Raw genomic sequence first — 72,089 nt, 5'->3', positions numbered from 1 at the left:
ACTCTAGCCAGTGTGATCCTTGTTGCATCATTCAACATATTAGCTATAATCCATACTTAAAAGAGGTTAAAATCAGATAAATATATCACAGCTATTTGATTGGATTATTTCATCAGAGTTCAAGGGAGCCTCATATTATAGATGGGAAAGCTGAAATCTAAAGATCTTGTCACTCTTTAAATTCATCAAATAGTAGATGTCATAGTTGGGATTTTAAACTATGTTCTCAGGCCATAAAAGCAATTGTTTATTCATGGTATCAAGAATTTTTTATCAAAGTCATTTATGTTATTGTTGATCACAACGGGATCAAGATCAGGTACCACGGGGTGTAATAATGGGATTTAAAGATCTTCCCTGCACATTAATAGGCCTCAGGAGAAGCTCATTATGGCAAGGCTGATTAGGAGAGGCTTGTTTTGTAGGAAGGCAGACACCTTTTGTTAATTGTTAATGAGGCACTTGGTCACTAGGGCTATGATGACCTCTGGCTCTGAAAAGAGTATATATACTCTGAGGTGAGGTTTTGCTTTAGGGGCTTATTCTTTGGAAGAAGGTTCATGTGCCAGATGAAACTCTGGGTAGCCATTGAGGAGCAGCTCCCAGCTTTGAAAACTCACTCAGATGTGCTTCTCTCTCTGGTAACGATGTGTGTATGTAATGGTAATGCAGTTGATCTGTCTGTTGATATCTGATGTATGTATTGTTTATTGTCAGACAGTTAGAAGCTCTGTGGTCTTTACTTTTCTGACTGGATATTTCTCTGTTGGAGAATGTAATTAGATTGTTGACGCCCTCCCTTTAAAGTTGCTTTCATTTTAGAAAAGCAGATCTAAGAACCGGTGCTAGCAGGTCATCCTTGATGTGTGGGTGTGCAGGGTATTTGTTGCTACATGTAGTATTCATTAAAGCCCCCCCTCCATACAAGTTGACATTGATGCATCAATCTAATTTGCATTTTTCATCTTGTCCACCATTATATTGTAAGTGATTACAGAATGTTTTGATAAAATCAAGGAAAAAGTATTTTTGGTCTTCTAATTTATAAGGCAATTTGTTCATTTTAAGAAGTATAGTAATCTAATAACATCATTTAAGCTGGAATGAGTTTAATTTGAAATGACATGTCCTCAGTGAACCTCTCTTCATTTACTTGGATCACCATTTTTCTTTTTAAGTGCTTATATAATGCACTTGAATTCCCTCCCCCCAGCCCCCACCCCAGAATAGAAGTCACACTTACTAACCTGCAAATTGGGGAATTTAACTTTTTTACCATTTTTGAAGTCAAGTAAAGTTACCATGCCAATACTTCTCCTGTATCTGTTTGTATTTGCTTTTAATATCATCTTATCATTCATTGTCCTTGGCCCAAGTGTATCTTTGGCTTCTACTTCTGTAGATCTGATATGTTCCCTGGGAACTAATCCCTAAATAGATATATTCTTTCATTAGATTTCCTCACAATAAAATCTTGTCCAATTTTCCCCTAATGTGAACAAAAGCATCTGAACACCCACACAAGGATTCAAATATATATGTATAGGGTGCAGTACAGCTTCTATTTCAATTGCTTTATCAAATGCATAATATAGAAAAGATTCAGACCAGTTCATGAACAAATACAGAAATTCAGAAGACTCAAATAATTCATTGGAATCCCCACAGTGACAGTCATCCTAAGGGCTATTTTGAAGTTACTCTTCATTTAGTCTGTTATTCAGCATTTATTACTTACTGTGTGCAAGCATTGTCCTAAGAGTAGGGATTTTTTTAAAGTTACCTTAGAACTGCCCCATCAAAATAACTCCTGGAAATATTAGGCAAGTATTGGCAAAGTTCAGATCTCTGTTTTCTCTGTTCTGCTACTTTCACAAAAATCTTTGCATGATTCTAGTTCTGGATGGATAGAGAGGCCATATTAATATTATTCTTTATACCCTGAGGGTCATCTTGTTAGGGAAATATTATTCCCTCGGGAGGCCTATTCCTAAACTTTTGAATTTGAGGGCCTTTAAAAGTGTTATTTTTCATGAGATAACTCAAAAGACTGAGAAATTCTATTTTCAGTAAGTCTAGTTTTTTGACTATGTTCAGGCAAAAAAATCACAGAAAGGGAGCCAGAAAACTGAGGTCCAAAAATATTTAGCCTCTAGATGACATATTCTTCTAGTTTTCAGATTTGATGTGAAGATTTCCACTGATTGAGAACTTAATACTTTCCTTTGAAATCCTATTCTGTTTTCACATAGTTCTGTTTGTCCTTTCTCATACTGAAAATAAATGTTTGATATTTTTCATTTTGTGTTCACATGCATTTCTCAGCATATTCAAAACCTCAGTCTTTATGTTGTCAAATGAGGAGAAACCTCCACCTCTTACTAAACACACACACACACACACACACACACACACACACACACACACAAACACAATTTTTTTTACCCTGAAATCCAGTCATTGTAACTGATCAGCTTAACATCTCTCATATCTTTCCAAATTACCTTCTTTGGTTTTTGAAGAGTGAGGAAGATGTTTTTTTCTCAAGTTTATGCATAGTATTTTCACATAGGTATATTACAGAAAGCAAGATGACATATTTCGTTGTCCCTCCATCTTCCTACATCAGTTTTCTAATTATGCATGTTGTGAAGTGTTATCCAGAGTCTTTCTAGATAGTGTGGTGTCAACACTGAATTCTTTTCCCCAATAACTAGAATAACAAAATATTCTAAGTATCTCATTTTGAGAAAGAAGAGACATTATAATAAAGAACATGTGAAAATTGCTGTTTTTAGTACTTTTATATTTTATGTTAAGTAAAATTTCTTTATTTTTGTATTGGTAAGTCAGGAGGGTGTCTTATTGAACCGTATATGGTAGATATGTTTCTTTTTTGTTTGTCCATCTCCATTGTAATGTATTTACTGCTCTGAGTAAAGCTGAATGAACTCTATTATATTAACATAGATCTTATCTTCTATATATCTAGTGATTTTGTAAAATAGTTTTTGGAACAAGTCAAGAAGACCATAGCACCTCCAGTTAGTTCACTATAAATGAAAAATAAGAATCAATTTAGTACGCAGAAAATGGGTAATGGGAAAATTTGATTCTGTGACAACTCATTGAACACACAATCATGAGCAGCAATGATGGAAAGTAATTTTCTACATCTTAAATCCTTTAAAACAAACACTCTTGAAGAAATTTATGTGATTGTGTGCAGTTTATCATTTAAACAGATAATATCACATGCCCAATAAATATAGTGAAAAGAGTCAACTTTTGAGGGAGGTATAAAACTGATGGCAGCTCCAAAGCTCTGCTTTTCTTTTAATTCAAAGACTGCAGACTGTACATTTCTTTAGTCCTGTGGGGGCTAATATAAAGGCAAAGAAGAATAATATGATCCAGACAGCAGGGAGCTTATCTCTACAACTAGAATGAATTTACATTTGTCCATTATGTAAATGATCTTCCAACATTTTTTCTAGTTGTCTGGAATAACAGAGGAATGAATTTTCCTGTGCGTTTACAAAAATGAATTCCAAATATTCCCAATGTAACATTATATCTCTGTTGGCAAATATGTAACTTAATGCCAAGAGATTTCAATGTCCACTTTTTTGCAGAAGTAACCTGACCATATTTACTTCCTTTGCTTATTTTTTTTATAAATACAAATTACTTTTGATGAGCGAAGATAAGTCAGATAATGTTATCTGCTATATTATCCCAGATGGCAATGATTTCAGACATCATAAATTATGATGTCCTTTATGCAATTCATCTCTTAAAGAAGAAATACTCCATTTATCTTACATCATTTAAGAATACTGAACATTATCTGTCACCATATTCCTTTCTTTTATCCATAAATCCTTTAAATTTACCAACCGGAAGGTTTTTTAGCTTGAACATTTTTTGAGTTACTAGTGTTTGGTTCTTTTCCATACATGTCATAAATATAGTTAGATGAATTTTGCTGCTGGTATGAAAAAATATTTTCTTCCTGAAGAAAATTTTAGTGTAATTTAAAACTAAAACTTCTCCATTTATTTGATTTTATCTTCAACCTGACTTTGCCTATGTGAATGCCATAATTTTTCTCGTTCTTTAAATTTAGCTCAGTTCATAGCAGTTGAACAAATGCTCATTCACTCTGCCAAGACAATTAATAATTTTTGGTTGGCAAGTAAAAAAAAAAGTGTTCAAATCATTTATTTTCCCTTTGGCAGAACTCTTAAATGCAGGTTGCTATGGTAAATATTTTGTACTTGTTAGCTAGTTGAAGCTATGTAGTGAGTAACTTATTGTCATCTTGGAGGCCCTTCTAAAATCAGGCTATGCTCCTCTGTTCTTCTTCCTTTACACTTCCTCTTTTACAGAATTCGTCCACTATCATGGAGACTCTCATTTCAAACAGCTTCATGGTGATGACTGAAATTCACATCTTTAGCCTGAATGAATCATCTCTCCTATTGACTACAGGGAAAAGACACATTTTCTTTCTTTTTTTTTTTTTTTAAGAAACAAAGGTGAATTCATTTTGAGCTTTTATTTAGGGGGATAGTAGCTTCTGGGAATTTATACATCAGACAAGAGTTGGACACACTTCCTTAAATAATGCAGTATTTAAACTCTCAATGAGACATTAGAAAAAAAGTTTTTCATAGGACTAAATACTGTCTCAATTGAATAGGGAGCTTATATATCAAACTCAAAGCCTCTAATACCCACACACATATATAGATATAAACATACATACATACATACATGTGCGCATATGCACATATATATCTTGCACTATCCTCTGTTCACCACTTCTCTGCAGGTGAATTTATTCTAGTAGCAAGAATAGGAGCTTAGTGCTGAAGGAAGCAAGGCTTCAATGATCCATGCCATGGTGATGAGGGAAACATAGCGTTATGTCCAGTCAATGGCAATTTACAGTCATATAACCTTGCATGGGCTGATGAGGACTACAGCAGAGATTAAAGTAACTTCTTAGATATTGAAATCTTGACACACAAATCTGAGCACACTTTTGGATTTAGAGCTTTCTAACCCTGTTTGTTCTGACAATACATCAAATTCAGCACGAATGAACAAAATTGTTTCCCTAAAACTCAAACTTCCTGACCATATCTTTCAAAATTTTCTTCCTCTTCCATCCTTCAGCAGTATTGTTCTTTCTTTACTCCTCCCTTCTAGTGGAAATCATGAGATAATCTGTCTCAATGTTTATTTTCTTTTTTCATACCCAAATTTCGCCAATTCATTTCTATTCATCCTCAACAAGTCTTCTCAAATTCAGTCTTCTCTTTCTCGTCTTACTGTCCCCCCTCTATTCCGAATTCTCATCAGTTCTTTCCTGTAATATGCCAGTTACTAACATCTTTGCCCTAATATATCAAATTAAGCTTCTCAAAGTGCTTTTGACAACATCTGAGTCCTTGCTTAAGACAGTGGCTCTATAGTGGATCTCTATAAACTATTGTTATATATTCTAACTTTTTTTTAGTTTTTAATATACCCTAGCAGTTGGAAACATGTTTTACAATAATTTTATCCTTCTTTATTCTCCATTACAAATAACTGCTCCCAAACACTACTTTTATCACTTGCCCTTTGGTTGTTCCTTCACCCATTTCACCAGCAGCCCTTCACTTTCTCTGTGCTTTAAGTATTTTCCCCAGCTGGAATTTACTCTAGGCTCTTCCCTAGAAGTCCAAACTGTATTTCGTTTCAAGTATAGATGAAGATTGATTTCCTTCTTACAATCTAACTCAAAGGAAATTACAACACATCCTCCATCACCTGAACTCCGCTAGGATCATGGATCAGAAATCTCGAGAAGAAAAGGATAGTAGCATTCATCTAGTCGAAACCTTCTCATTTTAAGGATGAAAAAAATGTACCAGAGATATTAATTGTTTTGTCTTATGTCCTTTAAATAGTGATAGAGCCAGGACTAAGACAAACATTTTGACTCCAGGTTAAATGCAGTTTTCTTGTGGGTGGGAATTTTGCTTTAAAAAGAACTTCCCTCTTGGTGCACCAAAATGCTTATTGTGAACACCTTGTAATTACATGTTGCTTTTTTTTTTAATTTAGTGATGGTAGTTACAAAATGATGATTGAATATCAAGTATAGATAGTGGAAAATATTTTACATAGAAATAGTAATTTCCCCACTGTTTCCTCTTTTTGTCTTCTTTGTCCTGAAATACACAGTAAGACTTTAGTATTAGGAGATAACTTCTTCGTTTTTGTCTTTTCATTTCCGTCATTCATTCCTCAAAGATATTCACTAAGTGTCTGATCCTGAGCAAGTCAGGATCTGCCTCAGTTTCCTCAACAGTAAATAATTATAAAACTCGCACCCATGTTACCTTGTTGTTGTGGGAATCAACTGAGAGCTTGAAAAGTTCACACTGACTAGTACAGTAGAACAAATCTGGTGTATTGTAAACATAGTAGAGAAAATAAAAAAAAATACATAGACTGAGATATTTGAGTTATCTTTAAAAAGTAAGCAATCTAGATTTTAGTACCCAATGAGGAGCTACTGCATTGTTTGCACAAGGGAGAGGATGTGGATAAAATATTTTTTAAAATTCATTTGTTTGATATGATAAGGTTGGATTGGAAGAGGGAGGATTAGAAGCAAGGACTCTGGCTTAGATAAAGGATGATTTAGAAAGGTATATAGGAGGGTATTGATTGTGAAAATTTTAAAAAGGGACATATTTGAGAAAGATATTGAAAGGTTAATTATCAAACTTTGGTGACTATTTAGTTATGAGATTCTGTAGAGAACATACTTTTCAACTTTTGTTGTCAAAATATTCACCAGGATGATGGGGGAACGGTAAAAGAAAAATTAGAAGGAAAAACTAATTTTTAAAAGAATACAGATTCACTTTTATGTTCATCACATTTTAAGTGTGAATTAATTTGTTAAAGTTATCTTGTCTCACGAAATTTCTAGAATAAAATTTGCTTTCTTTGAGAGTCAGAGTATTTAAGCTGGCTTTACTTTTACCTCTGCTTAGGAAGTCAGAGCCATGGACACAAAGAAAAATTCATTTAACGTCCATTTAATCTCAGTTTTCTGATGTATCTCAACAAGTGAGTGTAAAGGAGTTGGAGCTAAGACGGCAGAGAAGAGAAAGAACTCAGCCCAACTCTCTCATTATTTCCCTCCAAACAATTTAAAAAGAACTCTGCTAATAAAATTACAGAGTGGCAGAGCCTACCAAAAGTCAGAGTGAGACATTCTTCCAATCCAACAAAACCTAGGAGGTTGCAAAGTCAAATCTCTCAGAGTACAGAAGAGGCTGACCCACATGAATGAGATATCAGTGGTGGGATGAGATGGTGTTGACAGAAGCAGGTTCAGGGCCTCTTTACATAGAAGTAGTAAGGAGAATGAGCAACTGGTCAGAAAGAGGTTAAAGGGCACCCCTGTGCTAGTATTATATTCAGGACCAGATGCCATTACTGGCATCAAGGGTATAGAGGAATACTTTTTGTCAGGAGCTTGAGCCTTGAGGAGCAGCATAACTTTTGATGACAAGGGATCATCAACCAAGGAACAGTGTCACTTCCAGTCCAAACAGAAAAGGGCTCATGAAGAACAATATGACTTCTGTTACTCGAAGTTCAGATACCATGGGGAAAATATTGCTTCCAAATAAAAGGGGACAAGGGTCCTGAGGAGAAGCATTTACTGCAGTCTTAAGAAGACAAGGGGCTTTCACGAGTAAAGACCAAAGTGTAGACCAAGACAGAAGTGACCACATCTCTTCCTAGACGAAAATAATTTAGAAGCTTTGAAAATTTCCAAAAGCCTAGAGAAAGGTCTGATAATAATTATGCAAAGAGTATACAGTAGAGATTGCACTGTGAATTACATTAAACACTAATGTCAAATCAGTTCTGATAGTCCCAAGACCATTAGACAAACTAATATAGGTTTTAAGTGACTGGAGAAATTTGGTTATTCCAAGGCCAGTTATTATTGATATAACTTATGATTATTGATAGTTGATTGGTTGTGTGAGATAAACTTTTATAATATAAGACAGAAAGCATGCTAAGGCAAATAAAAGAATAAAATGCAGATTGCGTTGTCCTTTGAGAGAAAGTATGATGTAGTGAATCAAAAGATATCTGAGAACTCATGATGATAAGTGTTCAAATTTTGCTTCTGACACATGGAAGCTCTGTGATCACAGTTGAATAAATTAAAATTTCGGTTCTGCAGATGATTCTTTAAATACTATGTATAACTACTCGTCAATTTACAGGAACAGGAATTTGAATTTTGCATTGCAATCAGATAAAATATAGGCATGCAACAACAATAGGAAGTTATGAATTTAGACTGAAAATAGAGTAAAATTGATGGGGTATTTTATTCAAACTTCTTAAAATTATTACAATTCGATGGTCACAGGAATGAAAAGGCGTCTTTTTTTTTTTTTCAAAATGTAGTATTAGAGGGTTTTTGGTTATTCACATGGCTGAGTAGGAATTTTATAATATGCATCATGGAACAAAGGTTTTGTGGAGCAATCAAACAGAGAACAGTGGGCAAGCAGAAGCTGTACTGAAAATGTTAGGGCAACTGCACATCTAGAGAGGAGGATGAAATGGACCCCATTAAATAGAAAGTCACATGATAGTACCTATATGAGTATGTTGACCAATTACTTGAACAGTGAGGAGGAGAAATTCTGTCATGTAATGTGTTTCTATTCTTGGAATCTAGCAGGGTAATGTTGGATTGTTTCAACCACAGGTTTCTAGATCTACTGTCATATCAGGTTAATATAAATTATGTCTGTCTGTGTGTGTATAGATACATACGTATGGGCATGTGGGTGTGTATATGTATACACATATGTATATATATGTATATATACATACATATATATGTATATATGCATATACATACACATGCCTATATACATTTATGGAAGCCATTGGCTTTGTGTAATCGAGAGTTTAGTTACAAAATTCAAATCATCGTAATCATCAATATTAAAATCTCATGGGAGCTTATATTGGTGGGCAAGGAAGTAGATAGTCATAGAATGAAAGACATATATATGACTATATCCAGAATATGAAAAGAGTAAACTTATTATTTGCTCTCTTTTGATATGCAGAATTATCATAAAAAATGTCAACTAGATCGATTTTTAGGCATACACTTTGTTGCAGTAAATACTACAAGAGGAGACACATGAATAAGCCAGTTTGTTTCTATAGAGCCTTATGCCTCTATGGCATTTTCAAGTGTATTTGTGTAGTTTAATATGACCCAAGCATATTCATTTAATTTTCAATTCAAAGAGGATAGTGTTTATTAGAACTTACTGTAAATAATGAAAAGTACATAGCTTTTATGGTGTTTTCTTTCTGGGTGATAAAATTTTGATAGCCAGCAGAAATCCTATAAAAATAGAAAGAAACCTGGATATATCATGTTACATTGAGTTATGGTGTATATAATAAAAGGGCTGTAGTAGTATTTGCATCAGATTTAGCAAAACATTTGGCACTGCTTCTTTTTTTATCTAAATGGTTAAATTGTAAATCTCCTGAAACCAAATTAATAATAAAGTTTTGAAAGGACTGTAATCCACATGATGTGATATTTTGTAATGATATTATTTGTTGTGTTATTGGATCAAAGTTGCTAGAAGTCTAGGAGAACAAGGAGACAAAATTTCGGGGAGAATAGGAAATCATAAAGAAAAAAATAGCTACCAGAAATATAAAATGTATTTAAAAACAGTAATAAATTACTTTTTCTTGCAATAAAAATTTCTGTAGGTTTTCCAGAGTGCATTTTTAAGATGATGTGAACTTTTCTTTATTTATTTTCTGTGGAGTGAAAGAATGAGGAAGAATAAGAAATCACAGAATGGCAATTTCTTAGTTGGAATAATTTACAAAAGTCTTCTAGCACAACTTGGACTTGAGTATAAATTCATTTGAAGGTCTACTATAGCACTCAAAGTCTCTCACTAAGAAGAAATTGAAAAGTACATGAGTCAGCACATTCCACTTTTTGACAGTTTTAAATATGTGAAAATCATTTTTGTTTTTGTTTTAAAGTGGTGGTTTGTTTTATGTTGTTGTTTACCCTCTACCCTGAAGATATCTTTCTCTGACTCTCTGTCTCGCTGTTTCTCTCTGTTTCCCTCTGTCTTTGTATCTCTCTCTCCCTCTATCCCTCTTTCCCTTCCTTCCTTCCTTCCTTCCTTCCTTCCTTCCTTCCTTCCTTCCTTCCTTCCTTCCTTCCTTCCTTCCTCCCTTCCTTCCTTCCTCTCTCTCTAAGAAAAGAGGTGAGCAAGAAAATTCTCTGACAACAGAATGGAACCCTCTGACACCTAGAGCCCACAAAGGCTGTGGTGGCAACAGCAGCTGTAGGATCAGCAACAGATTCAGAAACTCTCAGCCCAGAGGCAGTAAACAGTTAGACAAGTGGTCACAAGGAGATTATAAGGGATTGTTTGTTGGCACTGTTTTAGATGTGGCAGTTATTGGCAACCTTATTATCCATACTCAGTTCTGAGTCTCAGTCCCAGGGCAAAGAGGAATCCTTATCACAGTTCCAAGGCAAAGATAGTACTAGCACTTGTGGCTAGATGGAAAAAAGGAGCCCTTTCTGTATAAAGTCCAGAACACAAACCAGCAGATTAGAGGCCATACATCTCCCAATATCATACCACCTTGGAAGCATCAGAATTTTGCAAACACCCAAAAGTGATTTTGAATTCAGCAGCACAAAACAAAACAAAACAAAACAAAACAAAAGTAACCTGAAGCTAGTACATTGCTTCCCCATCCCTAGATTAACAGAGTCCATATTTAACATTAAATTCAAAATTAAGAAATAGGCTGAAAAAATAAGCAAACAAAAAAAATGACCACTAATACTACAGTTTTTTCAGGGCAGACTAAGACATAAACAGAGAAGAAAGCATCTTCAAAAAAGCCTCAAAGAAAACATCCCACTTACAAGCAAATCTCACAAGAATTTCAGGAAAAGTTAAAGGAAGAGACAAGATTAGTAGAGGAAAAATTGGAAAAAATATGAGTGACATATAAAAAAATTACAAAACTGGATTTAATAGTTTGTTAAAAGAAGCACAAAAATATCAAAGAAAACAACAGCTTAAAGAAGAAATTTGTCCTAATGGTATAAAAAGCAAAAATTCCACTGAGAAGAACTTCTTAAAAAGCAAAATTGACTAAACTGAAAAAGAGACATCGAAGTGCACTGAATTGAAAGAATCCTGGAAGCAGAGCCAGAATAGCAGAATAAAGAATGAGACTCATCTTCAGTCTTCTAATTTCCAATTCAAGCAATTTTAAAAGAAGGGCTCAAGGGGAGATAGAGCCAAAATGGCAGAGAAAGGGCACTGAATCTTCTGGCCTTTCCCCAGACTAACACAGACTAGCCCCAGCAAAACAGGAACAGAACTTGGGAGCCAGTGACTCTGCAGCTGTAGCAACTCCTTCCATAGCATTCAGCTCACAGAAGTAAGTGGGTCAAAGAACTGACAGAACAGAAGATTGCTCTGGTACCTTTGTTGGTATTGAGTGAAGGATTCTATTGCTTTGACCATACACAGATCTGGGATATTGTTCTGGGTGGCATTCTCAGGGCAAGAAGGAGTACTAGCACAGAAGAGCTCACAGGACATAGTGGCATAAGGATCCTCATCACACTTTCAAGGCATAAAAGAGTGTTTATGATCACTCACAGACCAGAGCACAGATCAGGTGAGTAGTAAATACATCTTTCCTTAGAGTACAACACGTTGGAAAAACTGAAAACTTATGGTTCCTAGAAGTATCTATGAAAACAGCTACACAAAATCCTTGAAACTACACTGTACCCTCCTTCCTAGAAGCAGAGTCCAAGTTTAACAGTGAAAAGGAAGGTTAAAACACATACTTAGAAGATGATAAAGCCAAAGCTCCTAACTCCAAAGTCTACAAAAAATATTCACTGATCTCAGACTATGAAAGGTCGAAAAAGGGATTTTGAAAATAAAGTAAGAGAGGTAGGGGGAACTTAGGTACAGAAATGAGAGTGATGCAAGAAAATCATGAAAAGCAAGTCAGCAGCTTGGTAAAGGAGACTCAAAAAATACTGAAGAAAATAACACCTTAAAAATAAACACAGTATAGGCTAAATGAAAACAAGCAGCACAAAAATTCACTGAAGGAAAAACCATACTCCTTACAAAGTAAAATTGACTAGATGAAAAAGTAGATACAAAATCTCACTGAAGAAAATAATTCCTCAACAATTAGAGTTGTACAAATGGAAGCCAATGATTTCAAAAGAAATAAAAAAGCAATAAAACAAAACCAACAGAATGAAAAAAAAAGACAATGTGAAATATCTCACTAGAAAAACAACTGACATGGAAAATAGATCCCAGAGAAATAATTAAGAAATTATTGGACTACCTGGAAGTCATTATCAGAGAAAGAGCCTAAACATCATCTTTCAAGAAATTATCAAGGAAAACTGCCCTGATAGTCTATAACAATAAAGTAAAATAGAAATTGAAAGAATACACCAACTTCCTGAAATAGATCCCACAATGAAAACTGTCAGGAATCTTATAGTCAAATTCCATACCCCTCATCCCATTCAGATCAAGGAGAAAATTTTGCAAGCAGCTAGAAAGAAGCAATTCAAGTATCATGGAGCCACAGTCAGAGTAACATAAAATTAAGCTGCTACTTCATTAAAGACAGGTTGAAATATAATATTCAGGAAGGCAAAGAAACTAAGATTGAAGCCAAGAATCACTTCCCCAGAAAAACGAATAGAAATTCATCATGGGGAAAACAGATATTCAATGAAACCGAGGATTTTCAAGCATTCTTGATGAAAAGACTAGAGTTGAATAGGAAACTTGACTCAAATTTAAGACTCGAGGGAAGTTTAAAAAGGTAACGTGAAATCAGAAAGGAATAAATAAGAATAAACTGTATACATTTCTACATGAGAAGATGAAACTTATAGCTCAAAAGAATGTTGTAATAAACAGGGCAGTTAGGAGTATATATGGAGAGAGGGTAGATGGGTAAGTTGAATATGAAGGGATGATATTAAAAAAGTACATGGGGAGAGAGGAATGTACTGGGAGAAAGAGAAAAGGAAAGTACATTCCACTCTCGCCGTGTACTTTTTTAATAACATCCCTTCATATTCAACTCACCCATCTACCCTCTCTCCATATATACCCCTAAAAATAAGGATATTTCCTGAATTGATAAAAGATCAAAAGGTATGAACAGTCTTCACATGAAGTAATGAAAACTGTCTATGGAAAAAATTCTCTAATTCACTATTACTTAGAGAAATGCAAATTGAAACAGTTCTGAAGTTCTACCTCAATCCTCTAGTTTTGTCTCATAGGACAGAAGAGCATGGCAAATATTGCAGGGGTTGTGGGAAAAATGAGATTTTAATGCACTACTGATGGAGTTGATACCTTATTCAACAATTCTGTGGAGAAATTTTGAACTATGTTCAAAATGCTATAAAATCATGCCCACCCATTGATATAGGAATACCACTACTAGGTATGTATCCCAAAAGAGAAGAGAAAAAAAACAGAAAAAGGATCTATATATAAAACATATTTATAATGGCTGTTTTCTGGTGGTAATGTATTGGAAACTGAGGGGATACCCTTCATTTGTGAATATCTGCCCAAACTGTGCTATGTGGTTGTGATGGAACATTATTTTGCTTGAAGAAGTGATGAGCAAGACGCTGTCAGCTTTTCACTATTTATGAAGTGATTATATATGCAAATTTCCACCATTATCTTCTATGAGATTTCACAGAAATGTTTCTATTCTAAATCAGTGTTATCTTTGGCTGAAGTACTTCTTCACTTGACAATGACAGCAAATATTTATTGGATGTTATTAAATCTAGACTGAAGTGGTCTACTTCTAGACCACTTCAGTCTCCCTGTGTGATGACTGACATCAATAAAATATTTTAGAAAATGGGGAAAAAAGAGTGATACCTAGATGGAAGCAGAGAATCAGTGAACCTGTACTTGGTTTAGCTCAAGCCAGTCTTCAACATTCTCTGGACATAAGCTATCAGTTAGTATTGGATTTTTGGAGCAATCTGGACACATCTGTAACCCATTCATTTTGTAATTTTTAGTTATTCCAGAAGTTTGTGGTATCCTTGGAGATATCTTGCTTATCTTGTTGCTTATACTCAAGTCTTGAACTCTTGGCCTCACCATGATCATCTTCTGTATTCTGTTTGATACAAAAAGAGAACAATGTCCATGGACCAGGAATTCTTCATTTCTCCTACTTCCTTTTCTCCCCTTCCCCTCATGCCTGGAGCTCAACCCATTTCCCTGAATCCATCTCCCATCCCCTACCTCCTTCTGTTGGGAACATATATATGCCAATCTCATTCTCCTCATAGCTGAGGTATTTCAACATGAGGGTACTTGTTCCAAATGGTCATGTAATAAATACTTATTAAGATCAGGCTTGCAATGGTTCAAGGAGACAAGATGGTGGAGTGATAGTTGATTTCGGTCTCCCTCCCCTTGCTGTCCTTGATGAATCCAGAGAATATCTCCACAGGAAAAACCCAGGAACAGTGGGACAAACAAAAGGGCAAACATTCTCTTAACTCGTGAGACTAGGAAGATTGAGAAGGAGGGTCCCTCTTGCTGTGGTTGAAGGGAAAAAGAGCAGGATCAAAGTTGTCCCAGACAGCTCCACCTCAGCTAACTGGGAGAAGATCCTGAGCCACAGGTGGGTGAAGCCAACACCAACACCAGGACCCCAAGCGTGCCTCAGCACCCCAGGGGAATTGGGAAGACACTTGTGCAGATGAGATCACAAACCACTGATCTTGCCTACACTCTAGCTCAGCTCAAGGACCTCCTGTGAACAGATCACCCCTCTCCCCACACTTTCAGGTAGTCCAAGAATTTTTAAATTATTTCTCCAGGATCTATTTTCCAGGTCAGTTGTTTTTCCAATGAGTTGTTTCACATTATCTTGTATTTTTTTCAGATTTTTTTTTTTGTTAACTTCTTGGTTTAACTCATAGTCATCCGTTTCCCTGAACTCAAGTCTCTCTTTCAACAAATTATTTTGTTCAGTGAGCTTTTGAACCTTCTCCTCCATTTGGCTAATTCTGCTTTTTAAAACCTCCTTCTCCTCATTGGTTTTTTGGACCTCCTTTTCCAATTGAGGAAAAAGAGCCTTACATTGACTTCCATGAAATTATCAAGGAAAACTGCCCTGATGTTATGGAATCAGAGGGCAAAATGGATATTGAAAGAATTCATTGTTCACCCCCTGAAGGAAACCCGAACAGAGAAACTCCTAGGAATATTGTGGCCAAATTTCAGAGTTCTCAGATCAAGGAGAAAATATTGCAAGCAGCTAGAAAGAAACAATTTGAGTACTGTGGAAATATAACCAGGATAACACAGGATCTGCCAACTTCAACATTAAGGGATTGAAGGGCTTGGAGTGGGATATTTCAGAAGTTAGAGGAACTGGGATTAAAACCAAGAATCACCTACGTAGCAAATTTGAATACTTCAAGGGAAAAAAATGGTCATTCAGAGATATAGAAGATTATCAAGAATTCATGTTAAGGAAAAGACCAGATCTGTATTTAAAAATTTGACTTCCCAAGACAAGAATCAAGAGAAGTTTGAAAAGGTAAACAGAAAAGAAAAATCATAAAAGACTGTCTGAAGCTGAACTGTTTACATTAAGACATGGAAAGAAAATATTTTTAACTCTTGAATCTTTTGTCAGTAGTTGGGTAGTTGGAGAAATTGTACATACACACACATACAGATAAATAGATAGAGAGTACATTATGTGTTATATCAGAAGAGATGATATTCACATGCAAAAAAATTAAATTAAATTAAAATTAAGGGGTGAAGGAGGAAAATTTCAGAAAGAGAAAAGAATTAATGGAATGGAGCAGGCTATATCTCATAAAAGAGAAAAGAAAAACGTTATTCAATGGAGGAGATAAGGGAGAAGTTAGGGAGGGGAAAAATAAAGCTATTCTCCCCATGTGTGCCTGAAGGAGGGAATAACATGCTCACTAAATTTGGTATGAAAATGTATATCACATGACAGGAAAGTAAGAGAGAAGGCAATAAGTGGAGTGAGCTGAATGTTAGAAGCGAGGGCAAATGGGAGAAGGGAGTCACTAAAAATAAACATTTTCGACAAGGGACAAGGTCAATTTGCAGGAGGGAAAAATAAGGGGGGATAGGGTAGGTCAGAGGGCAGTATAATTAGTATTACACAACATGATTATTATGGAAGTCTTTTGCAAAACAACACATATTTAGTCTATATTGAAATGCTTACTTTCTCAGTAGGGCTGGGGAGGAAGCAGGGGGAGTGAAAAAAGTTGGAATTCAAAATATTAGAAATGAATGTTGAGAATTTTTATTGCATGTAATCGGGAAATAAGAACTACAGGGAATGGGGTATGGAAATTTATCTCGCCCTGCAAGAAAAGAGAGAAGATGGGGATAGATAAGGGGTGGGTTGTGATAGAGGGGAGGGTACTTTGAGAGAAGGAGTAAGCAGAATGCAAGGTATTAGGGAGTGGGGGGAGGGGAGTGATGGGGAGAAAAAATGGACATGTTACAAAGTGAGGTAAAACCAATTAGTATTAAAACAATAGACTGAATTAATTACTGAATTAATTAATTAATGACATCTTTAGTTTGGAGAAAAGAATTTCAGTCTAAATTTCCTAGAGGAAGGTAACCTCAGTTAAAATTTGGCATTGATGGAAAAGTCAAGGTTTTAAATGTAAATTAGATTTTATGATTGCCATTTCATCAGGAACTAGAACATGTATAGAAAGGCATGTAAGCCACTTAAGATTTGCTTCAAAAGATGTTCCTTAGCCAAAGTGAAACTATAACCATATTTGAAACGTGGTTATCAGAACTTACCATTTTTAGATGTTATGGGACTATTAAGTGACTGTTCTTCTGAGTTTAACTCCAGGTATGGGTAGCAAGAAAGGCAATCTGAGCCTCCAATCCATGATGCCAGTAAGCTGATGAGATGCTGGTATGAACTGCATAGGTGATCTCAAGGGAAGGGTAGGCTGTTCAGTTTCCTCACAAAGACCTGGTAGAATTTAAGTCTGACTGAATGCAAGCGGATAATCTAATCTTGACTGAAAGTGACATGAAGTTGGTGAGATATTGTATCCCTGCAATGTCCTTACTATTGGTAGCAATTTCCTATAGTCACAAGGTTAGTAAGCTTAATACAAGATCTATTCAATTATAGATTATGGGTAGAAGAACATCCTAGGTTGTCTAAAATTAAGCTTTTAGGCATAAGACTTTAGACTAACAACAATAAGTTAGGGTCCTTTAATTCTTAGTAATACTGTGGAGACAAATAGGTCAAGAGATTGTGAAGTTAGCAACGTAAATATTATTTGTGTCTCAGTTGGTTAATGTTTAAAAAAAAAATTTTGTGGTCCATATTGCAAATGCTTTAAAAAGAAGTATCACCTGACCAAAAGTTTGAATTGTTTTATGTGTTACAAACTGTGTTAAAAATAAATAATAAAAAAGTAACAAAAAAAAGATAAAAGGAATTGGAATATGATATATTGTAAGGCAAAGGAGCTGGGACTACAACTAATGATTAATTATCCAGTAAAGTTTATCATAATATTTCAGGGAAGGTCGTGGAGATTCAATGAAAGAAGGGATTTCTAGACCCTCCTGATGAAAAGATCAGAACACAGTAGAAAATTCAATGTTCAAATGCAAGTCTCAAGAGAAGCGTGAAACGGTAAAATGGGGAAAAAAAAACAAAAAAACTTGTTACTCAATATATGCAAATTGTTTACATCCCCAGAAGGAACATAAGAGCAGTTAATCATGAGAATTGAATATTTATTATGAAATATAACGGGAATATACATAGATAGAACGAGGGGTATAAATTAAATGATGTGACGATAGCAAATGTTATTTAAGAGTGTAAAGGGATTGTAATTAGAGATGTGAAAAGAAGGAGGCAGACAACCATAAATTCCATAACAGGAAAAGTCACAAAACTTTATTATGGTAGAGGGAAAGAGGGGAGGGAGATGTTCAGTGTTTCAGGGGTACTGTCATCTGAGTGTATTCAAAGAGGGTACAAAAAAACATGCTTAAGTATAGAAATACAATTAGTTCTATAGGCAGTAGGAGGGAAAGGGGAAGAGAAAAGGGAGGGGAGGCTAAAAGGATGGGAAGAAGTAGTAAGGGAAAAGGGAATTAAAAGTCAGGAGGGATAAAAGAGGGAAGGGAACACTGAGGCAGGAAGTGCTCAAAAATTAAAATTACTGTGTAGAGGAAGAGAGAAGGGAAAACTAAAAGCAGAAACAAGGGGAAATGGGAAGGAGAGAAAGATACAGAGAGTAATCACAACTGTGAATGTGAAATGAATGAACTCTCCCATAAAAAGGAGATGGATAGGGGCGGAGCCAAGATGGCGAAGTAGAAAGACGCACATACACATAGCTCCGAACCCACAAACCACAGAACGGCAGAGGGGACTAACCCAGGGCCAATTCTGCACCCAGAGACTTCGGAATATTGGAGCGAGGGAGATTTCTGTTCTGGAGAGACCTGCAAACCTCTCGCGGGGGGACCTTCGAACTGGGGACTGGGCGCCGGGGCGGGAAGAGGAGAGCAGCCCTGCCGTGGCAGCGACACTGTGGGAAAGAGGGAGTCTCCAGCGGCTACACGGGTCGCCCCACCCACAGAGGGACCTGCAAACCTCTCCCAAAAGGTCCGTCGCGCTGCAGACACGGTGCCCAGCCCGGACCTGCGGCGGCGAAGGGGGCCGAGGCTCGAGAGACAAAGTTCTGAGAGGGATCCGGAGGCGGGATCTTCAGCAGCTGCACGGGCCCCCCACCAACAGGTGACTGAAGGGGGTAGCTGAGAGAGTCTCTTTGGCGGGTTGAGAGGGGAGTGAGGTGCCCCCATAGCTCGGGCCCCCCCGGGAGGTGGGGGCTGAGAGGCGGCTGGGGACAGGGGCTCTCCAAACTGACGGGAGCCTGGATCCATTGTGGAAGGTCTGTGCATAAACCCCCTGAGGGAATTGAGCCAGAGAGGCGGCCCTGCCCCTGACCTCAGCACCTGAGCCTAATTTAACACTGAATAGCAGCCCTGCCCCCGCCAAAAATCCTAAGGCGGGAAGCAGCATTTGAATCTCAGTCCCCAAACGCTGGCTGGGAGGACCAGGAGGCGAGGTGGGTGTGAGGAGAACATTCAGAGGTCAGGCCACTAGGTGGAGACAATGCCAAGAAAAGGGAAAAGAAATAAAACTATTGAAGGGTACTTTATCAGAGAAAAAAAACTTCCTCCCTTCCTTTCTGATGGGGAGGAACAATGCTGGCCATCAGGCAAAGACACAGAAATAGAGGACTCTGTGTCCCAGCCCACCCAATGGGCTCGGGCCATGGAAGAGCTCAAGAGGAATTTTGAAAATCAAGTTAGAGAGATGGAGGAAAGACTGGGAAGGGAAATGAGAGGGATAAGGGAGAAGCATGAAAAACAGATCAGCTCGCTGCTAAAGGAGAACCAAAAAAATCTTGAAGAAATTGGCACCTTGAGAACTAGCCTAACTCAGCTGGCAAGGGAGGTGCAAGGGGCCAATGAGGAGAAGAATGCTTTCAAAAGCAGAATTAACCAAATGGAAAAGGAGATTCAAAAGCTTACTGAAGAAAATAGATCTCTCAAATCTGGAATTGTACAGATGGAAGCTTTGGACTTTTCGAGAAAAACAGATATCTCAGAACATACCGCACAGATTCGAAAAATGGAAGATAATGTGAAATATCTTATTGGAAAAACAACTGACCTGGAAAATAGAATCAGGAGAGACAATGTAAAAATTCTGGGACTACCTGAAAACCATGATCAAAAGAAGAGCCTAGACATCATCCTCCACGAAATTATCAAGGAAAACTGCCCTGAGATCCTAGAACCAGAAGGGAAAATAAATATTCAAGGAATCCGCAGAACACCGCATGAAAGAGATCCAAAAAGAGAAACTCCTAGGAGCATTGTGGCCAAATTACAAAATTCCCAGGTAAAGTAGAAAATATTGCAAGTAGCCAGAAAAAACAATTCAAGTATTGTGGATATACAGTTAGGATAGTACAAGATCTGGCACCTTCTACATTGAGGGATAGAAGGGAATGGAATAGGATATTCCAGAAGTCAAAGAAACTAGGACTGAAGCCGAGAATCACCTACCCAGCAAAACTGAGTATAATACTTCAGGAGAAAAAATGGTCTTTCAATGAAATAGAAGACTTTCAAATTTTCCTGATGAAAAGACCAGAGCTGGAAAGAAAATTTGACTTTCTAACACAAGAATGAAGAGAACCATAAAAAGGCGAACAGCAAAGAGAAATCATAAGGGACTTATTAAAGTTGAACTGTTTACATTCCTACATGGAAAGACAATATTTGTAACTCTTGAAACATTTCAGTATCTGAACACTGGGTGGGAGTACACACACACACACACACACATGCACACACGCACACATACACAGAGACAGAGTGCACAGAGTGAATTGAAGAGGATGGAATCATATACTAAAAAAAAAAATGAAATCAAGCAGTGAGAGAGAAATATTGGGAGGAGAAATGGAGAAGTTATATGGGGTAAATTATCTCTCATAAAAGAGGCAAGCAAAAGACTTATTAGTGGTGGGATAAAGAGGGGAGGCAAGAGAAAAACATGAGATCTACTCTCATCACATTCCACTAAAGGAAAGAATATAATGCACACTCATTCTGATAGGAAAACCTATCTCATAATACAGGAGAGTGGGGGACAGGGGCACAAGCAGTGTGGGGGGGAGGATAGAGGGGAGGGCATGAGGAGGAGAATGCAATACGAGGTCGACACTCATGGGGAGGGATAGGATCAAAAGAGAATAGAAGTAATGGGGGACAGGATAGAATGGAGGGAAATATAGTTAGTCCTATACAACACAACTAGTATGGAAATCATTTGCAAAACTAAACAGATATGGCCTATATTGAATTGCCTGTCTTCCAAGGGGAAGGGGTGGAGAGGGAGGGAGCTAAAGAAGTTGGAATTCAAAGTGTTAGGACCAAATGTAATGTTCTTACCACTGGGTAACAAGAAACACAGGTTAAGGGGTCAAGAAAGCTATCTGGCCCTACAGGACAAAAGAGAAGACGGAGACAAGGGCAGGGAGGGAGGATAGAGGAGAGAGCAATTAGGTCACAGGGGCAATTAGAAAACTTGGGTCTGGGGGGGGAGGGGACAAAAGGGGAGAAAATTTGTAACCCAAAATTGTGTGAAAATAAATGTTAAAAGCTTAATTAAAAAAAAGGAGATGGATAGCAAAATGGATTAAAAAACATAATCCAACAATATGTGTTTTACAAGAAACAAATTTGAAATGGGGACATACACACAGAGGAAAGGTAAAAGGTTGGAGAAGAATATTTTGTGCTTCATCTGGTCTAAAATAGCAGGCATAGCAATCCTAATCTCAGACAAAGCAAAAGCAGAAATAGGTCTAATCAAAAGATATAAGGAATGAAACTATATCTTGCTAAAAGGCACCATAGACAACAAAGCAATTTCATTACTAAACATATAGGCTCCAAATGGCACAGCAGAAATTAAGGGAGTTACAGGAAGAAATAGACAGCAAAGCTGTACTAGTAGGGGAACTCAATCTCTCCCTCTCTGAACTTGATAAATCTCCCTTCAAAATAAATAAGAAAGAAGTCGAGGAGTTGAATAAAACTCTGGATAAGGTAGATATGGTAGATCCCTGGGGAAAATTGAATGGGGATAGAAACGAATATACCTTTTTCTCAACAGTACATGGCACAGATACAGAAACTGACCACTTACTATGCCATAAAAACCTCACAATCCAGAGCAGATTGACAGAGATAGTCAATACAGCCTTCACAGATTGTAATGCAATAAAATTATATGTAATCAAAGAGCATGAAAAGATAAACCAAAAACTAATTGGAAACTAAACAATCTAATCCTGAAGAATAAATGAGTTTAACAACGAATTCTAGAGACAATCAGCAGTTACAATCAAGAGAAAGACAACAATGAGACAACCTACCAAGTCTTATTGGATAGTTCAAAAACAGTTCTTAGGGGAAGTTTTATATTGCTGAATGCCTACAAGAATAAAATAGAGGAAGAGGATCTCAATGAACTGGGCATGCAGCTGAAAAAGATCAAAAAATAAAAAGTGAAAATCTCCAAGTAAATACCAAATTAGAAATACTGAAAACCAAAGGAGAGATTAACAAAATTGAAATTAAGGCAATTATTGAACTAAAAAAAATATTAAAAGTTGGTTTCATGAAAAAAAAATCAATATAATTGAGAAAACTTTGGTCAATTTCATTAAGAAGAAGAAAAAAAACAAATTACCAATATCAAAAATGGAAAGGATGAACTCACCTCCAATGAGGAGATACTTGAAATAATAATTAAAAATTACTTTGCCCAATTGTATTCCCATAATCTACAATATAAATGATCTACTTGATTATTTTAAAAAAATATAAATTGGCAGGAAGAGCTAAGGTGGCAGTGAGAGCATTTACTAACCTAAGCTCTAAGACAAACTCCTTCAGATACATCTAAAAATAGAAGGTTTTGGAGTTTTAGAGTGTGAACCAAGTTTTGGAGGTGCAGAATCCAAAAGGAGACAGATGGTTGCAGATTCAGAGACCAGGACACACTGGAAGATCCACAGGAAGGATCTGCTCCTCCAGGGTGAGCCCACAGCACACAGCACAGTGCATCTCACAGCAGCCTGGCTAGATGAGAGACCCCCAGAATGGCCTCAGGCAGCACTAGTAGGGCAGAAAGGCAGACTGGCAGCCCAGGGCAGGAGACCAACAGAGCTGAATGAGTGACAGCCATTGAGCCCCAGGTATCAGCTGCAGCTGCTTCTGAGACTTTCAACCCACAGATTAAACAACTGTAAGTCACCTACTTGATCTTCTGGGACCCAAAATGGGGGAGAGATTGGTGAATGCTCTCTCCCCCTCCCCTCATTGACTTCAAAAAAACCCATAAAATATTTCCCCAGAAAAATCCTGGATCAGTGGGAACAGTTGAAGGGGCAAACAGTCTCCCAGCACCTCAGGCTAGGAAAATATCTAAGAGGTATTTCTCTAAAAGCCACAGGGTCTAACTGGAAGGAGAGGAGCCCCAGGGGCAGTGGAAACTTGCACTATGACCCAGACATGTCTCAGTTCTAGCAGAGGAGTTCCAGGCATGGTGAAAACTCCCACTAGGAACCAGGCATGCCACAGCACTAGGAGAGGATCTTCAGGGGAGGTGGAAACTTGCCCTAGGACCCAGGAGTGAGCTGAGCTTGCTTTTACTCTAGCTCACCTGAGGAGATCTCCTGTGACCAGACAACCCCAGCCCCACACATAACTAGCAAGCACCAGTGCTAAACCCGGAAACATATAAAAAAAGGGAAAACAAAAGCACCTGCCCTTAGCTTTCCCACTCCAGCAGCTCAACAGAGTCTCCAGCTTCTATCTGAAAGAACCAGAGGCCACAACATAAAAAGCCTCACCATTATGAGCAAGAAGAAGTAAAGCCAAAAGGAAAGACCATAGGATCATTCTATGGGGAGTAGGACCAAAACACGAATACCAAGGAGATGAATAGTGAGACTGTACCCCCATCTGAAATTTCAGAAGGGACTTTGAATTGCTTCTATGCACAAACCCTTCTTCTGGTACAGTTGAAGAAGGAAATAGAAGAAAAACTGGCCAATGATTTTAAAAGTACAAAAGAAGAATTCACTGAAGGAGAATTGAACAAATTGAAAAGGAAGTACAAAAGCTAACTGGGAAAATAAGACAAATGGAAAAGGAAGTACAAAAACTTACTGGAGAAAATAATTCCTTAAAAGGACTAATTGGATAGATGGAAAAGAAGATGCAAAAGTTAACTAAAGAAAACAATTTGATGAAAATTAGAATTCTTCAAGTAGAAGCTAAAGACTCTATGAGATATGAAGAATCAGTCAAACAAAATCAAAAGAGTGCAAAGACAGAAGAAAATGTAAAATATCTAATTAGAAAAACAACTAACCTGGAAAGTAGATCCAGGAGAGAAAATTTAAGAATTATTGGCCTAGCAGAAAGCCATGATGAAAAAAAAAAAAGAATCTGGAAGATATCTTCGAAGAAATCATCAAGGAAAACTGCCCAGAAGTGCTAGATTCAGAGGACATAATACTCATTGAAAGAATCCCTCGTTCACCTCCTACAAGGGATCTGAAACTAAAAACACCAAGAAATATTGTTGTCAAATTCCAGAACTATCAAGTGATGGAGAAAATACCACAGGCAGCCAGAAAGAAATCATTCAAATATTGGGAAGCTACAATCAGGATCAGACAGAACCTTGCAATTTCTACATGAAAAGATCAAAAGAATTGAAATCTGATATTCCATAAGGCAAGGGAGCTGGGACTACAACAAAGGATTAATTACTCAGCAAAGTTCAGCATAACATTTCAGCAAGGAGATAGACATTCAACGAAATAAGGAATTTCTAGACCCTCCTGAAAAAAAAAATAAATCCAGAACTCAATAGAAAATTCGCTCTTCAAGCACAGGTCTCAAGAAAGGACTGAAAAGGTAAAGAGCAGAAAAGAAAACTTATTACTCAATTTGGGCAAACTGTTTACATCCTTATAAGGGAAGATGATATGTGTTAATCTTGAGAAATATACATCTATTATGAAGTATAAAAGGGATATACAGAGAAAGAGGGAAGGGGTATAAAGTAAATGATGTGATTATAAAAATGTGATCCAAGCACTCAAAGGGATTGTAACAAGACATATAAAAAAGAGGTAGCAGGAAATGATCAATTATATCACAGGAAGACATACACAATTATATTATAGTAAAGGGAAACAGGGGAGGGAGAGGATCATTGTTTGAGAGACCCTCTCATCCAATTTAATTCAATGAAGGAACAATAATAAGCTTATTATTTATTATAAATAATACATAAAGTTTATTATTTATTATAAAGCATATAAATCTAACTAGCTCTGTAGGCAGTAGGACAGGAATGGGGAAGAGAGAAGAGGGGAAGCTAAATGGGGGAAAGAAGTAGTAAGGGTAAAGGGGTGTAAAAGGGAGGGGGCTGAAAGAAGGAGGGGAAGACGACGGGAGGTCGTAGACAAAAGCTTAAGCTTAATGGAGCAATTATCTGCCAAAAAGTCTAATGAATGTTAGAGTAAGGAGTAATGCAAAGATATCTTTGTTTGAATTGCAATTTCCCACCATTATGCCTCACTCAATGATAAAAAAACAAAGAGTGAAAAAGGAGCATTGTCTTTTTGTTTTAAACAGAATTCTGAAGGGGCAGAAGCAAGACAGCAGAGTAAAATGAGATTTTTTTTTCTGAATCATTACCAAATCCCTCTTTAAACAACTTTAAAAAGGTGTCCAATCAAATTTCAAGTGTCACAAACAATAAACAAGTCATAGCGATTCCTTTATCTATCACAGGATAGCTTAGGAGCACAGAAAGATTGATCTGTGTATCCTTGTTTGGGGGTTGGCAGAAAGCATGATGAAACAGAAGGGATACAAAGTATGGGCCTTGGAGGTGGTGGTGGTAGTGTGAAGCAGAAATGCATACTCAGGAGAATCTGCTGCACATGTTCTTAGATCTGCTTTTCTAAAAAGAAAGGAACTTTTGAGGGATTACCAATCACTTTAATCAAACACATATGCCAATAGAGAAAATACAAGCAGGACCGATAGACAGGGCTTCCACTTGTTTGACCATAGGCAATACTTATATTATTACCAGAGAGAAAAGCACCAACATCTGGGTTGTGAAATCCAGAGGGCTTTTTAAAACAACTGTCCATTCTCATCGAGCACGCAAAAACTTCTTCCAAAAACAACTCCAAAGCAAAACCTCACCTCAGACTATATATACTGTTTTCAAAGCCTGAGGGCATATACCCTAGTGACCCAGTGCCTCACCAGCAATCAGCAAAAGGTGTGGTCCCTCATACCAACAAGCCTTCCCCAATCAAATCTCCCTTGATGGCTCTACCTGAGGTCTATCAATGATCTGGGCAGACTTTTAACTCCCATTGCATTGTGGTACAACCAACAACACTAGCCATAAGAGTTGTACTGTGAGTTCTCAGTTCATAGAAATTGGAAGAAATTGGTCACTTCATCAGAAAGAGAATACATTGAACCCCTAGGCTCACACAGGGCACAGGACTACACAGCATTTGGTAACTCCATTTCAAAAAAGAGCAGGATAAATAGAATAGGATGGAAATAAATTCCCAGTTAGAAATCATAAGTGTGAAGATAAATTGGATAAACTTTCTCCTAAAATGGAAATATTTAACAAAAACCAGATTCTATGACTATGCTGATTGTAAGAGATACATTTGAAACAGAAAGGAGAGGCTGGAGCAGAATATATTATAATTCACCTGAATTAAATAAGGCAGGAATAACAATCATGATCTCAAACTAAGCTAAAGTCTAAAACAAGTGAGATGTACTTTAAGAAGATAATCAGGGAAATCCCATTTTGTTAAAAAAGGACTTTAGCAAATAAAGTAGCATCACTACTAAGCATACACATATCTTTATATGTGTATATATGTAAGTGTCTGTCTGTCTGTCTGTCTGTCTACCCAATGGTACAATATCCATATTCTAGAAGAAAAAGTTAAAGGAATTATAGGAAAAAATAGACTGTAAAACTATAGTAATGGGGGAACTTATAATTAGACAAACATAAACACAAAATGCGTAAGAAAGAAGTTAAGGAAATGAATAGAGCTTTAGAAAACTTGGGCGTGATAGATATCAGGATAATTCTGAATGAAAACAGAAAGGAATAACCTTTTCTCGGCTGTGAATGGCACATTCAGAAAAAATTTGGCCATGTATTTGAGCATAAAACCTCAGAAATAAATGCAAAAAATCAGAAGCATTAATTTAATTATTTGGAGACCATAATGTAATAAAAATTACATTTACTAAGGGGTTGTTCAAACTTATATAAAATATAATTTGAAAGTACAATATTGTGAAATCATTGGTATAAGGAATGCTTTCCACTGCTACATTTCTACACCTTTCTTGCAAAACACACTCTAAGAAAACTGACTAAAGGACTAAAATATTTAGTAACATTCCTGTCATTAATAAGCTTATATGATTCGGAAACAATATTTGAACTCAATACTTTCTGTCTCCAAGGCACACTTTTTACTCACTCCTCCACATCATCCCACAGAAAGAGGGTATTAAATGAAACCATTCTGAAAATGTAATCCTCCTGAACCTGTGCTGTTCTCCTAGAATATAATCACTGTTCATAAGGGTGTTTATTGCATACACTTTCTGGTGCCACTATCAAAAGCAGAGAGAAAGGGTACTGCCCAAAATGTGGTTTGTAATCAATACATCTTTACACAGGTCTTGTGCTTCATTCATACTCCAGATATTAGTGAATATCCATTTGCCCCAAAGTCCACAATGAAAAATTCACACATGACACTTCTCTAGAAAAATGATACATAAGCTGCCACTGAGGTCAAGGGGTGGGAGTCGTGCGCACGCGCACGGGGCAGCGGGGCCTAGCTGATGTAAGCGCGGGGCTAGGAGGCGCCAGCGCCAGACGAAGCACTGACCGGACCTGGCCGAACGCCGCCGCACTGCCAGGACCAAGCACTGCCGCAGCCGCGTCGTCTCCTGCTCAGATGGTGGCTGCCAAGGAAACTCATGAGGAGCACGACACATCCACAGATAATGTGGACGACTCGAACCATGACCCACAGTTTGAGTCCATCGTGTCTCTTCCTGGGCAGATTAAGACCCTTGAACAAGATGAAGAAGAGTTGTTTAAGATGAGGGCCAAACTGTTCCGATTTGCATCTGAGAATGACCTTCCAGAATGGAAAGAGTGAGGGACTGTGACGTGAAGCTGCTGAAACACAGGGAGAAAGGGACGATTCTCCTCTTCGACAGAAGGGACAAAACCCTGAAGATCTATGCCAATCACTATATAACACCATTGATGGAGTTGAAGCCTAATGCAGGCAGTGACAGGACCTGGGTCTGGAACACACATGCAGACTTTGCTGATGAAAGTCCCAAGCCTGAGCTGCTGGCAATTCGATTCCTAAATGCAAAAAATGACCAGAAGTTTAAGGCAAAATCTGACGAATGCAGGAGTGAAATAGAAAAAGAAAAGAAAGCAGGAGCAGGCAAAGAAAACACCGACAAAGTGGTGGAGAAGTTCTCGGAGCTGTCAGTGAAGGAGGAGAAGAAGGAGGAGGAGAAGAAGGAGAAGAAAGAAAGCAGCCAGGAGCCCAAGAGCCCCGAGGTGCTTGAGAAGGAGGCTAAGGACCAGGACGTGTTACTGCAATAAATCATCTAGCAGACCTCTCCTTCTTTTATTTTCTTTATTTTTGCTTCATTTTCTTTCTTTCTTTCTTTCTTTTTTTTTTTTGCAAGGGACGTTATATAAAGAACTGAATTCCAGCCTCCAGGTTGTTTTCTAAGCTTTTACTCTTTCCAAAATGTCTTCAGCAAACCCATTCCCAGTCACATGTACTGTGCTCATAACATTCCTTTCCATAGTGGAAACAGTTATTTATAGTACATCCAAAAGAGTGAATAAAACATTTGAATGCTACCTCCAAAAAAAAAAAAAAAAAGGAAAAAGAAAAGACAAGAAGAAAAATGATACATAAGCAATATGCATTGCAATCTTATATATTTTGATAGATTTCTCCTACCCAAAAAGAATTCCTGCTACTCTTTTTGGTAGAGATCTTTACTTCTATAGGGGTTATAACAAAATATTTTCATATTCCAGTTATTATTACAGTTTTCAGTTATGTAACTCTACATTTTTTTCAAAAGTTTAGCATACAAAATTCTATCCAAATTTATCATGTGAAAACAACCAAAACCCTCTATAGCAGGTGTTATTATTATTTTCATTTTATAGTATATGAAACTAGGGGAAATTGAAGTTATTTGATTTATCCAGAGTGACATGGTAAGTGTATGAGGCAAGGTTTGACTTCAAGTCCTGACTCTAAGTCTAGTGCCATGTCTGCAACATCAGCAACTGTCTCATATACATATGTGTTCACATGGTTCTTTTTTGTGTAATTTTTTCAAGGAATTAAATTTTTTAAATTTCCTTACTTTCCAAATAAATATTTATCCTTCATCTATTCAGTGAGCCATTGTTTTTGATGATCTTTAATATTTGAGGTACACTTATTGTAAAATAAAGTAATTCATAGAATATCTATAAAAACTACTAACTGAATCTTCGCATCATAAAGTTTAAAAAAATGAAGCCAGATGATTATCTGATGTCATCAAAATTATGTATAAGCATTATTTCCAGTTTATTCTATCATATGAATTTGTACCATAACTTGCGAAGCCAGAATTTTATACAATCTGAGATAAACAATAAAATCTCTAGTAGTTATAAATGGATAAAACTACTTTCTCTCCATGACTATCAAAATACCTACCTTCAAAAATGATCAATTTATAAATGCCTAATACAGAGTATACACAAAGCTCTATGACTAAAATTATGAGTATAGAAAAGCATGAATCCTTATTCCAGATTTCAGAGTTTGAGAGATTGTATAAACATATACAGAAATACACACACACATACATAAAAACACACACATACACCTACATGGAGAGACAGAGACAGAAAGAGAGAGAGAGAGACAGAGAGAGAGATACTAAAAGAGATAGCTAATATTTGTAGGGAGTATATCAATGTAAAATGAAAGGCACAATTAATATGTCCAAAAAATTGAGAGGAGAAAAGAAATCATGATTTGATAGGAATGATCATGGAAGGCTTCAGAGACAAAGTAGGACCAATGATAAAATTTAAGTGTTTCACAGAAATCAAAATGAAGCGATATGGAAGCAGTGGATATGGCCTGGGCATGAGACAAAAGGTGGGAAATGTGTAATGTATAAAAGAAAATCAAGTAATAGAATATATAGCACGATATATTTGGAAAGGTAGATTAGAGACAGATTGGAGAGTGGTCATAAATATTATAATTGGTTTTAATTTTTTTCCTCTAAATGAGATAATTTAAGTTCTTTAAAAAGATTGTAGTCATAGATATGTTATTATCTTGCTAATAACCTTGAAAAATCAATTAACCTCACACAGTCTCAGTTTCTTCAATTATAACATGGGCAGTGGAGTTGTGTAATGTGATATTTAAATTTCATTCAAATCATAAAACTCTATGATTCTGTGGCAAGAAAAGAATTATATTTATTAGAAAATTAATAAGCCAGTGCTGTGCAGTTAGATAGGAATCATTGCTAGTCCTTCTTGATCACCAGCAGCAAATCTCTATGCTGTGACACTTGTTCCTTCCTTTTAAATTATTCCACTACTGAAAGGAGTGAGTTAGTAAGAGGAACGAGCCCTCAAATCATATCAAATAACCAGTGACCTACGAAACAAAATAAGCCCTTATTAAAGAGTGTGTGTCTTCACTACAGTAGACAATATAAACTTTCTTGTTACTCATAGATACTTTATTACTATGCTCTGTAAATATAGAAAGTGTTGTGAGGCGATTTTGAAACCAAAATGAGGAACCAACCATTTCCTTTTCATATGCTTTTGACCCCTTGATTTTCATTAATATTTTTCTATAATTAATTGGGCTCAGAAGAATTACATATAACATAGAGATTATGTGCTTATGAATTTGTTGGCTAGAAAGTTTTACAATACATCGTAGTAACTTGTTAATACTTCACATATCTGACAGCTCAGTAGGGATATGACTCCAGTCCACCACAGGAAGGGCTTTGTGATTATACTTCTCAAGGACATTGTCTCCAATGTGAACAGACATAATAAATTATTTTTCCCCTTTCAAAGATATAAAAATATCCCAAATAAACTGTCAGTTGTGACCTTTTTTAAAATGATGTTGGCATTTTAATCTAGTAATGGTGCCAAAGCAATAAAATGTGGCCTCACTTGAACTGTATTTCAAAAGTCCATTGTGCAAATGGATGGAATAGATTTCACGGACGCAGAATGATTATATTATATGGAATGATCACACAGAAATGGAGAGAGAGAGAGAGTGAGAGAGAGAGAGAGAGAGAGAGAGAGAGAGAGAGAGAGAGAGAGAGAGAGAGAAGGAAGGGGGCTTTATGATTCAATTAATTATTTTCTACCTCTAGTTAAAAGTTTATAAACGAAAACAAAAAGAACTGTTCCACTCTGGTGATGAAAAATATTTTTTCATCTTGTATAGCAACAGATAGCTAATATTCAACCCCCCTCCCCAATAATAGAGACAGCTTCAGAGGATGACTAGGGCCTGCTAAAATATTAGTATTATTTTTTTGCTATTTTCAAGTATATGATAACAGATTTGAAATCATACGGGAGATAGGAATGTCTAAAATTTAAAGATCCTTTGAAAACTTCAACAAATAAATGAAGAACAATTGAGCCTACACTTACTTCTTTCTCCTCCAAATCATCCATCGATTTGTCTATCTATCTATCTATCTATCTATCTATCTATCTACCTATCTATCTCATTTCAACTGGGCTTAAATATTAATGCTGTTTGTCTTTCTATGTATCTTTCAGCACAGTGACTTGAATGGCTTCAAGCTTATTGTGGAAACTCAAGATATTTGGAATAAAAGTATTCTACCTGAAATTTGCTATTTGTAATACCTGAATTAAACCATTGAACCTTTTCTACAATCATGAGAAGAAATGAGAAGATGAGAAATCAGAGATCTTTAAATTATATCATCAATGTATAATCTTGTGGTCACTAACTTCATTTTGTTAAATGACTTCCAACATTTCATCCTGTTAGCATGGAATATCATTATTTCATACAAAAGTTTAATTATGCTTAAGTAAACATTGCAACTAGGGGACAAAAGGAATCAGAGATTGTCAGTCAAAAGATACATGATCTTTATGCTAGTCAGAAAAATGTCCCCTAAGGGTACAAGAATTTTTGAAAAACACAATGAAAGAAGAGGAAGCATTTTAAAGGGAATCATCTCATATAAAAGAACAAATAGTAGAGTAGAAAACCTATCTGAAGGAAGCTCAATATGAGATGAAATCTTTATTACTTGTAAATGTAACTGGAAAAAATACAATTAGAGAAATGAATATGATGGACTTAGCAATGTGTTTTACTTTTCGAGTTTAATTGTTATGGAGAATAGGACCAGCACAGTTAATGCGTTTTTTCTGTAATATCTCATTTATTTTGTGCTATAGAGAGAAAGTAACATATTAGTAAAACAGGAAATTGGTAATAAAACTGTGCTGCTAATCAACACAGTTTGAAAATATTGAGGAGAGCTTGATTTTAAACCTTCCTGAAACAGGGTAAAATAACCTAACAACCTGGAGGTGGGGATGTGGATGATATTAGTAAAAAAAACATTTTCTCTAGAATGAGGTCCCCAGTTAAAATTCAAAATTAGACATTTGCTGCCTGTGTAAGTTTAGTCATAATCTAGTTCCTTAGTCCTTAAATTCCTAACTTATTAATTTGTAATGGATGCTCCCCACAGTTCATTTCAGCTCTACAACTCTGATTCTAATATCTAACAACCCACATTACTACTTATTTTATCATGTCTTTCTTTTTGAGGATGATCATAACATATTTCTAGAGTATACTTGATGCAGTATGAGAAGGGAACATTTAAACATTTGAAATAATTACTTTTCCCCAGCAACACGATTGCATAAAAGGTATAGGGAAGGACAAGTGTAATTATTTTTATTATTTGCTGATGGTTGATAGATATATAGACAGAGAGACAGATAGGGGTGTGTGTGTGTGTGTGTGTGTGTGTGTGTGTGTGTGCGCGTGTGTGTGTATGAATGAGACCACAGAGATAAGTGAGATCAACAAACTTTCCATATCAATAACAAGTGAGTCACAAAAGATGGAAATGTATAGCTTCAAAGGCAGTTAAATTGCATATTTGATAGAGTTTTGGGAAGGTTTCACATCAAATGATTTTAGATCTTCCCTCAGATTCTTCTTTCTCGGCAAATATGTTAATATCTTTTAGCATTATCTGATCGATAATAATATCTCCTACCTTATTGGGTTATTGTAAAGATCAAATTATATAATATATTGGTAAGATTCATTGCAAACTTCAAAGTGTTACATAAATTATTAAGTACTATAATATAATAAAAATTATCATCATCAAACATATTTGCTGCTATAATTGAGGGCATCTTGCAAATTTTTCATATACAAGAATGATTCTAAAACGGCCTTGTAGTCCTATAAATGTTTCTCTTTAAAGAAGACTTTGTAATGATTGCATCCAGTCCAAGAATATTACATAGGGCATTTATACTGATATGCAATCATTTAAGAGGTTGTTCTTACAATGCATCAAATGATGATGAATGCATATTGTTTAGGATTAAATGTCTATATTAAGTTCATCCATCAGTTTATTTACAAATATATCATCATCGTTCCATCTAACTTTTCCCTCCACCAGAGAAATACTATATCTTTTTTTAAAGCACCATCAGGATTTTTTAAACTCCCGGGAGCTGAAATGGAGGAGCAAACTATAAGTTGGTCTCAGGCTCTGTTCTTGACCCTGAAAAACTCAGAGAATATTGCCCCAAAGAAAATCCTGGAGTAGTGTAGTCAGCAGAAAGGGCACTATTTAGTTTTGGGGGTGAGGGGAGTGAAAGGGATATGGGTAGTCAAAAGAAAAGATCACTCAATCTGTAACTGAAGGGGATCAGGGGCAGATGGATTTAAAACCAAATTATATCAAACATTCAAAGAAAAACTAATGCCAGTATCACATAGGTTATTTGGGGAAATTGGCGAAGGAGCCCTACCAAATTGTTTTTAAGATACAAATATGGTACTGGTACCTAAACTGGGAAGAGCCAAAATAGAGAAGGAAATTTATAGAACAACTTCTGTAATGAATATAGATGCTACAATTTTAAACAAAACATTAGCAAAAAGAGTATAGCAACTTGTCACTAGAATAATGCATTTTGATTGGGCAGGATTTATATCAGGAATGCAGCACTGGTTTAATATTAGGAATACTCTCAGCGTAATTGAGCATATCAAAAACAAACCTCGTAGAAACCATATGATTATATCAATAGATGTAGAAAAATCTTTTGACAAATTACAACACCCATTACTATTAAAAACCCTGGAGAACAGAGGAATAAGTGGAGCCTTCCTTAAAATGATAAGTAACCTCTACCTAAAACCTTCAACAAGCGTTATGTGAATTGAGGATAAGCTAGATGCATTTCCATTAAGATTGTGGGTGAAATAAGACTGTCCATTATCACCACTGTTATTAAAAAATGTACTAGAAATATTAGCTTTAGCAATAAGGGAAGAAAAATAAATCAAAGAAATTAGATTATGCGAAGGAGAAACTAAGTTATCACTCTTTGCAGATGATGTGATGATATATTTAGAGAACAGAGTAAAAATACTTGTAACAATGAAGAGCATTAGCAAAGCTGCAGGATATAAAATAAACCCAGATAAATCATCAGCATTCTCACGTATCATTAAAAAAGACCAACAGGAAGAAATAGAAAGAGAAATTTCTTTTAAAGTTACTGTAGGCATTATAAAATATCTGGGAGTCTTTTTGCCTGAAAAAAACTCAGGAACCAGAGGAACACAATTATAAAACACTATTTACAGTCTTTTGGACATAATTCCAAATTGCTCTCCAGAATGGTTGAATCAGCTGACAGTTTCATGCAAAAATGGTGTTCCAACTTTCCCACACCTTCCCCAACATTTATCATGTTCCTGCTTTTTCATGTTAGTCAATCTGACGGCTGTGATGTGGTACCTCAAATTTATTTTGATTTTCAGCTCTCTAATCCATAGTGATTTAAAGCATTTTTTATACGACTATATAGAGCTTTAATTTCTTACTCTGAAAACTGCCTGTTCATATCCTTTGACCATTTATGGACTTGTATTCTTGCAAATTAGGCTCAGTTCTCTATAAATTTCAAAATTGAGGCTTTTATCACAAATACTAGTGGCAAAAATCTGTTCCAAATTTTCTGCTTCCCTCCTAATCTTAGTTGCTTTAGCTTTGTTTGTGTAAAAACTGTTCAGTGTAATGTAATCAAAATAATCCATTTGCATTGCATAATATTCTCTATCTCTTGTTTGTTCATAGATTCCTCCATTTTCCATAAATCTGACAGATAAATTATTCTTTGCTCCTCTAATTTCTTCTAGGGCTATTCCCAAAGAGATTATAAAAATGGGAAAAGGGCTCGTGGTAACAAAAATATTTATGGAAGCTCTTCTTTTGGCAATGAAGAACTGGAACTTAAAAAGTGATATCCACCAATCGGGAAAAGGCTGAATAAGCTGTGGTATACGAATGTTATTATGCTATAAGAAATGATTAACAGGTGGATTTCAGAAAATCCTGGAACGGCTGATATGAACTGACCCTGAGTGAATGAAATAGCAAAGATGTCGACCTGTGGAGGAGGACCTGCTGTACACGTTCTTAGATCTGCTTTTCTAAATGAAAAGCAACTATTGAGGGATCAATAATCACTTTAATTAAAAATATATATTACTCCCTTAGTTAACGGGAAAAAGTCAGCACCCTGAACTTCAGAGTACACACAGAGAAACAAAGACCAACCAACAGACAGAGCTTCCAAGTGTCTGAATATAAGCAAGAGATACACCCCAAGTCAACAGATATATCCAGCTGTCTGACCATACCTGCATAGTTACCAGAGAGAGAATCATCAGTATCTGGGTTTTGAAGCTGAGGGGCTCCTTAGCAGCTGGCCAGATTCTGGTCTGGCCAAACAAACATTTCCAATGAGTGAACTCCAAAGTAAAACCTCACCTCGGAGTATGTTTACAATTTTCAGAGCCAGAGGATATCCCAACCATTGAGAACCAGTGCACTAGAGATTTAGAAAATATGTGGGCCTTCCCCAATCAAGCTTCCTTTAATGGGCAGGTCCATCAATGGATGGGGGAGATTTTTAACTCTCTAAGTAAAATTTCAGTGAAGTGAATAGAACCAGGAGAACATTGTTCACAGAAGCAGCCACAGTGTGCTATAGGTTATTTTGAAAGATATACCTCTTCTCAGCAAATGAAAGAACATAAAACAATACTAAATGAATGACTCCAGAAGAAAAATACTATATACGTCCAGAGAAAGAACTATGGAATTGGAACACAGAGTGAGGCATACTGTTTTCTTTTTTCTTTTTTTTCTTTTTTCTTTTACCTTTCTCATTGATTCTCCAGTTCTTTATAATTCTTTAAAGCAGCATGACGAATGTGAAAAAGTTTTTGATAGAAATGTATGTGAAGAGCCCCTGTCAGATTGCACGCCATGTTGGGGATGGATAATATTCCAATAAATTGGAAAAACAAATTAAATCATCATCAGCCTAGAATCTCTGTTGCAAACAAAAGCTTAGACTGGTAACATCTTGAGCTCTTTGGTTCTGAGCTGCAGTGAGTAAATTAAACTGATTAAAGTCCATTGACTATCTGCACTAAATTCAGTATTGCTATAAGTCCCCATCATGTCAGGATAACATGACAAACTATATTTCTATGCACATATAAACAAAAAATACAAAGTAAAAATGATTTAAATCTTTTGGAGTGGCACTAGCAAGTGGAGGAATCATTAGAGGCTTGATTATGAGGATATACTTGGATTAACATTTGAAGGATGTGAAGGATTATAAATTGTCAAAGTGATGTTTTGTGGAGATTGGGGTCAGGTTATGCAAAGGCATAGGGATGCAATATGAAAATTCATGTATGGGGAACCCAAGTAGGTCAATTTGACTTGGTAGTAGAGTACAAAAATGGAGCAAATAGATTTACAAGAATATTTACAGCTATGTTTGTGGTACTAACAAATAGTGGAAAGCAAACCATATGTCATGAATTGTGGAATGAATAAATCATGTTACATTAATGTACTGAAATGTTGTTGTGCTCTAAGAAATGATTAGTATTATATATTAAAAAGAACCATATGGAGACATATAAAAAATGAAAGTGAAGTAAATAGTAAGTAGTTATAAATAATTATAAGTATTTATATAATAAGTAAACAACATGTAGAAAGACTTCAATGGCATAAAAGAAAAGAAAAATGATAAAACAATCAACTATGAAGACGGTTATACATAATGAGCAATCCTAATCAAAAGGGATCAGATCAAAGAACAGATTAAAACAAGCCCTCTCCATCTTGTCTGCAAGAAATGGTTAAGTAGAGTGTTGGTTAAGTATTAAACTGCATAATTTCAGACTTTTTGATATATTTACTCCATTAGCTGAGTAGATTTTTCCCTCATTCATTCTCTCTCTCTCTCTCTCTCTCTCTCTCTCTCTCTCTCTCTCTCTCTCTCTCTCTCTCTCTCTCTCTCTCTCCCTCTTTCTCCCTCTTCATTTTGTGAGGCATAACTTTCTGGATTAAGGTAAGAGACATTCAAAAAATGTATACTATATGAAACAAAGCTAAAATTATTTTAAACTCTAGATGCTGGAGAGGAAGCCAAGACAGCAGAGTGAGAGCAACTACTCATTTAAGCTCTTAGACAAAGTCCTTCAGATACCTCTAAAAAGAGAGTCTGACCAAGTTTTGGAGGTGCAGAATCCAATAGCAGACAGAGTGTAGCAGATTCAGAGACCAGGACAGACTGGAAGGTTCACTGGACAGATCTGTTCCAAAGGAAAGAGCCCACAGCACATAGCGCAGTGCATCCCACAGCAGCATGGTCAGAAGGGAGACCTCCGGAGTGGCCTCAGGCAGCAGCAGTAGGGCAGAAAGGCAGACTGGTAGCCCAGGGCAAGAGACCAGCAAAACCGAATGAGTGACAGCCACTGAGCCCCATATATCAGCTGCAGCTACTCCTGAGACTTTCAGCCCACAGATTAAACAACTGTAAGTCACCTACTTGATCTTCTTGGAGCCAAAATGGGGGAGTGATTGGTAAATGCTCTCTTCCCCTCCCCTCATTGACTTCAACAGAACCATAAAATATTTCCCCAGAAAAATCCTGGATCAGTGGGAACAGTTGAAGGGGCAAACAGTCTCCCAGAACCTCAGGCTAGGAAAATATCTAAGAGGTATTTCTCTTAAAGTCACAGGGTCTAACTGGAAGAAGAGGAGCCCCAGGGGCAGTGGAAACTCGCACTAGGCCCCAGGCTTGAGATGAGCTTGCCTTTCCTCTAGCTCAGATCAGGAGATCTCCCCTGAACAGACCACCCCTCCCCCATACTTAACAAGCTAGCTGCAGGGCTAAGCAGGGAAACACAAAGCAAAAGGGAAAGCAAAAACACCTGTTTTCCCACTCTAACAACTCAACAACAAACTCTCCAGCTTCTAGCTGAAAGAATGAGAGACCGCAACACACAAAGCCTCACCATCATGAGCAAGAAAACCCAAAGTTGGAAGGAAAAGATCATAGAATCTTTCCATGGGGGCGAAGACTAAAACAGGAATACCAAAGAGGTCAGTAGTGAGACTGCACTCCCATCTGAAACTTCAGAAGGAACTATGAAATGCTTGCATGCACAAACAGCTCTCCTGGAACAATGGAAGAAGGAAATAGAAGAAAAACTGGCCAATGATTTTCTAACTATGAAAAAAGAATTTACTGAAGAGAACCGATCGCTGTAAAGGAAAATTGAACAAATGGAAAAGGAAACACAAAACCTAACTGGGAAAATTGGACAGATGAAAATGGAAGTACAGAAACTTACTGGAGAATATAGTTCTTTAAAAGGAATAATTGGACAGATGGAAAAGGAGATGCAAAAGTTAACTGAAGAAAACAATTTGATGAAAATTAGAATTGAACAAGTAGAAGCAAAACTCTACGAGACATGAAGAATCAGTCAAATAAAATCTAAACAATAAAAAGATAGAAGAAAATGTAAAATATCTAATTGTCAAAACAACTGACCTCAAAAATAGATCCAGGAGAAAAAATATGAGAATTTTTGGCCTACCAGAAAGCCAAGATGAAAAAAAGATTCTGGAAAATAATTTCCAAGAAATCATCAAAGAAAACTGCCCAGAGGTCCTAGATTCAGAAGGCAAATAGTCATCAAAAGAATCCACCTTTCACTTTCTGAAAGGGCTTCCAAACTGAAAATATCAAGAAATATTGTTTCCAAATTACAGATCTATCAAGTGAAGGAGAAAATACTACAGGAAGCCAGAAAGAAACCATTCAAATATTGAGGAACTACAGTCAGGATCACACAGGACCCTGCAGCTTCTACATTCAAAGATCAAAGGAATTGAAATATGATATTCCCTAAATCAAAGGAACTGGCACTGCAATGAAGGATATATTACTCAGAAAAGTTAAACATAAAATGTCAGGCAAGGAGATAGACATTCAATAAAATAAGGAATTTCCAGATCTTCCTGATGAAAAGGTCACAACTCAATAGAAAATTCCATCTTCAAACGCAGGCCTCAAGAGCAGCCTAAAAAGGTAGACAGTGAAAAAAATAGTTACTTGTTGCTTGATATGGGCAGACTGTTTGCATCCTTATATGAGAAGATGATGGTTGTTAATCTAGAGAATTGTGTATTTGCTATGAAATATAAAATGGATACACATAGGTAGAGGGAGCTGCGATAAAGTAAAAGATGTGATGACAAAAAAATGTGATTTAAGCGTGCAAAGGGATTGAAACAGGAGCTGTGAAAAGGAGAAGCAGAAAAAGGTAAATTACATCACAGGAAGAGGCACAAAATTATATTACTGTGGAGGGAAGGAGGGGAGGAAGAGGAGAATTGTTTGATATTTACTCTCCTCTGATTTGGTTTAAGGAGGGAACAACAAACTTAAGTAAGTACGTAAACCTAACTAGTGTTATAGGCAGTTGCAGGGGAAGGCAGAAAAAAAAGGGAAGGGAGGCCAAAACGGAGGGAAGAAGTAGCAGGGGTAAAGAGGAGTAAAAGGGAGGCGGGCAGAAAGAAAGAAGGGAAGAGAGTGGGAGGTGATGGTCAGAAATTAAACCTCTATTGTGTGGGGGAAGGGAGAAGGGAGAAGTAAAAGCACAAATGGTGGGAAGGAGGGAAAGACAAAGATAGCAATCATAACTGTGAATGTGAGTGAGATGAGCTTTCCCATAAAATGGAGATGGATAGCAGAATGGATTAAAAACTGTAATCCAACAATATATTGTTTACAAGAAACACATCTGAAACGGGGGAACATACACAGGTAAAGGTAAAAGGTTGGAGTGAAATATATTCTGCTTCATCTGATGTGAAAAAAGCAAGGTAGCAACCCTAATCTCAGACAAAGAAAAAGCAGAAATAAATCTAATCAAAACAGCTAAGGAAGGAAACTATATCTTGCTAGAAGGCACCATAGCCAAAGAAAGAATATCATTACTAAACATATATGCTCCAAGTAGTATGGCATCTGAATTCTTACAGGAGAAGTTAAGGAAGTTACAGGAAGAAATATTCAGCAAAACTCTACTAATGGGGGACATCAACCTCTCCATCTCTGACCTTGATATATCCAACTTCAAAATAAACAAGGAACAAGTTACAAGAGGTGAATAAACCCTGGATAAGGTACATATGATAGATTTCTGGAGAAAATTGAATGGGGAGAGAAAGGAATACACCTTTTTCTCAGTGGTACATGGCACACATAAAAAACTCACCATGTACTAACCCATAAAAAGCTCAAAGTCCAGCGCAGAAATAGAAAGAAAATGAAAGCATCCTTCTCTGATCATAACGAAATGACATTTATATAGTCCCCAAATAAATACCGAACTAGAAATACTGAACAACAAAGGAGAGACCACTGAAATTGTAATTAACTATTGAACTAATAAATAAGAGTTGGTTTTAAGAAAAAAACAATAAAATTGATAAATCTTTTGTCAATTTTATTTAAAAAAAGGAAAGAAGAAAACCAAATTAGTAATATCAAAAATGAAAAGAGTGAACTCACCTCCAATGAGGAGGAAATTAAAACAGTAATTAGAAATTACTTTGCCCCACTGTATGCCCATAAGTTCGACAATCTATATGAGATGGATGATTGTTTAATAAAAAACTCCAGCTAGATGAATTTATAAGTGAATTTTACCAAACATTTAAAGGAAAGTGAATTCTAATACTGTATAGACTGTTTGAGAAATTTGGGGAAGAAAGAGTTCTCCAAAATTATTTTTATGGTACAAATATGGTTTTGATGTCTAAACCAGGAAGAGACAAAACGTAAAAAAAATTATAGATCAAATTCTCTAATGAATATAGATGCAAAAAATTTAATTAAATTTTTGCAAAAAGAATACAGGAATTTATCACGAGAATGTTATATTGTGTTCAGGTAAGATTTGTACCAAGAACGCAGGGCTTGTTCAGTATCAGGAAAACTATTAATATTATTGATCACATCAACAATAAAACTAGCAGAAACCCCATGATTATCTCAATAGATTCAGAAAAATCTTTTGAGAAAATACAGCACATTCCTATTGAAAACACTGGAGAGCATAGGAATAAATGGAACTTATCAAAAAAAAAATAATAATAAGCAACATTTACCTAAAACCTTCAGTGAGCATTATATGCAATGGGGAAAAGCTAAATGAATTTCCAGTAAGATCAGGGGTGAAACAAGTATGTCCATTATCACCACTGTTATTCATTTTGGTATTATAATTGTCAGCTGCAGCAATAAAAGAAGTAAAAGAAACTGAAGGAATTAGAATGGGTAAAGGAGAAACTAAGTCATCACTCTTTGAAGATGATAAGATGATATACTTAGAGAATCCAAGAGAATCAAGCAAAAAACTGCTTGAAATAATAAACAGCTTTGGCAAAGTTGCAAGTTACAGAATAAACTCGCACAAATCTTCTGCATTTCTATATATTACTAACAAAGCCTAACAGCAAGTGATAGGAAGAGAAATGTCATTTAAAGCTAGGAAAGACCCTATAAAATATTTGACAGTCTACCTGCCAAAACAAACCCAGGGACTATATGAACACAATCACAAAACACTTGTCGCAGAAAGAAAGTCAGATTTAAGTAAGTGGGAAAATAACAGTTGATTGTGGATAGGACGAGCCAATATGATAAAAATTACAATTCTACCTAAGTTAATTTACTTATTCAGTGCCATACCAAGAAAATCATCAGATAATTATTTTCTAGAGCTTGAAAAAGTACTATCAAAATTCATCTGGAAGAACAGAAGATCCAGAGAATCAAGAGAACTGATGAAAAGAATGCTAGGGAAGGTGGCTTAATTCTACCAGATCTCAAATTATATTACATAGCACAATTATCAAAACCATTTGGTACTGGTTAAAAAACTGATTAAGAAGGGTAAACCATTGGAATCAGTTAGGTGTTCAAGACACAGTAGTCAATGATATAGTAATCTACTGTTTGATCAACCCAAGGATCCCAGCTTCTGAGACAAGAATTCACTGTTCTACAAAAATTGCCGGGAAACTTGGATAACAGGGTGTTAGAAACTAGGCGTGGACCAATGCCTGACACCATACACAAGAATAAAGTCCAAATGGGTACAAGATCTAAGTAAAAAAACGTGACAGTATAAAAAAAAATATTAGTGGAGAAAGGAATAGTGTATTCATCAGATTTATGGAGAAGGAAATGATTTTTGACTAAACAAGAGATTGAAAACATTATGACTTGCACAATAGATAGTTTAGATTACATGCAATTGAAGAGTTTATGCACAACCAAACCCAATGAAGCCAAGATTAGGAGGGAAGCAGAAAACTGAGAAAGAATTTTTGCAACTAGTGTCTGTGATAAAGGCCTCATTTGTGAAATATTTAGAGAACTAAGTCAAATGTACAAGGAAACAAGTTATTCCCCAATTGACAAATGGTCAAAGGATATGAACAGGTGATTTTCAGAGGAAGAAATTAAATTTATCCATAGTCATATGAAAAAATGCTCTAAATCACTGTTGATTAGAGAGATGCAAATCAAAAGAATTCTGAGATACCACATCACACCTATCTTATTGACTATCATGACAGAAGAGAAAGACAAGAAATGTTGGAGAAGATGTGGGAAATTTGTAACACTAATTTATTGTTCTTGGAGCTGTGACCTGATTCAACCATTCTGTTCAGCAATTTGGAACTATGCCCAAAAGGCTACAACATTGTGCAGACCCTTTGACTCAGCAATATTACTTCTACGATTGTATTCCCAAGAGATCATAAAAAGGGCAAAGTATCCCACAGGTACATTTTTTTTTTATTCCAGCTCTGTTTATGGTGACCAAAACCTGGTAATCAAAGGGATCTCCATCATTTGGGTAATGTCTTAATAAATTGCAGTATATGAATATAGTGGAATATTATTGTGATATAAGAAATGATGAACATGAAGACATCAGATAGTCCTGGAAAGACTTATATGAACTGATGCTGAGTGAAAAGAGCAAAAACACGAGAAATTTGTACACAGCAGCACATACAGTTTGCGAGGAATTTTTCTGGTAGATTTCGAACTTCATTGCAATGCAAAGACTTTAAAAATTTCCATTGGTCTCTTAAGGCAAAATGCGTTCCACATCCAGAGAAAGAATTATGGAGTCCGATCTCAAAATGAAGGAGATGATTTTCTTTTGTATTATGCTTTGTTTTGATTTATGATTCCTCCCATTCACTTTATTTTTTCTATGCAACATGACTAAGGTGAAAATGTATTTAATAGGAATGTATGTGTAGAACCTATATAAAATTATATGCTGTCTCACGGAGGGAGTGGGGAGGTAGGGGGAGGGAGAGGGAGGAGTGGGAAAATCTAAGATACATGGAAGTGATTGTAGATCACTGAAAACCAACAAAATAAAATAAAAATAAATAAATTTATTATCAAAGAAGAGTGATTAATTTTATGTGCATTAATATATAATATAGTTAATTTTGTAGCAATATTTAATATAACTCCACTCATCCTGATAGCCACTGGACCCAGATGGCTCAGAAGGAAAAAGTAAGATCGGTGACTTTGCACAATGCTCCCTCACTCAAATCAAAGTCAACTAAAAATCATGTCATCCTAACGTTGTGGTCCTCTTCAAAAACAAAGAACAAATGCAAGATTTTGGAAATAGATCATTACTTTGGAGAAATACCAAGATGCTTGTACAACCATTTTGTCCCAGCACTTTACTCTTGTTGGTACCAACCAGTAAAAATCCAAATGTAGCCTCATTTCAAGATATGTCCTGATCTCAGCAAATGGCCTGAGTTCAGAGATTACGTTCCAATTGTCACTGCTTGCTCCTTAGAGCATCAGTGTTGTAATGGTTATAAAATTAACTCAGCAGACTTAGAACATCAAAGAACCTTCCAGACTCAGAAGCTTAAATCAATTTATATAGATCAGAAAAGATCAATCAGAGGCCCAGGGCTAAGATCCTGTCACAGGTATACATGGTTTTACAGGGGCGAGGAAATCAAAGTTTTACCCTGTGTAAGGCCTATTTTCCCCAGGAAACCATTATCAAATGAGTCAACAAGATTCCTCAAGAACATTGATTTGAAGGGTTTGACCTGAATCTAACTTAGCATTTTTGCAGATCCCTCTAGTTCTGACTATGCAGTTCTTCACTCATGTTTTTAGCAGACCAGAACCAATTGTAGAATATCTAAACATATTTTGCAATCTCTCTGAGGAAATACATTTTATATAAATCACGACTTTTCAAAAAGCATTTTCCTCGGATTCTGCAACTGAATAGATATCAACCTAAGTTCTCTGTACACGTTTCTGACTCCCATTACACTTATCAAGACTATATCTCAAAAACTGTTTGGATGACTGAAAACTTCATGACCATGAATCACACTTAAAATTATCATAGCATGTGAAATCTCCTACAATTTGCCTTCTGTAGGCATAGCTCTCACAAATATCTCTGTTATGATGATGCATAAGACTTGGACATTGTAGTTAGATAAATGGAAAAGGCAAATGCAGTATTAACTCTTCTCATCCCAGATTAGATAATGGGAAGAAAGTGCTAAATAGCAGGGAATTTAATTTATTCTCCCCGAGAGTAGGGGATGGGCAGTAGCATGTGATCACAAGCCAACCAGCCTGTACATTTAGTAAGCCTAGTCTTCTATTAATTTTTTTTTAGGTGATGGTTTGGAAAAGTAATTAATGGCACTTCAGTCCTCTATTTGTGTTACTAAGTTGTAGTAAAATTCTCTTGAATAGTAAAAATGGAGTGATCACTGTAATCCAGAAATGATGTTAAAGAAAGCAATTTTTAATCTGAATTTTCTTGAAACTAAAAGATGTTGGGAAAATTGTGCAAAACCAGCTATGTTATTTTAAATTTTATCAGTCCTGCTAAACTTGTCTTATGATGTTTTGTAACTACCATTTATAAAATGAGGTATTTTCACTTTTGCCTGTTAAAGAAGTTATAGCTAAAACAATTTAGCTATCATTAATAAAAGTTGTGAGATTGTTAACTAAGTTATTTGAAGTTACTGTTTTGATGCTAAACCTAAAAATGTTAATAGATTATTGTGGATGGAAAAAAAGAATTGAGTGAAAACTTTATTAGACTTGTTCTGCCCATTCAGAACAGTCCTTCTGTATGCTTGGAGGCTGGCAGGCTGGAATCCTTACCAATTCCTTTTATTTTGTAAAATTTCGAAGGCTCCTGGAAACCATCCATCTGGGCAAGGCAAGGTTTGGCTTATATAAATCATAAACAATGAATATCACTTGCTCAGAAGTTTTAATAGATAGAAAAGATTTTGAGCAGTTGACTTTTATATCAGTTTTAAATTAGAGAAGGAAAGATCTTTAATGGAATCCCTTATGTATGTGAGTCCTGGTAAATCTTTATTGCTTATTACAACTCCATAAGAATAGAAATAATAACTGTACCTGTCTCTAAGCTGTGATTAGTGAAATTTGCTGTTAGGGTGAAAAGCCTTCGGGACCATAAGTATTTCTGTTTTGAGTTTGAATTTGGGTATAGTTGTTTGCACTAAATCAGTATCTGAAAGAAATACCATAATCAACTCAGAGAGAATGTGATCCTGTCCTGTTAACAGGTGAAGTTTGTATCTGGAATAGAAACACAGAGAGGAAAATTCTAGACTCAGTCTAAGATGGGATTTTTCCTGGTCAGTTTCTCCATTATGTTCTTTTAAAAAGGAATGTTTGCCACCTGACTATTCCTGGGTCTGGATATGAAGCAAATACTGCTTGATGGGAGAATTTCACTCTTATCTAAATTAAAACAAAATCAAGGATGCTTTATCCTGTCATATTTAGTATGTTACATGTCCCTACGTTTTCCTTCTATAGCAAATTTCTATGATCAATAGCAAGTGACTAGCAAAACATGTGAGCCCTTTTGTGGAATCTTACTGGGAAATCTAGTATTATTTTTAATATGAAATTAGAACATGCTCAGAAATTTATGTAAACTGCTTAAGACTCACCTTAGGATGTCCCCATTGTTTGAAAGGATTTTAAAAACCAGTAGTCTTTTTCTGTAATCAGTATCTTAGTGTTACCAATGTGAGATTTCATTGCACCTTTTTGATTAAATCATTTTGTGATATCTAGGAATTCTGTAATAATTAAGAATTTGGTTTGTTCTAATACTCTGGGAATTCACATTACTTCAGGATATTTTATACCAACTAAGTTTTAATGAATTTTAATTTTAAAAGGGTTATTTCTGCTTCAAAGTGAAAAGAGAACTATCATTTTAAAAAGTTTCCACTAATTTTCTTTATAAAAGTTTAGTGACTGTTAAAATCAGGATAATTTTAAACGATTTTAAAAGAAAAAGAAATATATTTGGAAGAAATGTTTCTCAACAATAAAGGAGATGAAGCCTACTAAATTTTCATTTTCAAGACAATGTATTGCTAAATTAATATATAATGATCTATAAAGCAGAAAAGATCTTACTATTTTTATCTGAATTTGTAATCATTTTATGACCTAAGAAAAAGTAAAAATTAGTATTTGAATTTATTAGTAACTTATTTTCTGAAGTTTCTCTTCCAGAGTGAATATAATTAGAGAAGGATAAACAAGCCTGTGAAACAACTATGAACTTCTATTCAGTTGTGAGATTCAAGTAATAAATCTCTTTTGTTTAAGACAATACAGCTGTGCTAGTGAAAAGTAATAACTTGTGAGCTATCTTGAGTATGGTAGAAATATAAAGGAAAGTAAAGTAGTCCCAACAATGGATTCAAGAGATTTCAAAAGATAAATAAAGGTTTGGTTGAGAAAATGGAAAGCAGATAAGAAGGTTGGAGACAAGTGGGGGTCATCCAAGCCCCTCCTATCCCCAGATAGTTGCTGTGAATACCTTTGTGCCCATCTCAGATGGTTTAAATATGTTGAGAAAGTATGTGGAAGTATTTTCAGAAGACAGAAAAATGATGTAATTTGATTTGACAATTAATAGCCCAATCAAATTTGAGATCGCCCTACCTAAGTGATACCAACTCATATTTAAACCTCCTTTCCAGATTTGTCTCCTCCAGGTTTAGTGCCCTCCACTTGCAGGTGACCATTCTGGCTGTATATTACCCTCTGTCTAAGATCATTACACATCACCGTCTGTACCATGTTCTTGATACTAACTGAAGAACCAACCCCTTTAATGGGACGTCTCAAGGAAGGGACAACTCTATGTCCAATCTCAGCAGGAAGCAGTTTCAGAAACTGAGACCTTCCTCTCCTACCCCAAAAGATCTTGAGTCCCATCTGTTTAAAGGGAGGATGATGGGGTGCCTGGGTGCATGTACTTGGGCCCCAATTCCAATTCTAAAATCGCATTTCTCTTTAAAAACTTTGTCAAACTACATACATTTCTTGTCAAAATCGGCACAGACCTACATGGCCTAAAATTATTTGCAAAGAAAAAATGGTGAGATGTAGACAGCCAGTACTGACGGAGTCCATAATATGAGGTACTTGGGACTTGTACTAGCATAAAGGCTGGCATTCTCAGGAAATTGTGTCACCATTCCACTCCTGGTAAGCAAGGATCAGATCGTCCTGACCCTGATTGTGTGCCCCAAGGTTGTTATGGAGGAGGAACTAAGATATGGAAATAAAAGATGTAAACTAGAAATATTCTGATGAGAATAACATTGCTTGCTTGCTTGCTTGAGAGAGTATATAAACTTGACTCTCAGATCAATAAATCAGTCATGCACCAGTAATGTACAGATGGTACAGGGTCGCCTAACCTCCGCTGCTGTTATCTCTTTCTTTTCTCTCATTGCGTGCCTCTGATTCACCAGTTGCTGGCAGTAGGAGACATGTTACATTTTTTTCTATCATCTCTTAGGGATATTCCCATACTGTTACACTAACAACAAGAATCTAATGTGAGGATGAAACAGGTTGAAGCACAAAGATTTCCCTTGAGAGGTAGCATTTTCAGCTCAAATTGGGCTTCCAACAAATATGTTGCCTCCAAATCTCAGAAAGATAGTCATAATCAGTGACTTCTGGATAGCAAGAGAAAACAATTATCACTACTTGACGCAGAACCCAAACATTTGTTGCGAATGTCTTTAAACTCCTCATAGCGGAATCACTTACCAGTCTCCTTGGATGTTTTGCGGTTGTTGTTTTGTTTTTGTTTTTTTTCACACTTGGATGAGAAGAGAAACCTGAATGTACAGCTTTATATGGAAGAATATTTGAACTAGAAATTTAAGTAGAATTTTATGTTAATGGATAAATTGAATCACATTCAGGACCCAAGGTAAAAATATGACAAATCAAATTCAAATGCCTTTTAGTACATCAGCTCAGGTATGGTGTGTTCCCCCTGATGACTGAAGTTCACTACATGTGAGATAGTAAATACTAGAGAGAAAAAATGAGAGGGGATCTAATTCTTATAAAGCTACTCTGAGAAGGTGGGTAGAGCCAAGATGGCAGAGTAGAAAGACAAACATATGTAGGCTCTCCCCACACAGTCCATAAAATACCTGTAGAGAGGGACTCTCAACACACTCTGGAGCAGCAGAAGTGGAGGACAACAGAGTGGAGGAGATTTCCAGCCCAGAGTGAACTGAAAGGCCTACGGGAAACTTCTGTTACACCAGACATGTTGCCCAGCTTTAGCCTCAAGGCTCAGCGTGGCTCTGGAAGGAGGATCCAGGGGTGGAATCCCCACTCACGGAACCCATAGTCACAGCAGCAGAGGGTTTGCAGATTTATCAACCCACAGACACCAGACATCAGTGACAGAGTTTTTTCAGCTGGCTGGGAAGGGAGAAGGGCCTTCCCATAGCTCCAGCCTTAGGCAGTGCCCACAGAGGTAACATGGGGCAGGGAGCAGTTCTAACAGCAGCCCACATCCATTGTTGGACCGTAAAACTCCTAGGGGCACTGAGCAGCCCATTCTTACCTCTGCTCTGTGTAGAGGCCCTGAGACAGCTGATCTTTATCTCACACTGAATGGCGGCCCTGCCCCCACAGCTTAACTGAATCTCAGCCACCCAGTGCTTGCTTGGTGGAACTGGAGGCCAGGTGGTTATGGAGAGGAAACTCTGCTGAGATTCTGGGCACAAAAATCTCTCCCTGCTTCCAGATCACTGTACACATTTGATTGTGCCACCTAGGAGGAACTGAGACCTTACAGACTCCCAGAGTATAACCTACTCTTGACAAAGGACCCAAAAGTCAAGTAAATGGATGGTGAAAATCTCCAAAAAAGGGGAAAAAAAAGACTATAAAAGGTTGCTTTCTGGGTGAACAGATATATTCTCCCATCCTTTTACATGAAGAAGAACAATGATTGCCATCAGGGAAAGACATAAAAGTCAAGGCTTCTGTATCCCAAACATCCAAAATAAATGTTCAATGATCTCAGGCCATGGAAGAGCTCAAAAAGGATTTTGAAAATCAAGTAAGAGAGGTGGGGAAAAAACTGGGAAGGGAAATGAGAGAGTTGCAAAAAAAACATGAAAAGAGGGTCAACACCTTGCTAAAGGAGACCCAAAAAATGCTGAGGAAAATAACACTTTAAAAATAGGCTAACTCATTTGGCAAAAGAAGTTCAAAAAGCTAATGAGGAGGAGAATGCTTTAAAAAGCAGAATTAGCCAAATGGAAAAGGAGGTCCAAAAGCTCACTGAAGAAAATAGTTCTTTAAAAATTAGAATGGAACAGATGGAGTCTAATGACTTTATGAGAAACCAAAAAATCACAAAAGAAAGCCAAAAGAATGAAAAAATGGAAGATAATGTGAAATATCTCATTGGAAAAACAGCTAGCCTGGAAAATAGATCCAGGACAGACAATTTGGGTCTACCTGAAAGCCATGATCAAAACAAGAGCCTAGACATCCTCTTTCATGAAATTGTCAAGGAACAATGCCCTGATTTTCTAGAAATAGAGGACAAAATAAATATTGAAAGAATCCTCCAATCAGTTCCTGAAAGAGATCCAAAAAGAGAAACTCCTAGGAACATTGTGGCCAAATTCTAGAGTTTCCTGGTCAAGGAGAAAATATTGCAAGCAGCTAGAAATAAACAATTCAAGTATTGTGGAAATACAATCAGGATAACACAAGATCTAGCAGCTTCTACATTAAGGGATCGAAGGGCGTGGAATAGGATATTCCAGAAGTCAAAGGAACTAGGACTAAAACCAAGAATCACCTACCCAGCAAAACTGAGTATAATACTTCAGGAGAAAAATTGGTATTTCAATAAAATAGAGGACTTTCAAGCACTCTGGATGAAAAGACCAGAGCTTAAAAGAAAATTTGACTTTCTAACACAAGAATCAAAAGAATCATGAAAAGGTAAACAGCAAAGAAAAATCATAAGGGACTTACTAAAGTTGAACTGTTCACATTCCTACATGCGAAGACAATATATGTGACTCTTGAAACCTTTTTCAGTATCTGGGTAGTTGGTGGGATTACACACACACACACACACACACACACACACACAGAGCACAGGGTGAATTGAATAGGATGGGATCATATCTTTATAAAATGAAATTAAAGGGTGAGAGAGAAATATATTGGGAGAAGAAAGGAAGAAATGGAATGGGGCAAATTATCTCTCATAAAAGAGGCAAGTAAAAGACTTTTCAGTGGAGGGCAAAAAGCAGGGAGGGGAGAGGAAAAACATGAAGCTCACTCTCATCACATTCGACTAAAGGAAGGAATAAAATGCACACACATTTTGGTATGAAAACCTATCTTACAATACAGGAAAGTGGGGGAGAAGGGGATAAGCAGGGTGTTGGGGATGATCAAAAGGAGGGCAATGGGAGGAGGGAGCAATTAGAAGTCAACACTCTTGGGGAAGGACAGGGTCAAAAGAGAGAGCAGAAGAAATCGGGGGCAGGATAGGATGAAAGGAAATATAGTTAGTCTTACACAATACGAGTATTATGTAAGCCATTTGCAAAACTGCACAGATATGGCCTATGTGGACTTGCTTGTGTTCCCAAAGGGGATGCATGGGGAGGAAGAGAAGAAGAGAAGTTGGACCTCACAGTTTTAGGAACAACTGTTTAGTATTGTTCTTGCATAAAACTAGGAAATGAGAAATACATGTAATGGGGTATAGAAAGTTATCTTGCCCTACAGGACAAAAGAGAAGATGGGGATAAGGGAAGAGAGGGCTCTTAGAAGGAAGGGCAGATTGGTGATAGGGGCAATTAGAATGCTTGGCCCTTTGGAGTGGGGGGAGGGGAGAAATGGGGAGAAAAATTGGAACCCAAAATTTTGTGGAAATGAATGTTGATAACTTAAATAATAAATTTAAATTTACGAAAAAAAAAAGCTGCTCTGACTGTCACTCTGTTTTTGTCGATATTATTAGTCCTGCCATTGGAGAGGGAAACCATTGTTGAAAGTATTTCATAGCAGAAGGACACAGTGTTCCCTATTTAAAAAAGAACTTGCTGTCTGTTTTCTTTCAAAATGTTGATAATATTAAAATATGATTACAATATGTGAAATATATTTTTATATAATATATTGTATATGCTGTATAATGTGCACTTACCTTATGCACATACATATACACACTTACATGTGGTTATATATATACATATATAATACATATATATGTACACATACACACACATGTACATTTTCATGACTAGATTTGAATATATATGTATATATGCACACAAATACACGAATTAGAAGTTATTGGTATTTTCTCATTTGGGGCAACAATAAGATCTAGGTTTTTGTTTGTTTGTTTGTTTGTTTTTAGGGATTGAAGGGTATTATATGCTATCTAAGGAATGAAATTCACAAGCACACAAAAGGTGTTGGAAAGTAATAGAATGGTCATTCACAGGCTACAACACATAACAAACAAGCAGGTTTGGGGAAAGTAGAAAAAATATTGATGTCAAATTAATTAGCAAAAAAGATGGATTTATCATGTTTGAAGAATAAGAAGTAATTCAAATGCTCTACTAATGTGCTAATGATGTTAAGAGAAAATAAGAAACATTTTTATCATGTTGGGTGTAATCACTAATAAATTTATGGAAAGACAGAAATAACAGTTGTACAGAGTGGAAAGTCATGCATGTGACTATATTGCTATATTTATTATCAAATAAATTACTCATATTGTTGAAATTATAGATCCATTTGAACATTTAAAATATGAGGAATTTTAGTTTCAGTCAAGGTCTTGGTGCTAGGTGGAAAGATTTTGAATAATAATAAAATTTATAAAATATCTTAATAATCATAAATCACATATCTAGAAAATTAGCTATTCCTTCACAACTATTAAAAATAATTTTATAGAAGAAATAGAATCTGAAAGGTTATTTGATTTTTGTAAGATAATACAGTTATTAAATTGTGTGGTAAGGGTGTAAATCATCCAACTAAAAATTAGAACATAGTTTTAGGACATTTTAATAAAGTTCGTTATTGTAAAAGAAAATATTTAAAAAGTCACCCTATATGATATTCCTTAAGTAGTATTCATCTCAGAGTAAAAAAGGCAGTTTAAAAAATGAGAAGCTAAGGGGCATAATCTGTTTCAGATGTTCAGTGTTAAATTTCAGGACATTTAAATGTGCTGTATTGCTTTCTCATGACTAGAAAATATGTCAACAGTGTGAAAGACATGAACAAAATATAATCCTTTCTAACTCTTTTAACAACAAGGAATTGTTTTTAAGTCAATTTAAAAGGTGAAATTTTAATGAATTTCTTTGACACCAATTTTTAAATGGCAGATTTTTTTCATTACAATTGAATCTCATTGATTTTAACTAAATCTTATAATGCCAAGAATTTGTGAGAAGAGATGTCTAGAGCAGAAAACATTTTTCATTTGTTTATATAGTTGCAAAAATCTTTCTTTCCATTGATTACTAGATCGTTTAGCACCGTGTAGATCAGATTTACACTAAATCATATTCTGGTTCTCTTTAAGTATTCTCAAAGTTTACAGATGTTGAAACTTCTCAATACATTCAAATGCGTAATATGTAAAAACAATGTGACAAGATATTTTACTATAAATCATAAATATTTGTTGCCTAGATTACTTTGGATTCAGGAAGAGTTTGATACTCATGCTGAATGAGATCAAATTTCACTTTAAAGCACAGAAAATGACTTGGAATAGCAATACGTTAAATGATGATTTGTGAAAATGTAGTAAGTTAAAACATTTTATTTATGTAGAATAAGGGAAGAAAGTACCTAAACAAGTAATACAGAAAGAAAGGAATATGTTACATACTGTTACTTAATAGTTACTTTGATGAATTGGCTTTCATATTTATCTGAATGTAACCTAAAATGAATCTAATCAACCTCCTTACATTTTCAATGCAGGGGACCCCTGTCCACATCCATCTGTGATGCTGTCCAACATTTTGCTGATTCTCTGGAAATTTAATGGGTATTTATGGAGCATGACTTCATCTTATACACGTTTCTCTGTATATCTTCCATAAGATGCTATCTAAGATGTTACTGGTATTTTGTGCATTTTATGCACATTAATAGAAGATATAAATTTATCCACTCTTCATCGTTTGCTCTCAAAATATGATGTCTGCTTTCTTTTCTAGTCAAACATTAATTTAATAACATCTTAACTTTGTCTTTTTTGTACCTTCTATCCATTATTGTTTTGCAAGCTACTCACATGCAATAGATATTTACAGAATAATTTTCATATTATCCTAAATCTTAATTCTTCACAAATAGTAATCCAAAGTTAACTGTTTTCAGTAACAAAATCAAATCAACAACATTTTTAAGAATTTTATATGTTCCAGACACTATACTAAAGTGTTAAACTATAGGTACAGGCTAAAAGAAAGACAGTTCTGTCCTTCAAAGAGCTCACATTTTAATGGGGAAAAAACAAAGCATTAAAGAAAATGGATATAATTATGGAAAAAATGAAGAGACATTGTATAGGTAGTAGAATGAGTGAGGAATGAACGCTGAGGAGGATTTTTATTTTCGTCCTTCCTTGCCAAAGAAGATCATGCCATCAGACATGACTTGCACTTGACATTGCTTTGAGTGAGAGAGGGCTATGCAAGGTCACCAGTCACACTTCTCCTCCAGTTCCATCTGAGCCCAGTGACCTGATATTTCTCAGGATGACTGGAGATGATCCAGGATGCACTGAGAGACTTTGGCCTCTTTTTGCCAAGGTCAATGCAGGTACTCACTTAGAGTGAGGTAATGCCCATACATCGAATAGGCCTGTTTAAGAAATAGCCAACGCATAGCCCCTTTAATGAGGTAAAGAAAAGAAAGACCTCAGGCTGATAGGACAACAGCAATAGTTACCATTGATAATCGCACTGAAGCCAGCAGGGTCCAGAAGAGAGCCTTTAGGCAACAGGCAAGTGAACCATGGTGTCTGAGCTTCCTTCTCCTCTGCAAAGGAAGGTAAATTTGGAAGGCCAAACGATGCCCAGTTGACATGGGTTTTACTTGCCAGTCTCCCTTCCCTTCCCTTCCCTTCCCTTCCCTTCCCTTCCCTTCCCTTCCCTTCCCTTCCCTTCCCTTCCCTTCCCTTCCCTTCCCTTCCCTTCCCTTCCTTTCCCTTCCCTTCCCTTCCCTTCACTTCCCTTCTTTTCTCTTCCCCCCATTCTCTTCCCTTCCCTTCCCTTATATTTCCTTCTCTTTCATTTCCTGAACCTTAAGCCTACTTTACTCTGAAGTTCAGACACCATTGGGCTCCTCCATTACTCAAAACAAAGTCAAGTGCAAGTCATGTCATCATTTCTCTGATGGCGTGGTCTTCTTTGGCAACAAAGGACAACACAACCCTGTGAGTAGATTTAACTCCTCCTCTCCTGCCTATCTCCCCCTCCCCTGAAGAGAAATGAAGTCATGATTGACCTGGGCCTCTACCTTAAAAGAGATTAGAAGTAGAACCATCTAATAAAGTAAGAGACCACAGAGAGACACTTCCACAAGATGGAGTATATTTCCAGTGTGAGTAGACCAGAAGTAAATTGAGCTTAAAGAATGAAAAAGTTACATTGATGTATTTATTTGTTTTTAGGATTGATTTTCTCTTTCAATTATTGTTTTTATTTCTTTTATTTGGTACTTCATTTTTCTCCAGTTACAAGAAAAAGCAATTTTAACATTCATTTTTAAACTCTGAGTTCCAAATGCGCTCTCTTCCTCCCTCCGCATCATCCCCTCATTGATAAGGCAAACAATGATATAGATGGTATATTTGTAGTCACTCAAAACATTTCCATAATACTCTTATTGTGAAAGAAATCATAGACAAAAAAATTGAATAAAAAAGTATGTTTCTATTATATTCAGACACAATCCATTGTTTTCTTTTGGGGATGGATAACATTTTTCTTTCAACTGCCTTTCACAGTTGTCTTGGATCATTGTATTGCTGAGTGTAGCTAAGTCTTTCACAGCTGATCATCTTGCAACAATGTTGTTCCTTTTTATATAGTACATTTCATTTTGCATCAACTCATGTAACTCTTTCCAGGTTTTTCTGAGGGCATCCTGCTCATCATTTCTTATAGTACAATTACTTCATAATCATGCATCACAATTTATTCATTCATTCCCCAATTAATAGACATTCCAGTATCCAACTCTTTGCTACCAAGAAAGAGCTGCTATAAATATTTTTTATACATAGGAGTCTTTCTCCTTTTTGCTTTTTATGTCTTTTGCAATACCAACTTAGTAAAGGTTTTGCTAGGTCAAAGGGTGTGCATAGTTTTTATAGCCCTTTAACTATTGTCCCATCTTTCTCTACAGAAGGGTGTAATGTTAATGGAGTAATAAGATCTTCCCTGCCCACTAATATTCCTCACATGGAGCCCATTGGAGGAGGGACTTGTCTAAGGAGGAGCTTGCTTAAGGGGAGACTTGCTTGTAGGAATGCTTACTCACCTTATGGAACTAAGTCAATTAGGCACTGAGTCATGAGTGTTGTGAAGCCTTCTGGTTCTAAGAAGTGTATATGTCCTCTGAGTAGGTATTTTGCTTTAGGGATTCACTTATGAGAAGGAACTTGTGATTCCCTGGTGGAGACTCTGAGTATGTTCAGACCTTACAGCTGGTGAATTTTTAAGGTTCTCTTGATCTAGTGGTGTATGTAAAGTATATAGAAATATGGCTTTAATTCAAGCACACAGAACCCTGTCTGTTGGTTTTATGCTAATTTCTCTGCTTGTCTTTTTCTGTTTGTATTTTCTCTCCTTGCATTTTCTCTGAAGTTTAGGGTGCTGACTTTCCCCCTGAACTAGTTTTAAATGTGGGAAGCTAGGACATTTCACAAAGGATTGCAAATCAAGGCAACCGACCCCACAAAAGACAGCGGCCCAATAGCCAAAAACACCTTGCCCAAAATATAAAAAAAAACAGGTCACTGGGCTTCAGAACGCCCTTTAAACTTCCCTCGGGGCCCATCCTCCTGGGTCCTTCAAACTCACTGGGGGATGGCCATGCAGACACTGCCTTCTGTCAGTCTGGCTACTGCGCAACTGTGGAGCAACTTCGCTCGCCTTTAGGGGAAGCACTCACCGCAATAAAGCACTTGTTTTCAGGGGGAAATTTTATAGTAGGTCCTTTCTACCCAGTCCATCTTCCAATATGGCCTCTTTTAATTGAAGAGGGGGAGCTTGCTGTACTCCTCAGCACACCCACAGATCATTATACAGCCATATATCCTCTGATCTGTAGTTTGGAAGGACCTCTGGAGTTAACGGAGATTCCAATGGTCAATTCCAGTGAAATTGATATTAATATTACAAAGGACCAATATGTAGCACAAATACTCATTTTTTCAATGGCTTGCATCACAGGCACATACTGTTTACACAAATAACAGAAAGAAGACCTACACGTTACATTGAAGTAGAAGGGAGATACTTTGAAGGGCTAATAGACACAGAAGCACATAGGACTGTATTCTCAGACATTATATGGCCACCAGAATGGCCTAGGAGACAGGCTTATGGAAATCTTGTAGGCATTGGTGGGCAACAGCAGAGATATCAACCAGAAGACTAAGGTGGAGATGTGAAAACAAGGTAGGATGTTGTTTATGGTCTTCCAGTAGTACTATGGGGAAGAGATATTCTATCTCAAATGAACTTAACAGGCATCACAGTAGGAAATTTTTAAGGAGGGCTACTGTTAGGGAAGAAGTGATTGAAGTTCCTAGGATCTCTTGGAAATATGATAATACCATTTGGGTGGAACAGTGGCCCCTGACAGAAGAGAAGTTGTCAGACTTCAAGAAGATTATTCAAGAACAATTACAGAAGGGACATATAGAACCAAGCAAAAGTCCCTGGAATTCTCCTGAGGACACTATGACCCTGATAACCCGAGAGTTCCAAACCCCTTACACTATCTATCTATCATCTATCTATCTATCTATCTATCTATCTATCTATCTATCTATCTATCTATCTATCGATATATAGATATATATATTCCTATTAAATACAATTTCACCTTAGTCATGTTGCATGGAAAAATTAAAGTGAATGGGAAAAAGCATAAAACAAACCAAAACATAATACAACATAAAAGGATCTGCTACATTCTATGATCGAATTCCATAAGTCTTTCTCTGGTTGTGCAAGGCATTCTGCCTTAAAGACCGCTGGGGCTTTTTGAAGTCCTTGCATTGCAATGAAGTTCTAAGTGTTGCAGAAAAAATCCTCGCACACTGTGGTTGTTACTCTGTACAAATTTCTCCTGATTCTGCGCCTTTTGCTCAGCATCAGTTCATATAAGTCTTTCCAGGCCCCTCTGAATTCTTCCTGTTTATCATTTCTTATACCACAATAGTATTCCATTACATTCATATACCACAATTTATTCAGCCATTTCCCAATTGACAGGCATCTCCTTGATTTCCAGTTTTTGGCCACCACAAAGAGTGCTGCTATAAATTATTTTGTACATGTGGGACCCTTTCCTATTTTTATGATCTCTTGGGGATACAGTCCTAGAAGTGATATCCCTGGGTCACATCCTTTAAGGTAAAAGCTCGTTAGAAACTTTATTGACGTTTCTATTGAAGAATCTCCAGCATTTTTCTGATTTTCCTGGTCATCAACATAATAGACATGAAAAGTCTTTGCCCAAATTCAAATCAATAATTAAGTTAGGTGTTAAATGAAGTTTTATTTTTTGCTTTCCACTAAATGGATTGTAGTAGAAGAGGCATATCTGTAATTAGATTTAATCCATAAGTTCTTATATTCTTTATCTTTGGATAAAACTGTCAGGTGGTTTAAAAAAATCACAGTTGATATATTAAATAACTCTGTCCATTCCTGCGAGTAGGTCTATCAAATATGCAGGTTGACAAAAGAAGACATTAGTGAGTGATATTGTTGTAGTTGTTGCTGTTGCTGCTGCTGCTATTGTTGTTGTTGTTGTAGTTTTTAAGTATGGTATCTGGATTTTTTTTTATTGTAATGGAGACTCTGCTGTTTCTTGGAATGATACTGGACAAATCCACAGGTGAGAAATGCTCAGACCAGTAAAAAATATTTACTGGCTCTTAGTTCAACAGTGAAATGTGCAATAACATGGGATGAAAATTGGGTGGCTGGTGTGTGTGTCTGTGTGTGTGTGTGTGTTAGTGTTAGCAGTCCAAGGATTTAGAGATCTGACAAAGTAGAGAACAGTTTGCCAAAATTAGTTAACTTTTGTAAATTCTAAGAAAAGTCAGTAAAGACTATATTTCTACTTCAAAACCCACACTGACACTCTATTCCACAAGGTAGGTGGACAAAGGGATATAAATTGGTAATGTAGGAATAGATTTTGTTGATATTGTTCAAGAAGCAATGATCAATGTCTAATGTAAACATTTTTAAAAACACTTTGAAATGATTTAAAAGATGCTTTAAAACTTTCTAAGCACAAAGATATCACTTTGTTGTAGATATAATGGAAGTAATGACTATATTTTTTATAAAAAGATTGGGAAAATTGATAGGGATTATGATATATGTTCTTAAAGGGTGCATGAATGCACGCAGTTGTATATACATACATGTATATATATATGTATGTATATATATATATATATATATACGTGTGTGTCTATGGGTCTGTGTGTATGACAATAAAATGATATTTATATGTTAATATAAGTAAAAAACTGTGTTAACTTAGGTTTTATCAAAATGTCATTGGTGGACAAACAACTGAAATGTGGCACTGAGGTATAGACCTTATTCAAAGGAAATGCATAAGAAAATGAAGTACAGTAAAAGAATATTAGCTGAGATCCAATATCTTCTCATTTTAGTTTAGTGATCTTAAGCAAATTTCTTTGGCCTCAGTTACCAAATATAAAACATAAAAAAAAAAAAAAAACTAGCTTAGCTGATCTTTGAGGTCTTTTCCAGCACTAAGTTAGTGAACCATGAACTAGAGCCTGATCTAAGGAGTTTTATAACCATAAAAAGAAACTTCATAAGTTAATATATATTTCAAAAACTGAGCTAAACGATAATGATGGAGAGCTCTTAAATGTGAATAACGGTTGAGGGAAATGGAAAATATTATATTTGTTCAGATGTAGGAAATAGCTGAAACATACGTTATACACAAAAAATAAATGACCCAGATGCAAGCTACAGTAGTGGTGGGAAATTCTACTTCCTATAATGTGAGAAACCTTATTCTGTTAAAAAATAGTATTAGAAATAACTGAATATCTTTGATTTCTTTTATTAAATACGTTCTTGCTGGATGTAGATAGGTGGATAGACAAACATACACAATTATTTATATTTCTGGAGCAATATTTATATCTTTTAAACATTGTTGCATGTATATACAGGTGTATATATATACACACACACATACACACATATATGTAGATGTACCCATATGTGCACTTATATATGTACGTGTTTGCACATGTATAACATATATGAATTTGTGTTTGTATATTTACATGTGTATAAATTTGTGTATGTGCAAATGTATACATATAACACAAAAACCTATAATAGCATCACTCAGAAGTAGAAAAAAAAATTTCTTCTTGTTTTGAATGTTTGACCAATAAGTGAAAGTGACAGGAATTTGCGAGAAAATTATCCTTACACCATGACATCTCATGGTAACCAATGCTGTTATAAATCACAGAAATATCTTTTTTTAATTCATGGAAAATATCACTGTGATTCAATGAATGTATACCTAAAATATCATATGGTTCTTGAGCTGGCAGGGACCTCTGCTGATCTAACTACTTTATTTTGCCAATAATGAGTTTGAAGCCCAGAAAGATTAAGCTAAATGCTTCTGGTAACACAGATAATAATTGTTTAGAAGAAAAAAAATTTTGAGATGGAAAGTTTTCAAAAATGAAGGTCTACAATTCAATACATAGCCATTTGAAAGGGAAGAAAAGAATTTATATGAGGACAGTTAAAGAGGTCAAAGTGATTGTACAGGTAACAGTAGTGAAATCTAGAGGACATGGATGTACAAAACACGGAAGAATGGACTCATAACTCTGAACTATAGGAAAGGATTGCATGAACCTGCTTAAAGACTTAAGGACAGAATAATTTTGTACTTTAACAAAGCTTTGCAGCAATCCAAATGTCTTTTTTAGTTTAAAGTCAGAGAAACTGAGGACAAGCTAGACATACAGGTTGATGTAGGTACTTTAACAAAAACTCATGAAAGAGAAAGTTAAGAATTAGTCAAGTCTTATTTCTTTCCATTTTCACTTTCCAAGAGAATAAACATTTCACTATAATGGGTTGAAATAAGGATGGGTAAGTTTGAATAGAGGCTAAAACTGTAAGACTCCTCCTTTCTTTTCAAAATGATGGTATGTCACAGGGGAAAGTGAACAGGAATATGAGAATATAAATAATCCGACACAAAAAGCAAGTGAAGGAATTACATCTTTTTAACCTTTGGAAGACGTGAACTCCACCTGGTAAGTCTTCAATATCTGATGGTTTGTCTTGGACAAGAAAGATTAATGTAGATCCAAAAAAGTGGAAGCAAATAATAGGAATTGTGTAGAAATAAGTGTAGTTTTTTCTTCAGTAAGAGGAAGAATTTCTTAACAATTGGAATTGTTTAAAACTGGCACATATTGTCTTGTTATGTAATGATTTCCTTAGCATTCATCTGTAAAGGGATTTGAGGGGATATTTGCGAACTGGGTAGGTGGTTAGATTAAGGCCAACTAGGTGGTGAAAAGGATAGAGCACCAGTGCAGGAGTCAGGAGGAACTGAGTTCAAATCTCACCTCAGACACTCGACACTCACTAGCTGTGTGACTTTTGGCAAGTCACTTAACCACAATTGCCTCATCATGTGTCATCTCCAGTCATCCTGATGAATATCTGGTCACTGAATTCAGATGGCTCTGGAGGAGAAGTGAGGTTGGTGACCTGCACAGCTCTCCCTCACTCAAAACAAAATCAAATACAAGTCATGTCATCAGTTCTCTGATGGCATGGTCTTCTTTGGCAACGAAGGTCGAACACACACACACACACACACACACACACACACACAGGTAGTCAGATTAGATAACTTTTAAAGTTACTTCTAGCTTTAATAGTTGAGATTTTATGATTTGAATAATTGAATTTAACTGCTATACCTATATTCAGATCACTGTTTTAAAAGGTGGTTGATATACAGAATGCATCTCTGGGGCAACTATAACAGAAAAAGAAATTTATTCATACAAACATTTAAATACAATTAAAAATAAACTTGAAAAATATACAAGTCAATACTCAGTAGGCAAAAAAAAATATTAATCAACAAAGAACACTAAATTTTTAAAGAAAGTAATATATTTTGAGCTATTTAAGAAAATTATCTTGTTTACATTAAAAATAAAATATTTAACATAATATATTTTCTTTGCTTCACTTTGGACCCCCCAAAATGCTTTCTATGTAATATGAAGATTTGTTTTTGCTTAGGAAAACTAGACTCAATACTTAAGACACAATCTGATTCTGTAAGGAGTTTAATTGCTCAATCAAAAAATTTTTCAACCTGATCTTTAGTAATTAAGGGATAATTAAGAACAGGTTGCAGAAATATTTGAATGAAACAAAATTATTTTACAGTGAAGTTGAACTAATTTTCCTCTACATTATATGTTTTTTAATCATACATTTCAGTTATTTACTAATATTTCTTTCTTTCAGATGATCATTTAAAAATGAATACCTGAATAATTGTGATTTAAATAATTACTTGAATAAATGAAACACAGCCCCTGATAAAAGAGTCCTTCTCTGTTCCTTTCCATTTTATACCTTTGTTATGGGTTTTAATACTGTGAGAGAATGTGCAAATTTTTACTATTCTTTTTAAAGTTATCTTCTATGAGACATCATTAGATTTGTTAATGCTACAATGCATTTCAAGATTATACCAAGATTTTAATGTGTCAAAATTTAATAAGACCCATATTTCTTGTAACTTTTAAGTGCCACATTAGTGTATCAGATGAACTAACAGATCAGTTATAAGCCATTCTGTTAACAGGAGATCATTTAATACAGGACATCTACCTCAAGTACAGATAAGAATAGCCTGAGATTTAATACCAGTGCAAAAAATGCAATATTCTGGGGATAAAATAAGGGAACTCACCCTGAGAAGAACAAAGTTAATCACCTGAAAGGACCAATGAAGGTCATAAAACAATGCTGCTTTTTCGAAGTCTATGCAAAATGACCATGTGCTTCAGACACTTAAAGGTAATAGACTGATAGGGTGATTGATAAAAGAGGCTTCGTCCAAAAGTAAAGTAAATCTTTTTGTTTTTTAATGTCTTTTATTTGTTTGAGTTACATGTAAAAATAGTCTTCAGCATTTATTTATTTATTTATTTATTTATTTATTTATTTATTTATTTATTTATTTATTTATTTATTTTTAATTTAACCTTTAACATTTATTTTCACACAATTTTGGGTTACAAATTTTCTCCCCTTTTATCCCCTCCCCCCCCAGACCCAAGCTTTCTAATTGCCCCTGTGACCTATCTGCTCTCTCCTCTATCCTCCCTCCCTGCCTTTGTCTCCATCTTCTCTTTTGTCCTGTAGGGCCAGATAGCTTTCTTGACCCCTTAACCTGTATTTCTTGTTACCCAGTGGTAAGAACATTACATTTGGTCCTAACACTTTGAGTTCCAACTTCTTTAGCTCCCTCCCTCTCCACCCCTTCCCCTTGGAAGACAGGCAATTCAATGTAGGCCATATCTGTTTAGTTTTGCAAATGATTTCCATACTAGTTATGTCGTATAGGACTAACTATATTTCCCTCCATTCTATCCTGTCCCCCATTACTTCTGTTTTCTTATGGTCCTTTCCCTCCCCATGAGTGTCGACCTCGTATTGCATTCTCCTCCCCATGCCCTCCCCTCTATCCTCCCCCCCACCCTGCTTGTACCCCTGTCTCCCACTCTCCTGTATTATGAGATAGGTTTTCCTATCAAAATGAGTGTGCATTATATTCTTTCCTTTAGTGGATTGTGATGAGAGTAGACCTCATGTTTTTCTCTTGCCTCCCCTCTTTGTCCAACCACTAACAAGTCTTTTGCTTGCCTCTTTTATGAGAGATAATTTGCCCCATATAACTTCTCCCTTTCTCCTCCCAATATTTCTCTCTCACTGCTTGATTTCATTTTTTTTTTTAGTATATGATCCCATCCTCTTCAATTCACTCTGTGCACTCTGTCTCTACGTGTGTGTGCGTGTGTGCATGTGTGTGTGTGTGTGTGTGTGTGTGCTCCCACCCAGTACCCAGATACTGAAATGTTTCAAGAGTTACAAATATTGTCTTTCCATGTAGGAATGTAAACAGTTCAACTTTAGTAAGTCCCTTATGACTTCTCTTTGCTGTTCACCTTTTCATGGTTCTCTTAATTCTTGTGTTAGAAAGTCAAATTTTCTTTCCAGCTCTGGTCAATACTTGAATTATTTCTTTCTAGCTGCTTGCAATATTTTCTCTTTCACCTGGGAATTCTGTAATTTGGCCACAATGCTCCTGGGAGTTTCTCTTTTTGGATCTCTTTCAGGCGGTGTTCTGCGGATTCCTTGAATATTTATTTTGCCTTCTGGTTCTGGAATCTCAGGGCAGTTTTCCTTGATAATTTCATGGAAGATGATGTCTAGGCTCTACTTTTGATCATGGTTTTCAGGCAGTCCTAGAATTTTTACATTGTCTCTCCTGATTCTATTTTCCAGGTCAGTTGTTTTTCCAATAAGATATTTCACATTATCTTCCATTTTTCGAATCTACGCGGTATGTTCTGAGCTATCTGTCTTTCTCATAAAGTCCTTAGCGTCCATCTGTACCATTCCAGTTTTGAAAGATCTATTTTCTTCAGTGAGCTTTTGAATTTCCTTTTCCATTTGGTTAATTCTGCTTTTGAAAGCATTCTTCTCCTCATTGACCCCTTGCACCTCCCTTGCCAACTGAATTAGGCTAGTTCTCAGGATGCCAATTTCTTCAAGATTTTTTTGGTTCTCCTTTAGCAGGGAGCTGATCGACTTTTCATGCTTCTCCCTCATCCCTGTCATTTCCCTTCCCAGTCTTTCCTCCACCTCTCTAACTTGATTTTCAAAATTCCTCTTGAGCTCTTCCATGGCCCGAGCCCATTGGGTGGGCTGGGACACAGAATCCTCGATTTCTGTGTCTTTGCCTGATGGCAAGCATTGTTCCTCCCCATCAGAAAGGAAGGGAGGAAGTGTCTTTTCTCCGAGAAAATACCCTTCAATGGTTTTATTTCTTTTCCCTTTTCTTGGCATTCTCCCCAACCAGTGACCTGACCTCTGAATGTTCTCCTCACACCCACCTGGCCTCCTGGTCCTCCCAGCCAGCGTTTGGGAACTGAGATTCAAATGCTGCTTCCCGCCTTAGGGTTTTTGGCAGGGGCAGGGCTGCTATTCAGTGCGAGAATTAAGTCCAGGTGGTCAGGGGCAGGGCCGCTTCTCTGGCTCAATTCCCTCAGGGGGTTTATGCACAGACCATCCACAATAGATCCAGGCTTCCGCCGGTTTGGGGAGCCCCTGTCTGTAGCCACCTCTCAGCTTCTATCTCCTGGGGGGGCCACAGCCATAGGGGTACCCCACTCCCCTCTCGACCCGCCGAAGACACTCTCTCACCTATCCCTGTCAGTCACCTGTTGGTGGGGGGGCTAGTGCCGCCGCTGGAGATCCCGTCCCCGTAGCCCTCTCAGATCTTTTCCTCACAGTGTCGTGGCCGCGGCAGGGCTGCCCTCTGCTCCCCGTCCCAGCGCCCAGTCCACGGCACGAAGGACCCCCCGCAAGAGGTTTGCAGGTCTCTCCGGAACAGAAATCTCCCTCGCTCCAATATTCCGTGGTCTCTGGGTGCAGAATTCCCCCTGGGTTAGTCCCCTCTAGCCGTTCTGTGGTTTGTGGGTTCGGAGCTATGTGTATGTGTGTCTTTCTACTTCGCCATCTTGGCTCCGTCCCCAGCATTTATTTTTTAAAAGTTTGAGTTCCAAATTCTCTCTCTTGCTCCAACCCTCTCTACCCCATAGGATATAGATGTGTAGTCATGCAAAATATATCCATAATAGCCATATTGGAAAGAAAACATAGAAAAACCTCAAGAAAATTAAGGTAAAAAAATACTTCAATCCATGTTGAGATAACATTAGTTCCTTCTGTAGGGATAGACAGCATTTTCATGTTACATCTTTCAGAATTTTCAGGGATCATTACATTGCTCAGAATAGTTAAGTCATCCACAGCTCATCATCTGACAATATTATTGCTACATTGTACATATTACATTTTGTTTTCCATCAGCTCACGGAAGTCTTTCCAGATTTTTCTTAGAAAATCCTGTTCATCATTTCTTATATTACAATGATATTTCATCATAATAATATGCCACCACTTATTGAGCCATTCCCCAATTGATGTGTATGCCCTTCTTTTCTAATTCTTTGACACAACTATAAGAGCTGCCATGAATATTTTTCTACATATAGAACTTTTCCTATTTGTTTTTTTTTTCTCTCTCTTGACATACAGACTTATTAGTGGTATTGCTACATCAAAGGGTATGAATGGTTTTTGAGCCCTTTGAACGTAGTTCCAAATTGCTCTACAGAATGGCTGAACCAGTTTATAACTCCACCAAAAGTGCATTAATGTCTTGCTTTCTCCACATTTTCTCCAACGTTTGTCATTTTCTTTCTCTGTCCTATTAGCCAAACTAAAAAGTAGGAGAAAATAACTCAGAATTGCTTTAATTTGCATTTTTCCAATCAATAGTGAGAGTATTTTCCTATGGCTATCGATAGCTTTTGACTGCATCATCTGAAAACTGATCATATCTTTTGATAATTTACCGTTTGAGGAATGTCCCCTATTTTTATAAATCTGACTCACTTCTCTTTAAGTTTGAGAAATGTGACCTTTACCAGAAAAACTTGTTTCAATTTTTTTTCTGTGTTACCATTGCTAAATATATTTCCCTCCATCATATCATCCCCCATTTATTCTATTCTCTATCTTTTCACCCTATCCCTCCTCAGAATTGATTTGCATTGGGGGGCAAAGCCAAGATGGTGGAGTAGAAAGACACACATATGCTAGCTCTGAACCCACAGCCCATAAAATATTTGTAAAAAAGAACTCCCAACAAATTCTGGAGCAGCAGAAGCCACAGAACAACAGAGTGGACAAGATTTCTGTTCCAGAGAGCCTGAAAACCTCTCACAAAAGGTCCTTCACACTGTGGACCAGGAGCAGATCCCAGCCCTCCCTGGCACACGGCGCTGAGAGGACAAGATCCAAGCGGGCTTCAGGGATGGAATCTCCAGCGTCTCCATGGGTCCCTCCACCCACAGGCGACAAGGGTTGGTGAGAGGGTCTCTTTGGTGGGTCTAGAGGGGAGTGGGGGGCCCCCATAACTCAGGCCCCCTCAGGAGGCAGCAGCGGAGGTGGCAGCATACCAGGGCTCCCCAAGCAGGCAGGAGCTTGGATCCATTGTTGAAGGTCTCTGCATAAACCCCATGAGGGAACTGAGCCCTGTGTGGCGAATCTGCCCCTACCTGAGCACCTGAACTTAATCTCAAACTGAATAGCAGCCCCACCCCCACCAGAAGCCATGAGGCTGGGAAGCAGCATTTGAATCTCAGACCCCAAGCACTAGTTGGGCAGATCTGGAGGCGAGGTGAGTGTGAAGAGGAAGCTCAGAAGTCAAGTCACTGGCTGGTAAAATTCCCAGAAAAGGGGAAAAAAATAAGACCATAGAAGGTTACTTTCTTTGTGAACAGATATCTCCTCCCTTCCTTTATGATGAAGAAGAACAATGCTTACCATCAGGGAAAGACGTAGAAATCAAGGCTTCTGTATCCCAAACATCCAAAATAAATATTCCATTGGCTCAGGCCATGGAAGAGCTCAAAAAGGATTTTGAATGTCAAGTTAGAGAGGGGGATAAAAAACTGGGAAGAGAAATGAGAGAGATACAAGAAAAGCATGAAAAGCTGGTCAACTCCTTGCTAAAGGAGACCCAAAACAATGCTGAAGAAAATAACACCTTGAAAGATAGGCTAACTCAATTGGCAAAAGAGATTCAAAAAGCCAATGAGGAGAAGAATGCTTTAAAAAGCAGAATTAGCCAAATGGAAAAGGAGGTTCAAAAGCTCACTGAAGAAAATAGTTCTTTCAAAATTAGAATGGAACAAATGGAGGCTAATGATTTTATGAGAAACCAAGAAATCACAAAACAAAACCAAAAGAATGAAAAAATGGAAGGTAATGTGAAATATCTCATTGGAAAAACAACTGACTTGGAAAACAGGTCAAAGAGAGACAATTTAAAACTTATGTGACTACCTGAAAGCCATGATTTAAAAAAGAGCCTACACATCATCCTTCATGAAATTATCAAGGAAAACTGCCCTGAGATTCTAGAACCAGAGGGCAAAATAAGTATTCAGGGAATCCACTGATCACCACCTGAAAGAGATCCAAAAAGAGAAACTCCTAGGAACATTATGGCCAAATTCCAGAGTTCCCTGGTCAAGGAGAAAATATTTCAAGTAGCTACAAAGAAACAATTCAAGTATTGTGGGAATACAATCAGGAAAACACAAGATCTAGCAGCTTCTACATTAAGGGATCAAAGGGCGTGGAATAGGATATTCCAGAAGTCAAAAGAACTAAGAAGAAATATTATAGACAAAATCTAGAAGTATCAGGCCAAGGAGAACACAATAGAATCAGCAAGAAAGAAGCAATTTAAATATAGTAGAAACACAGTCAGAATTACCAAGGATCTTGAAGCTTCTACATTAAAAAGTTAGAGGGCTTGGAACATGCTATTCCATAAGTCAAAGTAGCTTGAACTATAACTGAGCATAATCTTTCAGGGAGGAGATGGAAATTCAATAAACCATAGTGATCAAAAGACCAGAACTCAACAGAAAATTGGATCTTCAAATACAAAACTCAACAGAAGCACAAAAAGTTAAACAGGAAAGAAAAATAGCAGAGACATTATTTATTAAGGGCAAACAATTTACATCTCTACATGAGAAGATGATGCCTGTAACTCTTGAGAACTGTATCTTATTTACAACTTTTAATAGGAGTATTCACTGATATTGTTGACATTGATGTGATGATAAATCTAATTAAGAGGTGACAAGAGATTTAAGTGGGAGAAGAGGAAAGGAAGAGGAGGCAGAAAATATAAATTACTTTACATGAAGAGACCTAGTACAGTAGAAAGAAAGAATGGAGGGAGATGAGCATTGCTGGAACTTTACTGTCATCAGATTTGGCTGAAAGAGAGAATAACATCCTTAGATATAGACATCTAGCTTACCATATGGGAATAAGGAGGGGGAAAGAGAAAGAGGATGGATGGAGTTTACAGAGGAAAGGGCACATTGATGGAGGCAGTGGTCAGAAGCAAAAACTAATGAGGAAGACAAGGAGAAAAGAGAGAGAAAAGTGGGGAGAAATCGAATGGAGAGAAAGGAATTATAAATGTACATGTGGATGGGATGAACTCTGATAAAATGGAAGCAGATGGTGAGTCAATTAAAAACCATAGTTATATAATATGCTGTTTACAAGAAACTCATTTGAAACAAGAGGATACACACAGAAAAAAGATAAAAGACTGGGTTAGAATATATTATCCTTCAGCTGAAGTAAAAAAAAAAAAAGCAGGAGTAGCAATCCTGAATCCAGACAAAACAAGAACAAAAACAGAAGTGGTAAAAAGAGATAAGGAAGAAAGTTTCATCCTGCTATCTCTCTCTGGCTCTCTCTCTCTCTGTCTCTCTCTCTCTCTCTCTGTATCTCTGTCTCTCTCTCTTTCTTTTCTTTTTTTCTCATGATTCCTGCCATTGGTTCTAATTCCTCTTCACAACATGACTATAATTAAAATATTTTAATATCAATATCAACATATATATACGTATATACATGTATATATATACATATGCATATACATGTGTATATATATACATATGCATACACATGTGTGTGTGTGTGTGTATATATATATATATATATATATATATATATATATATAGAGAGAGAGAGAGAGAGAGAGAGAGAGAGAGAGAGAGAGAGAGAGAGAGAGAGAGCCTATATCAGACTGTATGCTGTGTTGGGGAAGGGGGTGGATGGGGAGGGTGAGAAAATTTAGAACTCAAAATTTTATGAAAGTGAATGTTGAAAACAAAAAATACATACTTTTAAAGAGATTCTTTGAAAAGAGATAAGAATGGTTGTGTAGAGTGAGGCATGGCAGTGGTATGACAGATGTGAAAAGCTATACCAGTCACTGAATCAACAATATCTATCAAACATTTGTTCCTTGTATGAGGAAACTGCAAGTGTATGAAGAAACCAGGCTATGAAGGCCTTATATTTAATCCTTTATGTAATGGAAAGGGACTGAATCTAATTGAATACTGGGTGATACAATCAGATGTCTGCTTAAAGAAAATCAGTTTCCCAGATGGATAGGGAGTGGACGGAAACATGAAGCATAGAAATAACTATAAACCTATTGCAGAAGTCTAGGTCTGAGGTGTTAAACTGCTATAGCAGGCTAATGGCCTTTTCAAATGAAAGAAAGGGACAAGTAAAGGAAATACTCCAAAGGCCAGGCAGCTATTTGGAAATGCAGTGAAAAACTGTGGAAAATGAGGAAAGAAAACTTGTTTAGGAACCTGGATAACTGAGGAATGGTAATACCCTGAATATTGATATAGAAAGTTAGGGAAATGGTAGGTTGCTTTTGAGAGAAAGAATTTTATTTGCCTTGAGAAGATATTAAATTTAAGAGTTCTACAGAATGAGATGGTATAATACCAACATGATAACCATTGCAGCCCCTATGGATATGCATGTGTATGTCCAGAGTAAATTAACAACATATAAATAAATCCCTTCCTCAAAGGCAAAACCAAAATATTTATTTGGGACATCATTAGAATGCCAGGAGGTAAGATTTAACAGGATACTTTTCATTAATCCAGGGAGCATCAGTATCTTAAACCTACTTTCTGTCAAGCCTCCCCACAAAAACAAATTCTCCTAGACAAATTCCTCCCACTATCCGCTCATGGGTTCCTCCTCTCTCTCTATTCTGCCTGCTCTCAGTCCCTGCTTTTGCTCTCTCACTCTCATCTCCTTGAGTAATCTCCTCCTAGTCTGAGCTTCGTGTGACCATGGCTCCATACGACTACAGGTTCCATGTGTTAGGCTGACAATTGTATTCTTTTAACATTACATTTGGTCCCAAGATCTTTCAGGTCCACTACATAGGCTGATGGAACTTTAGGGGTAACCTGTATCAATAGAATTTGCATAACAATATAAAAGGGATAAAACAAAATAAAACATAAAACCACATCTTAGGGTAGGGGCTTAGGCATAAGCACACCATCCTTCTCCCCTCAAACAAATGGCATCCCAAATCCCTTGGATTAAGGGGCAAAAGTCTCATCTTCTGAATCTATTTCCTGCTGGGACTGGACATAGATCTATCCCTACATCATGAGGTCCCATTCAAGGGGTCAGTTCTGTAGCCTATATGTGGAGGTTAGTCAATGCTAGCTCCAGGGGAGACAAATCATGGTCTTAGACAGAGGCTGACATTCAGCTTAAGCAGTCAGTTATCTATAGGTGGAGGGCAATAAACCTGTAGAAGACACATCTGGCCAA

General features: G+C 36.5%; 1 pseudogene; it reads left to right on the top strand.

The window, feature by feature from the left end:
- Positions 1-27,925: 27,925 nt before the first annotated feature.
- LOC140498571 (ran-specific GTPase-activating protein pseudogene) lies at positions 27,926-28,596 on the top strand (annotated as a pseudogene).
- Positions 28,597-72,089: the final 43,493 nt, after the last annotated feature.

This window comes from Notamacropus eugenii, chromosome 4, assembly GCF_028372415.1.
Source record: "Notamacropus eugenii isolate mMacEug1 chromosome 4, mMacEug1.pri_v2, whole genome shotgun sequence".
Lineage (NCBI taxonomy): Eukaryota > Metazoa > Chordata > Mammalia > Diprotodontia > Macropodidae > Notamacropus > Notamacropus eugenii.
The sequence above is the reverse complement of the archived record's forward strand: the minus strand, read 5'-3'. Positions and strand labels throughout refer to the sequence as shown.